Source organism: Tachypleus tridentatus, chromosome 9 (genome assembly GCF_004210375.1).
Source record: "Tachypleus tridentatus isolate NWPU-2018 chromosome 9, ASM421037v1, whole genome shotgun sequence".
Lineage (NCBI taxonomy): Eukaryota > Metazoa > Arthropoda > Merostomata > Xiphosura > Limulidae > Tachypleus > Tachypleus tridentatus.
This window is the reverse complement of record NC_134833.1, coordinates 25,867,023-25,936,295: the sequence shown is the minus strand read 5'-3', so window position 1 is coordinate 25,936,295 and position 69,273 is coordinate 25,867,023. Positions and strand designations below refer to the sequence as shown.

Here is a 69,273-nt window from a genome sequence, read left to right as displayed (position 1 = left end):
CACGCCTTGTGCATTTTAATTCTATCAGTAAGTTTTATACGCCTCTCTATTTGCTTGTGGTTTGCTTATTCCTACTGTGGGCCAATACTTTAAAGGAGTCCATGACTTCTGATAGGAAAGGTTCCACAGATCTACTCTACAATGATTTCCTACAAAATAGGCATTCAAAACGGCATTGGTGCATTGTTAGCCTTTTGTTACATACTCTTTTTTTTCTGCACATTCAAAGTTAACAATTCAAAAGTTGTAACTGAATGAACGTGTTGCAATAAATGGTTAAACCTGGATTTCCAATAAATACAAAAAACAAAATTGGAGAATTATACTTCATTAATTGTTGTCTCTTATATTTAAAAGGGAGTCAGTGCAATTACGGAATTGTACAATATTTTATACACCCCTCAGGAGCCAAGGGGTGTCTTTACACCACAATTTGTTGAACATTAAAAGTTCATTCCAGAAAGGACGGGACGTATCTCTTGGACACAAGTCTTCGTTTTCAATTAATAGATGTTAAAGTGAAACATAGCGTTCTCAAGTCTCCATGCTAGCTAGTACTAAAATCTAACCGCTGGTAGAAAATTTAGTGTATATCAATAAAGCCACATTTTCAAAACAATTAATCAAGCAAGATCCAACCTTTTATGCTTTTGCTATTACCTTTTTTATGTTTAGCTTTCAACTGACACAAAAACAATTTGAACTGTGATTTGGTAGGGAGAAGCAAACCATCACGATATTCAAGAGTGGGATGAGCAGACAGGAACGCCTTGAAAGCAGCTACAAGCATAATATTGTACTCGGCTTGCTGTAAATTACCTACTAAGATGGATCTAAACGGTTCCTGAATATTTCTGTGTGTCATTTGAAGATTTCCATATTTCTTGTTATTCGCCTTTAAGCTCGTGATGCGCTGATGGATTTCAGTCACATTACCACTTCAAATCGTTTACGCAGCCACAACGCCAAAAGAGTGTGAGAAATGCCTTCTTTTCAGCCAGTAAAAATGTCCAAAAATTTCAGTCCAAATTTACAAAAAACGAATTGGATATTTTTTAACAAAAATGCCTCCACTGGGTTGTAAGAGGTCTGTTAGAAACAAGGATAAAAGAGTAAACTGATTAAATATGTATATATATATCCTCTCAAGAAAATGTAAGCTGTTTATATCATAGCAGTGTCGCTCCTATCTTGGAAGTGTAGAGGTACATATTTTATATTTGGTGGTTACGTAATCGGTCTTTGTTGACTTATGGTAATCGTTAAAAGCAGCAAAAATCCTTGTTAAATTACTCTCAGTGTTATTCTTTCCTACTCTTGGCGTCTGCCTTATACTGTTTCTGTGTACCGATGTTAGAGAAAACAAAGGATTATAGTAATACAGTTAACTAAATACATTTAGATATTTGCCTCAAATAACAACTGAACGCCTCTAGATACTGAGAAATTTCATAAACAAAACCTAGTAAAATACTGAACACAAAAATCACAAATATTTCTGACTTATGCACAATATAGATATATACTAGATAGTATGATATTTCTAATTGGGATTTATCTATATACATATGTTTTGTTTTCAAATAAACAGTTCGTAGCTCAAAACAGCTGGTATGGGTATTAACACTTTTATTGATAAGGAGAGAACAACGTCGAAACGTTCTTGATGACGAGAAACGTTGTTCTTTCCTTATCAATAAAAGTGTTAATACCCATACCAGCCGTTCTGAGATACATTTTTATTTCAAGTGTGGTTCTCGTCATCAAGAAGTAAAGAGTTTATTTTCTGTATTGTGAAGAAACTTCATTAGTGTGTTAATATGGTTGATACATGTAACTAACGAAACTAAGAGCGGCTGTAAATGATAAATAAAATTATTATAGAAAGATATTTATGCATTTAAAAGATATTAGCTAAAATTAGAAATGATGAACCAGTGTGTTATTTTTAAAAGTAGCAAAATACACTTTGTTTAATAAATGTTTGATATCTTTAACACGTTCTTCTTGATGTGTTTTTTGTTGTTGTTGTTTTTTGGAATGATCGTATTAGACAACTCGCTTTTACAATAGTTTTTTTTTTCTTTCATAAACATTCTCTGTATCCATTTATATCAACACATTTCTTCGGAAAATCCATTAGTAACTTATAGGGAATGTACACTTATGTATAAAATTGCAGAATATTTGTTATATCGTTGGGTAAGATTATTTCACTGAAGAAACTTATCAGATTTCTGTGACGTTAAAAATGATGATGTTGAGTCTGTACAATGCACACGAGAAAACAAATACAATACGTAATATGCTAGCAATATACAACTCTTTAATGTCGTATGAACATCAGTGGTGGATACAGTAACTTTTCCTTGTTACTGCAATGTAAATTTCGTGGAATTAGTTTAGAAACAAAGAAAAAGAAACATTTACGACTATGAACTGTCATTTATTGATTTTATACTAAAATATCAAATTACAAGTAATCGTACAGCACTATACTGAATCACACAACATAGTACATGTTACAAGTAATCATACAGCACTATACTGAATCACACAACATAGTACATGTTACAAGTAACCATACAGCACTATACTGAATCACACAACATAGTGCATGTTACAAGTAATCATACAGCACTATACTGAATCACACAACATAGTACATGTTACAAGTAATCATACAGCACTATACTGAATCACACAACATAGTACATGTTACAAGTAACCATACAGCACTATACTGAATCACACAACATAGTACATGTTACAAGTAATCATACAGCACTATACTGAATCACACAACATAGTACATGTTACAAGTAATCATACAGCACTATACTGAATCACACAACATAGTACATGTTACAAGTAATCATACAGCACTATACTGAATCACACAACATAGTACATGTTACAAGTAATCATACAGCACTATACTGAATCACACAACATAGTGCATGTTACAAGTAACCATACAGCACTATACTGAATCACACAACATTGTACAAGTTACAAGTAATCATACAGCACTATACTGAATCACACAACATAGTACATGTTACAAGTAATCATACAGCACTATACTGAATCACACAACATAGTACATGTTACAAGTAATCATACAGCACTATACTGAATCACACAACATAGTACATGTTACAAGTAATCATACAGCACTATACTGAATCACACAACATAGTACATGTTACAAATAATCATACAGCACTATACTGAATCACACAACATAGTACATGTTACAAGTAATCGTACAGCACTATACTGAATCACACAACATAGTACATGTTACAAATAATCATACAGCACTATACTGAATCACACAACATAGTACATGTTACAAGTAACCATACAGCACTATACTGAATCACACAACATAGTACATGTTACAAGTAATCATACAGCACTATACTGAATCACACAACATAGTACATGTTACAAGTAATCATACAGCACTATACTGAATCACACAACATTGTACATGTTACAAGTAATCATACAGCACTATACTGAATCACACAACATAGTACATGTTACAAGTAATCGTACAGCACTATACTGAATCACACAACATTGTGCATGTGACAATGAACTTTCATATATTCTTGTTTGTTTTTGAATTTTGCACAAAGCTACTGAATCACACAACATAGTGCGATACTGAATCACACAACATTGTGCATGGAACTATCTGTGCTAGCCGTTTCTAATTTAGCAGTGTAAGACTAAAGGAAAGGCAACTAGTCATCACCACCCACCGCCAACTCTTGGGCTACTCTTTTACCAACGAATAATGGGATTGACCGTAACATTATAACGCTCCCATGGCTGAAAGGGCGAGCATGTTTGGCGCGACAGGGATGCGAACCCGCGACCCTCAGATTACGAGTCGCACGCCTTAACACGCTTGGCCATGCCGGGCCAATTCATATATTCCTAAATAATATGTTACAAGTAAACATACAGCAAAAATATTTTAATTGAAATGGTCTGTACTTTATATCTCTGATTTCCCATTAACTTACACAATTTTGGTATGGCCAGTGAAGGGATGCATCCCTCATCCCCCCTCTGTATCCATCCTTGATGAACATGTGGTGTTCTCAGGTGCACTGATTTGTATTGGCTAATTAAGTTGGTTTTGCAAAATAACAGGAGATTCGGCGGAAAATATTTTACGAAAGGAAATCTGAGTTCCCTGACTTGTGACGGAATTGTGAACAGAGAAAGAGACTGAAAATTGAATGTTATATGAGGAAATCTGTAGTTATCTTTCTAACATGTTGAAAAGACAAAACGGGTGTCTTCATGGCGTTTTGAGTGGAGGTTTAAGAGCTCTTAATGAAGAAATGGTTTGGTTTGGTTTGCATTTCGCGCAAAGCTACACGAGGGCTACCTGCGCTAGCCGTCCCTAATTTAGCAGTGTAAGTCTAGAGGGAAGGCAGCTGGTCATCACCACCTACCGCTAAGTCTTGGGCTATTCTTTTACCAACGAATAGTGGGATTGACCGTACCGTTATAACACCCCTCAGCTGAAAGGGTGAGCATATTTGATGTGATGGGGATTCGAACTCGCGACTCTTGGATTACGAGTAGAGTGCCTTAACCACCTGGCCATGCCGGGTCCGTGAAGAAGTGAATCGTCTCAAATCTCTGAGGCTTTGCTCCAGACTGAAAATACATCGGATTGATTACGTGAAACAATAATGCAATTTTAATGGGGGAAGCATATGCTACCCAGGTTGGTATTCGTCATTTTTATATAAAAACAAGAGAAGTTATGTTCTCGGTATATCACCCGGACCGCCAGTGAAACATATCGCTATATACTTTCCTGTTATTTAAGTTTATAGATTTGTTTTAATGAATAGAAGCATGTGATGCTCTATGTGAATAACTCAGTACAATAAGTAACTAGAGTAAAAGCAATGTAAGTATTTCCTTCACTAAAATTCCATGTGTAAAATACGATATGTTAAAACTGTATGACAGCTTAACACTGAATAAAAGTTGTTCATTTCGACTACCAGGGCATAGTCACGTCTATTTTCTGCTTTAGAGATATCGTGGTTGCTGTCAAATTGTAAATATATCAATAAGCAAGATTACTATCAATTTATAGTCGTGGATATGAAATTAACTATTAAGTAGTAACGATGATCTATTACTAGTCAGTTTGACTGACTCTCAGTCAATTTAAGCAATTAGTCAGTTTTAACTACTTTCCAGTCAGAATGACCATGTCCCAGGCTGTTTGACCACTTCCTAGTCACCCTAACTACTTCACAGCAGCACTGCTATGCTAGTCTTAAGAACTACTTTGTGGTGAGGAAGACCAACACCATAGTCAGAATAACTCATGAACTGACACTCTTGACGTTACTTATAGCATTAAGGTGCAGTTCAATCAAATGACTGTATACATGCATTTTGTTCAATAAATGCAACAACTGAAACGTGACCAGGGTTAAACTTTGCAAGAATTTATTAATTAATTTATTTACTTTGGGGGGGAATAAATTACTTTGACAAAAAATAAATCCTACCCAAATAAATCTTATTTATCGACCACTACTATTTCTTCACTGTTTTATTTGACAATAGTGTTTTATATTGTTGTGTGCGTGTGTTGGAATATTCGAATATGACATCCAATAATCAATACATTTATTATCACAATCCACAACGATCTAAGTTATGACTGAAATAAGCTTTCCCCCACGTGGTTGACACTCGCGCTGACACTACACGTCCGAGAAATGCATCCGATTCGTTTAGTGGTCCGTAACCAAGGATGGTGATCCGTTACATTGTATAGGTCTGTACGACTGTTGTCTTGTAGTAGTAGAGTAGGAATATTTATATTTAGGTAATGCTTTGAAGCAAGTATGAAATCGGAAACATTCCCCAGTCTTGACATCACAAATGCACATATTTGTTATCTTGAATACATATCCTGTGGTAGAATCAAAAGCCCGCAATTATCCATGTTGCTGCTCTGTTAAATTTAGCGCTAACTACACTGCTGCTAAAAAGATTTGTTACGGTCACCGCTACACAGATGAAAGTTGTATACTCATTAAAAGGGCTCTCGTCTGTCATTATTTTATAGACCTTTGATAATGAAAGATGACATTCGATAATACGTGAATAATAAATTCTTATTTTTAATACATCAACAGAGCTACAAATGCTGAAGCGAACATACGTTTTGTGACGTGTGTATTATGGCGGATCCATTGACACAGCAAACAATGGAGTTACAAATAGGGGTGGTAAGACAAATCATTTGAAAACAACGAAAAAGTGAAACATATATTGTGTTTAATGTGTGTTTATTTAATTTGATATTACAAACTATCTAAAAATCTCTTTAGGTAAAAAATGTATTTAAATTTTTAAACTCTATACTTTGAAATCGAATGGTGCGAGATAGGAGCCAGCGCCAGGCCGTACACTATGAATAGAAGGCCTGTGATCCTGCACAATATTCCCCCAACCTTTCTCCCTACTTTGCTCTCAGGGAACTTTGTCAGACTTTGGGTCCCTCCCATAATCCATACCACATCCATACCGGTGAGAGAAATGTAGGATCCGGGAGATATTGCATCGAGTCATGAGCAACCGAGTTGTGTAGTTAAAATAATAAAAACTCTTGTGTTCACTCTACAGTCCACCATTCCTTTCGGATTTCTGTCCAATTTGGTGAATATGTTAGTTAGGTTGAGGTCTGGCCAGTGTTTTTGGCCACCCCCGGGGGGGGGGGGTTGTGACAAGAATTTGCATTTTGAAGTACGTTTTTATTTGCTAGATTGAGGGCAAGTTCGAGGATACACCATTGGTTTGAGGGCGACCGACATTTACTAGTTGTTATTGTTGAAATTTATCATTAAATTTACTTAAGTAAATGATACATTTTACGTTCCAGAATGAAAACCAGTGACATTTGGATGCATGTCTTGTACGATATTTATTAATAGACACTGTGAAATTTGGTAAACTTTGGAGTTAAACATTGCAGAACAGTCAGAAGTTTTCAATATTTTCCCTTGCATTAAATGTAATGATAAGGTTAGGCATTTTAGCAAGCTCCTTTCACATTTTTCTTTGGTTCATGAGCATGAGCCTGGATTTGTTGTTCCATGTGGGGTTAATGGATGTGAAAGCCCATTGAAAAACATCAGATGTTTGAAAAGACATAAATAAAAAGCATGGATGGTTTGCTACTACCAGTATGCATGATAATGAAGCTGGTGGTGAATGTGCCGAGTACATCATGGAACAGAGGTATAAAAACTCTGACAGTGAAGAGGCAGTTGATGGTAATAAGGAGATGGTTGTCACAGACAAGCGAAGAACCTTAGCTGAAACAATTCTGCAGCTGCGTGAAAATGAAAAAAATACTTACAAAACTACAAATAATTTTTTTAAATTTGTCCTGTTCTATTATGGCTGCCAAAGATGAACCTTTATTCCAAACCATAAAAAGAACATTGATCAGTGAGGGGGTTCCTAGAAATAGTATAGTTACAGTGATGGAAGCTTGCAAGAAAGAAAGTCTTGACTTTCATTCCATGATTGAAAATTTCACTGACCACAATAATTTCCAGCCTTACATTGAAGATAATTTGTCATTTGTAAAACCTGTTGAGTATGACCTGGGAATTGCTGGTGATGGGGAAACATGACACAATGCAGTAACTTTCTTTATTAGATACTCTGAAGTGTTTGCTTAAACATGATGATATTTTTTGCCAGGTTGCTTATCCTCGCCAGTCAGCTGATGATTGTCTTAGAGATGTCGTTGATGGTGAACATTTCAAAAACCATACATTTTGGCAAAAACTCCCCTTGCCCTTCAAATCATTCTCTATTTTGATGAGTTTACAGTTGTGAACCAGGCTGGAATACGAGCTCTTGCTTATAAATATGTTGCTTTCTACTATCAGTTAGGCAATATTGAACCTGCTTTGAGATCTCCGCTTCATTGTATATTCTTAGCAATCTTGGTGAAGACCCAAAGTGTAAAAAAACATGGGCTAAATACAGTGATGAAATCTTTGATTGAAGAACTATCTGTTCTTGAAAACATTGGTATTGACATTGTCAAACCAGAGGGAACATTTAAATTTAGAGGTGCACCTCTTGCTATTGGAGGGTTTCTTGAATCATTTTCTGCTCTCAGAGCATGTAGATTATGGATGGTAACTCGAGATGATTTAAGAAAGTTGAATGATATTTCAAAATGTCCAGAGAGATATATTGCATCCTATAATTACCAAGTTACGATGGTCGAAACTGAACCGACTTTGTCAAGTACATGTGGGGTTAAAAAAAGATTGCCCCTGAACGTTCTGCAGCAATTTCATGTGGCAAATGCTCTACCATCTGATATATTACATGACCTTTTTGAATCTGACTTGGTGTCAGAAATTTTAGTTTTACTCATAGATCAGTATGTCTTGTCTGGATACTTCAGTCTTCAGTACCTTGCAGGCAGAGTGAAGGAGTTCCACTACAAAGGAACTGATAAAATCAATAGGCCTGAGCTTGTTATTTTGAGAGGGTCTGTACACATTAAGCAAAAAGCTGTGCAAGTTTGGTGTATCTTAAGGTTATTTCCATTACTGGTGGGTGATGCAGTGCCAGAAGGCCACAACAAATTGGAAGTTCTGTTGGCTTTGCTGAATATGGTAGAATTGATAATGTGTCCATCAATGTCATATACAAGCATTTAATTCTTAAATGATGTGATACAATAGTTCCATTTTCTTTATGAAAAAGAATTTCCAAATAGAACTCTCAAGCCAAAGGGACATTTTACTTTGCATTACCCAGAGATGACCCGCAGATTTGGTCCACTGAGGAATGTGTGGACCATGAGATTTGAGGCCAAACATAGTTTTTTTGTTGATGTTGCAAGACGTACCAAAAACAGGAGGAATCTAGCCAAAACAATGGCAATAAGACACCAGTATAAACTCTGTTCACATTTGGAAAGTAATGGATTTCTTGGAATAGATGCCTTTGATCTGACTAATCCTGTCAGATTGCCTGTGAATTAACTCTGAGAAGAGCGAAACCTTGTTAGTGCATTTGTTGGGTAAGGCGATTTTGTCACTAAAGCATCAGACTTGTACAGTCAGCTGCCTCAAATACAACACAGGGACAATGGTTGTTAGTAGCTATGAATTCGACAGTCTTCAATTTTCTTCAGTGATCTGTTGCTTTGTTCTTTGGGGAAAACCTTTTTTGTATTGTCAAAGATACCAAACTGTTGATCATCACAGGCATCTTCATGTTTACGTTGCAGAGCCAATGAGAAGCTATGAACTCCTGAGCATTCCAGATCTTTATGATCATTACCCATTGCCTTGTTATGTGAACAAAGGTGAAAATATGATCATTCTACATCACTACATTCGTGGTGACTGAATAATGACAAATTTTAAACAGAACTCTGTAATCAGTGGTAAATTTTAACCTATTTTATGTAACTTGGTGTGTACCTTCCAGTGACAAATTTCATCAAAAGATTTGACATATTTTATGTATAATTGTTTCTGCCTTTTTGTGACAAATATCATCAACATTTTCAAACAGAGAGAACTTGTCATATTAATATGTATCATGCATATTTGCACCAAAATCACCATTATCATCACCATCTATTGAGGTCAGACTACTTATATTTGCTTTCACCTTTTAAAGGCTACTATTTGTTAGGGAAAACCAAATTACTTATTTAGCTGATTTATACCAGTCCTGCTGATGTGAAATTTATGGAAATTTCATATATCTTTTTGGTGTTTTGTTGTTGTTCTTAAATGACAACGTTTCTGCATGTGTATACATATAAATCATTTTTGATCAGTACTATACTTTTAGATTTCAGAGAGATGGCTTTATCCTACCACATTACCTACAATAAAAAAAAAATTGTGGTGTTAGTGGATTATCTAAAATTGTTGCCCAGTAAGACTTCTGACAGCCTAAATCTGGATATAGATGCTACCAACTTGTCAGCTCAAGTGTTCATGGAAGACTGGCAGGACTGGACTGGGTGGATGTTCAATGGTCTGACATTCCAAAACCACGAGCAAAGTTGTGCGTGTCTCTGGTTTCTAATGCTGGTACCTCTGACGGAGAGATAGCTGTTGTGGTAAGTCGTTTGCAAGAATGCGCAACCCATTTAAATTTGAGTGATTTATAATAATTTATGTAGTCATTGGAAATCACTCTGTGGAAACTTTGTTCCGAAGAAAAGAAGTAAAATTGTTCAATATACATTATTCAACATAGCACAATTACTGTTGTTATTTTTTATTACAAATTTAGACCCGTTAAAAATTTATTTTTGACCAGAATCCACCGAACCCTGAAGTGCCTTCAAGCAAGCAGAGTGCATCTTCACCCGGCCCAAGTACTGAACAAATTCAGTCCATGTCATCATGATAGGATATTCCTAATGAATGTCAAAGAGATTTTTCAATCTGTTGGAGAAATAGTTTCATCTTTCACTTGAGACAATTAGGTCTTAGTTAGTATTTCAGTGCAATCAGTCAACCCCAGTTTGTGTTTTGAACTATTTGATATTTTCTTTGGTCAGCATCTTAGCATTCAAGCCTTGCCCAGTACCCTTTAAGCTGGAAAATTTGTCAAGTCTGCCTAGATCTACTACCTGTTGAGAAAGAAGGTCGCTTCCATTTACTGGATACAGTCTACACTGAGGTTTCCAACTATACCTTGTAAGTGCTGTGCAGTGAATACCATGTGTACCATTTCTGATTACAAGCGTGTAATTATATCTTTTTAGATGTCTTCATCTGTACTTGATAGCCTGCCCAACCTCTATTTTTCAGATATCCCACTTTAAGGCAGTATGACCAAGTATTGGATGAAATATGTAAGTGCTACCCTCAGCTGTCAGATGCCCCAAATCTAACACCCCAAGGTGTTCGTGTAAGTACTATCCACATGTGCATCATGTTATGTTTGTTGTGAAATATATTTTCATCAAAATATATTCTTTTATCTATACATTTGACTTTATGAGCCCAAAAGCCAATGAGCCCAATAAAATTCGTCCTAAAGTGCATAACAGGAATGACCATATCACCACTTGTAAGGGTGTAAATGTATTCAGAAAGAAATATGTTCATTAGTTAGAAAATAAATTAAATGACATATTTTTGTGTTGCATAATATTAGTGAAGAAACAAGTGAAAATTTTGTTATATTTTTTAAAATACACACAAGTATTTTATCTACCAAAGAGGGGATGTGGAAAATACTATTTTGATACTTTCAAATATTTGTTTTGTTTGTATACGATGTAACATGATTCAACTAATGAAACTCGACTAATATGACGCTAAAGAGTTAACCAGTATGTCTATAATTTTCAGTTTCTTAAATTAAACCTGAAAAATGCCAAAAGTGGTTTAAAAGAAATACTGTTTAAAATGATTATAGTTATATCAGGGCAGTTTTGTTATTCATTCTCAATAGAACTAATTCTGTTAATTCTAAATGCAGGAGCTGTGGAGGATGAGGCTTCGTCAGAAATTCCAGCGGAAGGATTCATCATTGCCTATAGTCCAAGAAAGAAGGAAAAAGACGAGAACTGCAACAGATGAAACCCCATCTCCAAACCACATCTCAGAACAGAGGCTATATGGATTAAAGCAATACTTGTGTGAAAAGCCAGTTGGGGAGGATGAAACTTCCACCGAAAAACACAAGGAATGGATGAAAACTCGTCTGCATTGCAGAAAAAAGGATGATCTTTGTAAAGTGGACTTGCGTATGGACAAAACTCTGTATGATCGTAGGAAACTGGTCATTGACAACACTCCTGTCAATGAATTTATAGAGCATTATACTTTCCTTGTGGCATTACCAGCATAGCTGTTGAATGAATTTAAGCGGTTAGGAAATGATGCAGAAAAAGAAGTGTCCAACTTTCTCTCTCAATATAAGGACTCCGTAAATTCTCACCTGCAGGTCAGAAACATATTACCAGAAAATAATCCATTGCTAGCATTAATTATGAAACAGTCCTCACACATGCCTGATGTTACATCTAGTATTGCCATTCTTGGTATCCCTTTTCTTCTAAAAGAAAGGGGAAGTATCTTGGTGGGTACTGAAGTTAGGGAACCTGCTGAGAGTGGTATATATATTCAATGTGGTTCAATTTCTCAATTTTGTGATCAGAAATTGTTGATGGCTTTGATATTTGTGCCACTGAAGATTTTGTGGAAGTATTCACTATGTATGTAGGGAGTTTTTATATCTTAAACTTTGCATTTCCAACAAAACTTAAGAAAACTTTCAACTTTGAAAGAGTTGTTCTGAAGCTTTATGATGAGTCCAGGAAAATTACCAAATCTGAAAAGATGTAGACAGATGTGTTCTTCAGTTGTTTGATCTCTTGAATGTCAAAAAACATAGCAGCGGGAAATCTATCAAAACGTCCAAAGGTAAAGGAAGAGGAAAGTGTTCAAAGCCATAAGGTTATATTAGATCTGGTAATAGTAACTTGTCATGTGTATTTGATCCAGGGCGAATTTTCAAAAACGAATCGTTGCTGCATTTTGAATTTTATTTTGGTACATGTATATTGATGTACAGTTGTGTTCAGTTTGAAATAAAAATGGTGCTGCTAAAATGGATTTTATATTTTTCAGGATGGTGGAAGGTTACTGGGACTTAGGTCGAATCATCAGATGGCTGCGGGGTTGACTGCTCAGTGATGGTTCTGCTGACCACAACTGACTGAAAATGGTCTCTTTGCCTAACAGTGACATTGCAGAGGTGGTGCTGACCGGGTCAACATGACTTATCTTCCATGGTTGTTCGATAGTCATAATGACAACATTCCATTGTTAATGGATGGTCATAATGACAACCGCTCCTTAAACGAATAGGGTCACACTGATTATGTCATGACTACTCTGTAGTGGTTTGCAGGTAGGCAATGAGACTATTGTCAGGTAGGCAGCATTGGCCAGAATGACTACCTAACGAAAGTCATAACGACTATCATAGAGCAGCCAAATTTATTACCTGCCAGTTATCCCTGCCACCATCACCTGACTATTTTCCGACTACACAGTAGTAAAAGTGACTAATATTTAATAGTCATATTAGGTAGTCATCGATTTTAGCGACTACTTGGAGAGTCTTTTTTTTGGCACCGCTTGATTACCTGATTTACTATTCAAAAGTTGTCGCCTTGACTAGTTCTTATTTTGAGTGTAATGCCACTTAAACCATTAAAACCAAGGAAATTTATTTTAAATTAACGAATTGAAAATTGAAAATAAAAACCAACTCACACTGGTTACGCAATACAATATGTGGTATTCCTCAATACGTGGATTTCCCCCAGAGAGTAGTCATCCTACTAGTCGGAGGTTCAAAGGACACCAAATTACAAAGTGTTCATCTAATTATTTCTACAAAGTCTTTCTGAGTTCGTTAGAAATAAAGAGTGAAAACGGAAGGTGCGCCACAGTTTTTAATAAATCAAAATACAATTACTAACACCATACACAAAAATAAAAGAGAGGAAATGGGTTTGTGGTGATTAAGATGGACTGTCAAAAATAAAAGGGAAGCAAAATCTTTGGAAGCTCAGAATCATACCAGGGATAGTGCGAGAAATGCGGGGCCTGGCATGGCCTAGCGCGTTAAGGCGTGCGCTTCGTAATCTGAGGGTCGCGGGTTCGCGCCCGAGTCGCGTCAAACATGCTCGCCCTCCCAGCCGTGGGGGCGTTATAATGTGACGGTCAATCCCACTATTCGTTGGTAAAAGAGTAGCCCAAGAGTTGGCGGTGGGTGGTGATGACTAGCTGCCTTCCCTCTAGTCTTACACTGCTAAATTAGGGACGGCTAGCACAGATAGCCCTCGAGTAGCTTTGTGCGAAATTCCAAAACAAACAAACAAAGCGAGAAATGCGTCTGCGCAGAGTGCCAACCAATAGGGAACACGAATTTACATTTCCGTGAGGATAGATTTGATATTTTTGAGGGGAAGTGCAGGTTTTAAATGTAAGCTATCTTTCACAAGTTCACTGTGTGTATGTGTGTGTGTGTGTGTGTGTCCGTCCACTACAAGTTGAGCTAAAACAACGTTACAAAATAAAAACAAAGTTACTAAAAGTTGATCTATAGCTCAGTAAAATTTAAACCCCATTAAATCTGGATAAAGAAAGAATCTCAGTACCATGAAAAACTCTTGTGACTGTTAAAAGTTGAATTTCAGAGAAACCTGATAAACAAAGGATAATCTGGCTTTTAATACAAACTAGAGTAACATCACCTAAAGTCAGGTTATATATTTTAAGTCTTCTTGATTTGATCTTTATAAACTCGTGCTAATTCCGAACCAATATGCTAGAAAAAAAGCAGCAGTGTATACCACCATCCTTTATCTGGTCGTTTTAGTTTGCTTTGTATTTTGCGAAAAGCTACACGAGAGCTACCTACGCTAGCCGTCCCTAATTTAGCAGTGTAAGACTGGAGGGAAAGCAAGTGGTCATCGCCACCTACCGCAAACTCTTTGGCTACTCTTTTTACCAACGAATAGTGTGATTTACCGTCACATTATAACACCACATCGACTGAAAGGGCGAGCATGTTTGATGTGACGGGGATTCGAACCCGCGACCTTCGGATTAAGAGTCGAATGTCTTAATCATCCGGCTATGCCGGATCGCTATCTGATCAGGTAGTGGGATTTGTCTGTCACCGTATTTCAGCAACCCCGACACATGGACCACATTTTTGCGGCAACATGATTCAACTCATGAATGACTGAATTAACAGTTTGGACAATAATCGTTAGTATCTTACAATATTAAAAAAAAAATGTTAATCCGCTTTTGTTTGTTCGTAGCTAAGCTGCATCCTACAAAACGGTATTCTGTACTTTTCCCACCATTATTTAAATCTGGTTTCTAGCAACAAATTCCGCAGATCCGCTGCTGTTTCACTAGGGGGCTGTTGTTCCGCAAACTTATAAAATGTGCAAAATTGTATAATTTTCAAGCTACAAAAGTTAAATATAAAGATATTAACAAACTACAAACTAATAACTCGATAAAGTAATTATTTCCAAAATCTGGTTTGAGTTAACAAACACTTAACATCAAAGACTGAACTCTTATAAAGTGCGAATGATCAAACCTACTTTTATAAAAACTGGTATTGTGTTAGGAGCAAACAGAATATAATTTTTTCACCAGAGAGAAGCACTTTTGAGTTCACTGACATCATTAAAAATTTGGCGTCATGTTATTTGTTTCATAACTGCTTTCAAAATCTAAATAACAACACAGGTAATTTTGTAAAGTGTTGCTAAGAGGCAACAACTCCAGATAATTTATGTTGAGTTAAACCAGAAGTTCGAGTATGTGGGTCGCATATTTCGTTTGTTACATACATGACTTGCTAAGAAATGTGGTAACAATGTATAAATATTCAGGATTATATATTCCATTCAGCATTAGTGACGATGGTTATATAATAAGGTTACACACATTATAATTAATATAAATCAAGCTCTTACTGTTTAATTTTCTCATGTCACACAATGTTACGTGGTATTAAAGATGAAAATAGAATATGTCTTGTAATTCAACAGTGCTTCCACAGGCCTGGTACGCAGGATTTAGACTGTACAGCAGACCGTAATACATAACATCAATCCGTATTAGGCTAAAACTATGTTTTTAGCGTCTTCCGGTTGAACTAAAATTCCACATAACGTTTTATGAAAAAAATCGCAGATTTAGTGACACTATCGCAAATTTCTTACTCCCATGGTACACAATAGTAAACTTAGGAGATGTACGTGTGGTAAAAATGTATCTCAGGACGGCTGGTATGGGTATTAACACTTTTACCTAAATAAAGTAAAGAACAACGTTTCGACCTGAAGATGACCTAAGAAGGTCGAAACGTTGTTTTCTTCTTTATTTTGGTAAATGCGTTAATACCCATACCAGCCGTCCTGAGATACATTTTTACTTCAAGTTGTTTTCTTGTCATCAATATGTGTGGTGTTGTGTTTTAGACTTACCCTCTTAGTCTCTTGGCTAACATTAAGCACAGTTTGTTGTGTTCTTGGTTATTTGTTTCCGTTCTTGTTCTTTGATTTTGAAATAGATACGAAGACCTTGACATTGGCGTTAGTTGGATAATTCTCATCAATGGTTCTTTACCGCTTTCAATGTAACTCGCTTACAGTGAAGCTGGTCAGATCGTACTGTAAGTTCTAGCTGAAACCCAGACTTCAATCGATGAAAGTGCCATCTAGCTGTTTCAAAAACGTGTTCTCCAATCTTCAAGGCCCGGAATGGCCAGGTGGGTAAAGGCGTTCGACTCGTAATCTGAAGGTCGCGGGTTCGAATCCCCTTCGCACCAAACTTGCTCGCCCTTTCAGCCGTGATGGCGTTATAATGTGACTGTCAAACCCACTATTCGTTGGTAAAAGAGTAGCCTAAGAGTTGGCGGTGGGTGATGATGACTAGCTGCCTTCCCTCTAGTCTCACACTGCTAAATTAGGGACGGCTAGCGCAGATAGCTCTCGTGTAGCTTTACGCGAAATTCAAAAACAAATCCAATCTTTAATCTCTATTACACTAACATATCAGTACAAGAATAACATTTCTCTGACAGAGCTTGATACACGTTGTTAGCCCATGAGGATAGTCTTATCACCATATATCTTACAAACATCGTTTCCAATCACGTTCATAAGACCATCCGGATCTCCTGGGAGAAACATGGTGAACGCAAGCAATCGACTGTTCTTGTCAAGATCACTGAAATTTGATTTCTTCTATCATGCTTCATCATTTGGAAAGTTTGATGATGCTGTCAACTTGAAAAGACATCGTTCCCGGGTCTTGAACAACAAAGTCTTGCTTTCACACTTGAGTTCTTGGATGATCTTCATATTTTCTTTGGGTCGCAAAATCCAAGGGATCCTCAGAAGTGTCACAAGATGTTGTATCTTCATCAATCCCTAATGGAATAGTGTAATAAGTCCTTCCTTTTTCTTTTATTCGTGCTTTTAATTTCTCTGCGTCTGTTTCCCATCTGCTTTTCGTGCCATTTTGACCCCTGAATCTGAACCGTTACATCTACACTGATATTGAGACCACTTCCCACAAGTACCGCTCATACGCCATTTTCTTCTTTTCCTCTGTTAACATTGCTTTATCAATATCGTTTATGTGGCCAGCCACGGATCGGTTTTCACAAAGGGTGCGGCAATCGTTTGTTGTTTGCACAATCAGGTTTTGGTAAAAGTGTTAGCAAATAGAAAAACGGTCCGGAATGACTTGAAATATTTGGTCCTGCAAAATCCTGGGTTCCTGGCCCGTTGAAGCACTGTTAAAATGCAACGAGCACGATATAGATTATGCAGCACATTAGAGTGGATTGGGTTTCTTTTAAAATCTTACACAAAGTTAAATTGAAGCTATCTGCACATGGCTGTATTTAGTTTTGGATTAGATGAAAGGCACCCATTCAACAGCACAACCTAAAACCCTTGCACTACGTTTTCCTGATCGAATAGTTGTGAGTTACCATCACTTTCGTAACGCATCCAGGCCTCAAAGTGAATATTGAATTTTTTGTAGCAACTGGCCAAAAATCATAAATCCTCGAATTTCCTGTCTGGGAACGCTGTTATGCACGCTCAAACCCCAATTAATGCATTTTTCACTAAAGTTGAATAGTGTTTGTTTTCTTATTAAAATCATGTGTTAAAATTAATTTAACAAGCTATAAAGTTTTTGGTGTGGTTTGTTTTGATTTTCGTGCAAAGCTACAAGAGGGCTATTTACGTTAGCCGTCCCTAATTTAGAAGTGTAAGACTAGAGACTTACATCTAGGTAGTCATCATCACCCACCGCCAACTCTTTTACCAACGAATAGTGGGATTAACCGTCACATTATAACGCCCCACGGCTGAAAGGGGGAGCATGTTTGGTGCGACAGGGATTCGACCCCGCGACCCTCGGATTACGAGTCCAACGCCTTAACCCACCTGGCTATTATAAAGTTTCACCTTTTTGTAGCCTTACATTGTACTCACGCCAGTGCTTTTGGCAGTTAAAGAAACTGATAATTTAGAGGGTTTTAAAGAGTATCATATGTAGAAACTTGTAAATGTACTAGTTAAAAAACAACATAACTTGGTGAGACGAATTACTTCCAACTGCAAGATCAGGTTCGACTTGTATTACCTTCACACAAGTCATATAATAAACATCTCAGTCCGTCAAACCTGATTGTGTTTTTGTCTGCTACCTTCTCACCTTTTTAAATCATGAAAGAGCGAAATTAGGCGTAACATGAAATACTAACTGCCAATAATATTTTTGATAAATACCATATAGAACAACATTCCCATAAGAGTGCGGTGGGCGCGAGTGATTACGGTAGTTAATAGTTCAATAATGTTAAAATAAGTGTTTTGATTTGTTTATTAACGAAAATACGTACTTACTTCAACAAATGTAACGCTTTACTGTATCTGTGCATAATACAAAAGTTTAGGAAGTACTCATGCAGTTTATGTCTACTTAAATATTTTAGGAATACAAGGACACCCGTTCACATTCGGAAAGGTTTTTCTTCCTTAGAAAAACATAAATCTGTTACATGTCCGTGAGATGTATTGAAACATCACTTAATACTCATGCTTATATGACCCACTCTCTGTTATAGCTCTGTCCCACTGCCCTAAGCAGTTTATGTAACCCTCTATCTGTTACAACTGTGTCCCATTGTCCTAAGCAGTTTATGTAATCCTCTATTTGTTACAACTGCATCACCTTGTCCTAAGCAATTTATGTAACTCTCTATCTGTTACAACAGTGTCCCATTGTCCTAAGCAGTTTATACGACCCTCTGTCTGTTATAACTGTCACATTGTTCTAAGCAGTTTATGTAATCCTCTATCTGTTACAACTGTCACATTGTCCGAAGCAGTTTATGTAATCCTCTATCTGTTACAACTGTGTCACATTGTTTGAAGCAGTTTATGTAATCCTCTACCTGTTACAACTGTGTCACATTGTCCGAAGCAGTTTATGTAATTCTCTACCTGTTACAACTGTGCCACATTGTCTGAAGCAGTTTATGTAATCCTCTACCTGTTACAACTGTGTCACATTGTCCGAAGCAGTTTATGTAATCCTCTACCTGTTACAATTGTCACATTGTCCAAAGCAGTTTATGTAATCCTCTACCTGTTACAACTGTCACATTGTCCTAAGCAGTTTATGCAATCCTCCATCTGTTACAACTGTGTCATATTGTCCTAAGCAGTTTATTTAAAACCTCTATCTGTTACAATTGTGTCCCATTGTCCTAAGCATTTTTTTTATGATCCCTCTATCTGTCAGAACTGTGTCCCAATTGTCTTAAGCAGTTTACGTGACACACTATCTGTTTAATTTTTTCACAATGTGTTTCTATTGCTATTACAAACAGGGAAATAACTTAAATTAAAATTAGATTTTAATGCAACTAAGAAACAGTTTTTATTTGAATTTAAACATATCACGTTTTTCATCTAGTAAACAGTTTTAGTCCTTCGCGTACAAGTTTAAAAAAAAAAAAGCACATTTTGCAGTAGTCCTGCAAGAGAAATAACAGAACCAGAAATGATAAGTGAACCATACTTTATTTACAAAACTAACAAATGTCATTGTACATGTAAAGTAAACAGCAAAGATCTCTTTTTTTCTTCTTCTCTCTTTACTGAGGGTAAAATAATGTATATCAAAAAAATGTACAAAACATACAGCTGCCATCAAACTGATACACTGATTAAAAAATACTCCTTCACATAGAGTTGAGAAATACGACATGAAATAAGTTACCTACAATAGTTTTAGTTTTCGAGTGCTGACAGTTTCCACACCCTTACAGTATAAGTGGACAAAGGAAGACTAAAATTTGTAAAAACTTAATTGTTTATCCTGATAGATAGCCATTAAATATACTTATGTGTTCACATTCCACGGTGCAATAAGTGAAATAAGACAATGGTTAAAAATAATTACATTTTTTTGCAGATATATAACGATTTTTGTTTACTTCTTCCTATATATATATACAGCCTGATAAACAGCTGAAACCAGAAGAAACTAAGTTCTTTACAAGACAATACATAAACAGTACAGTTCTTCTCTTTAATATTTCAATGTTCTTTTATACGACAGACAGCAAAAAAAATAGAACACCTGTAGACCAAATATCCATCAGGAATTAGGTATTAAAACACTATTATATCATTTTTGTATATGTACTGCAAGTTTTACTATTTCTTGGGTGAACAGTATAGAAAACAAATTTAGAATTTACTTTTATTCACAATTTGCGTCAGAAAATTAAGAACAGAATTATAGAGCAGTTCCACTTTATAAAAACAGATATAAACCATAACTATACATTCACACAGTTCAGCAAAGTAGAAAACGTTATGTTCTCATATAAACCTCAATGGTATAATAAAAAATAACTTGTACCAAAGTGATGATCACCCTTCCTCTATATTATACAAAACATTTTAAAATTTCAAGTGTATCAAATATATGTATCATGGCAAAAAAGTTCCTAGAAAAAATAATTACATTTTGAGATTAAACAGGAGAGATAAAAATATTTTCTTTCATTATAAAGTCAATTAAAGTAGCAGGTTTGGTCATCCATACTTCACCTAATGACATTACCCATTGAGCACAAAGCAAAGACACTACAGTTGAGTCTCACTACTACTATACATTAAACACTGGTATTTCCACATATCTTAAAATATTTGTATAAAAACAGTTTGATTAACAAAAGATACAAAACATGCAAACTATATTTAATTATTTCCGTTACTGAGAATTCTCAAATGTCGTTTCTTCATTTGTTACAACAAACTTTCTTCAGAACTTCTGCGAGATTCTACAGCGATGTCTCACTTCCAGAAGGTGGCAGTGTATTCTGTCCACTATCTGTACCTTCTAGCATAGCAATTCGTTGTTTTAACAGTTTTGTCTGGAATAAAAATGTTACTTTTTAAAAACCTTGTACTGTGTAGCTTGCATACTTAAAATAGTTTCCCTTACACTGCTGACAACATTAGTTAGGAAGTATTCACCTAGGTATGAAGTATTCATAGAAGACGGACCTTATGGAGTAAGAATTATCATTTATTTAAAACTTTGTTGTAAACAATTTATCAAATGCAGATGTCATATAAATAAATACAACAGATCCACATATATTCTGTATGTACTTTACTTTTTTGAAGGATGAGAGACATTTAAAGTACTAAAAAGTAATGTCTTATTTTTCTATTCTCATGAAACAAAACTTAAAAAAAAAAGCTTATGGATGTTGCAGGAGCTAACCCTGACATACATGGTTACAGGGACTAATATATTGTATTGACAGGACCACATACAAACTGAAATCAAATTTGCCTCTAACAGAAGAAAATGCCAAATGAGCTATTCAAAAAGTGTACGTATATATATAACCATATTAATGTTTTCAAGTTTTGAACCAGTGAGTGATAAAAACATTAACTTTAAGTGTAAATTACCTGAGCATTATGCCTCTCTGACATTATTACCATCTGTTGCTCTAACTTCTTTATTCGTGACTGGTTCTTCTTTTTAGCCTTCTCAAAAGCTGTTACCAATGCACTGAAGTAAATTTTCACTAAGTTAGACAAACTCTTTATATATATGAACAAATAAAATTCAAGTTTACATAATTATTACAATTATTTTCTTTTTAAAAAGAGAAAGGCTTAATAATAAAACTGATCACTGAGCAAACACTCAACTGGGAACTGATTTATGTAGTAAAACACCTGTTCATTTATACTATTACTAATATCCATCTCAATGTTTTATAGAATATTAAAATATTAATTAATTTTAGTGCCAAAATCTCTAGATGTTATTAAAATAAAATCAAAACATGACTAGGAAGAGAGACCTTGACAACTATCTATAATTAAAACAATAATTTTAAGACAAAAATATTTATCTATCTCTTACCTAATAAATAAATACTAAATATTTATGGCAGTACATAACAACCTTTACAAAACTGGAATGAACAAACAGCAAATGAAAAATAACAACAATAATTTTGGTCATTTAGATTCTAGATGTTGAGATAACTTAATTGTAACATCAATTTAAAATGTTAAACAAAAGCAGTTGTTACCAACTGAAGAGTGATCAGACTTAAAACTTATCTTAAATATATTCCAAACATCTTAATTGTGTAAGAAAAGTAATAATATGATGTATATTTTATAACCATAATAATCAGTACTTTTCTCTGACCTATAAAAATTTCTCTCACAAATAAGTCAACTTGTAGACAACTTAAAAATGATCATTAACATCATTATTTGATACAAAAAACATTAGCTACACATACAGCTTATTACACTAGTCCTTACTAATTACATTTTTGGTGGAGATATATATAGAGAATAAACTAAAAGATTGGTTAACCTGTTTGCTCTTTTCAGATCATTTACAAAGTCAGCTGACTGCTGAGCACAAAGTTCAGACTTCTTAGTCAACTTCTCTAACGTATTCACAAGTTCATGGATTCTTGTTTTGTATTTACTTTCTCTATGAAGTGCCTCTACCAATTCATTTGAATCAGATATTCCAACTTCAGGCTTCTGAAAAGTTAAAAAACGTTTTTAACTACTTTAATATGACAACGGCTCAATCACTAACTTATGACTAACCATTAACTTAACAAAAGGTATTCTCCTAATCCATATAAAAGTGACAATTCTTACACTGAAAACAGAATTTTTAATAATTAAGTAACATTATACAAAACATCCTTCTTACTACAAAAGTCACTTGGTACTTCAAGTTCGAGCACTTTGTTGTAACTCTTACTAAAAACAGCACAGTATATTCTTCAACAATGCAAAAAAATTTACATATTATTATCCCTTGCATAATAACATACTGAATATATTAGTATCTTTTTTTGTTCACTAACCTGGATTGTTCTCAACTTCTCTACAAGCTGTTCCTGTTCCTTCAATTCAGTCTTCAGGTGTTCCATGTGCACAAGGTAAGCTTGCTCGTGAGCCTCTCGGCTGGACAGCTGTAGCTCAAGTGCTCCCTTTTCCTTCTCAAGCAGATAAACCTGGGCTTTCAGTTCTGCTTTTTCTTCCTATAAGATTCAGGTCATAATTTTTTACAGCATAATATTCATGACAATATTACCATTACACTTGGTCAATAAACATAATTAATACAGCAAGTAACAGTATCAATCTATTATGAAACATGCATGCAGGAATGTGGTAGGTGAATGACAAAATCCAAGGGTCTTACTTATAAGAGTACATAGTTAACAGCTACAACATTTAAGATGATGACAAAATACTAACAACTAAAAAATTACCAATTAACTATTTCACAACGATCTTCTGCAATTTGCAGAAACCCATTTGGGAAAGGATACTTGTGCAATAATTCTGAGAGTTCTTAATGTAGACTTACAGAAACTGGTGAGATTTTGTTAAAGACTATATATCTTGTACACAAATAATGATGTTATTTCAAGCCTTTTTACTAAAAATATGTTACCTATTTATTGTGATTAATTGTGAACTTGGACTCTAATTACTTCAAGTGCACATTAATTTTCATTTTAAGTTCAAAAATACTAGAACCTCCTAGTATCAAAAAATTTTTAAAGTCGATGTTTTTATTTTATTTTTCTCTATCATATTACAGTGTAACAAAATGTTCAAAATTAAAAAATGTAAAAATGTACATACATTTAAATTTTTCATAAAATATCTTAAAAAACCATCTCTTGGTGATATTTGTAGTTTCATGTTATTTCCTTTTCAGGGTATACTTATCATACAGTCATGTTGAGAATTGAGGAAATGGGTGGGAAAATTTAAATGTTTAAACCTTTCAATTATGCATTATAAAACATAAATAATACATAATTAACCAAGATATAAAAGTAAAACCTTAACACAATTTAGCTATCTCTCTAACTATAATATATTTAGGTAAGACACAACCATAAGATCTATCGTAAAGAAATCAGCCAACAATACTACCAGCAGTTATGCCTACCTAATGGCAAATGAGTACCGATTCTGAAATAACTATTGTTGGATTATAGTGTAAAATGAGCTCTTTCTAGTAATTATAAAAAAAACGTGTGAAATAAGTGCATGTGATTAGTAAATATCAAGAATATATATATATATAAAAGGTAGGCATGGCAACTGTCAGGGTTTGGAAACATTTATCTCTAGTTTCAACCAAAATTAGTCAATAAACTTTGGAACATATATTTTAATAAGGCAAGTAAATACACTTATTGTCTAGACATACACTTACAGGACTGGAGTTTTTTGATGAAGGAGACCAAGAGTGCAAACGTCGAGATATTTCATAGTTCGTGTATCATGACAACAGAAGTGAAGCTTTAGTACTTTTTTTAAACAAACGAATTAAACCTAAAATAACATAAAACTTAAAATTTGTGATAATATTAATTTAACTGGCATACATTGATAGTCAAGTTGTTTAACACAAATGGATACCTGCTGCAAATAGTTGATACCAAAGAACTTGAAACAAGATCATAATATCCAGTTTATTTATTCATCAGTATCTATGCTAGTTGCATTGTTGCCTCTTGTGTCATACTGATTACTCTAAATAAAATATAAAAATTTGTCAATGTTCCATACTGAGTACATGAACTCCGATGCTCCCAGAAACCTACCTGAGTGCTACTTTTTAATATATTACTAACTGTAGGCACTACACTAACAACTTGCTATTGAGAACTTCCTTACCTAGCCCTGTTCATCCTTAAAATGCTGGCTAGAAATAGTAGACCAACATCCTAATAAGTGGGGCTGCCACTCTTGAGGTGACCACACAATAGCTAAAAGGATACAAAGATACCCTTTCACCATTAAGAAGTACCTCACAAGCCTCAGCAGCACTGCAAAGCACCAACAGTGCCTAAAAACAAAATTCTTCACTTGGGTCTTTCCATGTGAAGAGCATGCATTTAATCACTGAGCTAACTCCATTTTAATTTGAGACATTTCACCTCCGTAACAACTACACAAATAAAAATCATGCAAGAAAGTTTTCTCAAGAGAGTTATGTGTTGACAAGTGATAGACAGCCATCACAAGCATAATTGGTCACCACAAGATCTCAGATCTTTCTATGAAAAATAAACATTTAGTATCACTGGAACCTAATGACTCTGGGAAATGTAAAGATTGTGCAGCGAACAAAGCAGAAAATGACAGGAGATAAAAATAACCGTGGAATGTCTTTGTTGAAGAGGGAATTGTCCTACTAAAACACAAAATACTGTATAGTGTAAGCAAAAAAGAAATACATAAGGAATAAACAGTGCAGCATAAAGCCAGACATTTTATTTTACTTCCAACACAGACCATAATGTTTACTTTGTGAGCAGACCAACTAAAAAAACAGTACCTTGATTGCCATGAGCTCCTGCATTAAAACAGCATTCTCAAGATCAAATTTTTGAGAATCCAGTAAGTTTGAGGGTTCATGGCAAATGGAATCAATATGAATACTTTCTAGTTCTAAAACAGTGGTCTTGAGTGCAGAACGCTCAGTCTTAAGCTGTTGGATGTAGTCTCGCAGCCGTTGTTCATCGACTTTTGTGAACTCTCCATCATAACCACTAGAAGTAGAACTGGTAGTGCTTAAAACAAGAGGGGAAAAAACAAACTATTTAATCAAATGTTTCAGATACATATTTGTACATGAAATAGTGGATCAACTTATACTATACTGCATGAGATATTAAGACAGGTTAAGATATGAGAACAATCTAAAATGCACAAGAAATCCTTACCAAATATATAAATAAAATTTCAGTAAATAGTTCAATGTGGTGAGTTTTTTTACATAGTTATTTTCAAAATAAAGCAAAAAAATTAAAATAAAAAGTATTCTATCTTGTGGGTGGATACCTCAATTTTTCGTAGGTTATAAATAAGTTTTGCATTATCTCAAAGTTCTAATTATGTACTCTATTTTCAATCCATACCTCATAGTATGACTGTGAGATGATACATCTTCCCAAGGATTACTGTTAAAACCAGATGTACCAAAGGCAACTCCATAACTTCTGTCCACCTTCTGGAAGAAGCTTCGAGCAACATTTTCTGCTGATCTGCGATTGTCATTAGCCCTTTTAAGGAGAGCCGTCACTTCGACTTCATTGTCATCACTTATCCCTTTTACTAGCAAGCAAAAGTGCAATTTAATTTTAGTATTTTTTTATGGAAAATATGATAAACCTACTGAACAAAACTAGTGATCAACACACAATAAAATACAATATTAAATCTGTGCTCAACATAAACTTATCTTTACACATTAAAATACATTAGAATAATTTATATATTATTTTTCACTTCAAAACTGCATTTTTCTCCGATATTTTTTGTATGATTCACTAAAATGTTGCAAAAATTTAGTTTGATATTCCATCTTTCTGATATTAATGTGAAGAGAAACACTTGTAACTAGTAACCATTTATACCAAATACTGTGAATAGATCCGTGATGACGAAAAAATCTAACGACGACCAAAGAAGGTCAAACGTTGTTCGCTCCTCTAGTGCTTTCTCTACCCATACCAGCCGTTTTTTAAACATATAACTGTGGATAGATGTATGTAAAAACTTGTCTATTTACACTTGTATTTAACATGGTTTTTCATTAAACTGATCAAAAACTACGAAACATGTAAGGGCTGAGACAGTATCTTAATATATCCACACTTTTTTGGAACCAATGCATAGGTTTAGACTTACTATAAAATATGCCAATACTTGAAGAAATTAGTATTTATTGCCTGTTGTTAACACTTGTATTACTATGTTTTTTTTACTCAACGATTCCTAAACTGACTCTTATCATCTCATCAATCCACATACCATATCTCTGTTGTAAAACAAAGAATCAAAACATTACATTAAAAGCAATTTTGGCACCTCACCATATTGTTACAGTCTATGTTGTCAGTTGTGGTCATACTCTATCTGACAATCATGCATCATGACAATAACCCTGCAGTGTAGTTTCCATTACAGAAGGCTTCATCATAAGGAAATTATGCCCAATATGTATCATTCCTCCCTTCTTGCTTTCAATAATTCTTCTAGTGTGTGAGAATAATGATCTCCCAGGACTAATGTCATTAATCTGATCACACAAATCCATTGGAGTCATGTCTTCTCACATGACCAAAATAGCATGACTACCTACTTCTTTCTCCTACTGCTTAAGGTATGTGATAATTAAAGGAGGATACAACTGATAGATTTATCTTAGTGAACTCAAACCCTATTCACTTTCTATAATCCATTTCATATACAGTTTTCCAGGACTCATTTCAACATTCTGATCAACAAGAATCCATAGGAGACACAATCAGAAGACTTATCATGGCAAATTCATTCCCAGTTGGCCTTATTTTTATACAAAATCAGTATTTATGTGCAGAACCAAAGGTCAAGAATACTGGTCTGAAAATAAATGGAGTTCATCCCAACCTTTCTATCCACTCTAAATTGTCTCCTGACATGCTATCCAGTAGTGATCATGAACACCTTATAAAAATGTTTTTAACATGCCATGTGATACTTTTAGAAATTCTTTCACCTACTAACAGGTTGAAAATAGCATGAGACTCATTAGTTATCAAGATACACATACTGCCATTCATCTCCAACTAGGTACAATCCCATAGTTTTCAACAGTTGGTCTCCTCTTCTTGGGACAAGTGGATCATTTCCCATGTTGATCTCTGTTTAAAGAATTTTCACTTGTTACAAGACACACCACCCATAACTGTTGCAGTTATATTTTTGGAAGGTCTTGGTGCCACCCAAATCGATCCATGTTCCTGTGTATTTCTCTGCCATTGAGTACACAGGATATTTGTGTCAGAAAGGCTGTAACATACCCACCCCTGTAACATACCCACCCCTGTAACATACCCCTCCCAAAAGCAATCAATTCTTTTTGCATCACTTCATCTAAGAAATATCAAATAAAGTCAGAATGGAGTTTTGATAAACAACATTCTTCTACTGAAACTTTATATTGGCTGCGGTTGTCACATGTCTTGCTCATTTGCATATTCAATATTGTTTTAGCATAACATATTTAACCTGTTATAATTGAAACTAACCATGGATGCAGATACCACCAGTTAGGAATCACTGTACCAAAACACAAACAGTCATAATTGTATTAACATAAAATATTTTGCCAAGATAAACAAGTCATGAATTTATATAATGCTTGGGACATTCATTAACACCAAAAAACTGCAAGATACGTAACTGTACCTTTATTTTAATACAACGTATGCCTAATAATTTCCTTTTCATGTTCTAAACTTTATTTTACTTCACAATCATGAAACCAAATTTTTATTGTAACAAATGAAAACTCATTATAAAATTTAAACTAATCTATGTTTATGGAGGTAGTACACATCTCTAGTGAACAGAAAAATCTGTAATATCAATAACCAAGCCAGTAAGTAATATGCAATTCTTGAAGTTGAGTACTTACACTTTGAGGAATTAACCCCTTAACTGCAGAGTTTTATGAAATAAATTATCAACTATTCAAATTTAGAAATCAGTTGGGTGTGTTCTGCTGGCTGTTGCTCAAAAACATTAAAATGCACCTTAAGTGCAACTGTAGAACACACCATATGGTGTGCTTTAAAGAAGGAAGAATGTTTGAAATAAAATCAAAGTTAACAGAAAAGAGTTTGCAAAAGTACAACTGACTAAAGAAAAAAACTTTCTTCAATGTCCTTGGATAATAAGATGGAAACATTTTTTATCATGAAAAACTTCTGAAAACTAGAGTTTTCAACAATTAAGATTCAATAACCCAAACCTCTGAAAACTTTATACACCTACAAACATGAGATAAATACTAATTTTAATGTTAGGTCCATGAATAGTCCAGGAAAATATGAAAAAGACCAGGTAAGAATAAGAGAATAAAAAAAAAAGTCCATGTTTTAGAGTGGGTACCTTTTTTACATTCACAATATAAACTTTATAAATGTTATTTCTGTAATTAGAACTCTTACAGACTGTTCTATTTTTGGAATAATGTAACTGTTTATTCACATCAAGTCAGTTCTACATGTACAATGTATGATACACTCTTCAAGCTTTGTTCTCTTGAGGTAACGTGAAGGTGAAGACTGATGGTACAACTTGTATTTCAACACACCTATTTTAGGTTTAACAGTAAAAAATAGTGTATGAAAATAAGTGCTACCTACTTAGAGGAATTCATATTAAACAATAGTACACTAAGAATATACAACTTACCTAAGGCACCAAGACCTGCAGCTCGACAGTTGGCAAAAAGGAGACCTTGTTCTGTTTCTATCAGAGCAAGCAATACTTCAAAAGCTTCTATGGTCTGTTCAGTGCATGAGATTGCCAGTTGAAGGGCTGTGTTATTGGACTCGTACTTTCCCAAAAGTACACTCATTCGGTCACACTGACCACGGCTCTCTTCTAGAGTGATGGCCAGTAGATCATTCTGGGACTTCAGGTGTTCAATTTTGCTGTTTAGCCTTTCCAGCTCAACTTCAAACTCGCGAACTTTAGATTCAGCAACAGCTGAGCCCGTAGAGAACACAGACTGAAAAATTTCTTGAGTATGAGAATCTTCTTGAAGGTGATGGACTAGATGTTCTGCTATTTTTGTTGTAGAGACCTGGAAAGTAATAATGTTACAAAATGTACCACCAATAGACTTCTACTTTACGTCAGTGTTAAGGTATGGAACACTACATTTCTATCAGTTTCGTCAAGTAAAACTTTACAAAATGCATGCTTATCTACTGTATAAAACATTTTCTTAATTAAAGCTAAAACAGTATTTCACATACAAACAGGGCCAAATTATTAGTTAGGCACATTAGGCACAGTGCCTAGGGCCTACAAAAACATGAAATTTTTCCTTAAAAGTTAATCTTAGAGGACCAAAAAATAATAAACATAAAAACATGAAATACACGTTTTACTGTAAAAACTTTATTACATCTTTAAATTATATAATATATTTTTGTATATACATATTAGTTTGTATATTCACATAACTATACAGCCAATATTCAACTACAGTGCTTTACACACACACAAACAGCAAGTACACATTATACATGTATAAATACTTAAATTTCAAACTAGAATTTACAATTTATATATATCTACCATTTATCTAGGTTTTGGTTTAACTTATACAGCTTGTAGGGCCTACAAACAGAAGGTGACTACGATTGTCTTTATTTGGCACTGAACACAAACTTTTCAAAATATTTTGTCTCCAAATGTAGAAAAGGTTTTATTGAAGAAAAAAAACAGCATCAAAGTTGTAATTTTCAACATGAAGAATATAAAACATTCAAGATATTCAATTACAATACTAAATAAAAAAATATTCAACATCTTATATTGAGATATTGAAAATGTTACAAGACTGTTAAAACAGTACAATTTAACATTACAATTAAATGTTACAAGACTATTAAAACAGTACAAGTTAACATTACAATTAAATGTTACAAGACCATTAAAACAGTACAAGTTAACATTACAATTAAATGTTACAAGACCATTAAAACAGTACAAGTTAACATTACAATTAAATGTTACAAGACTATTAAAACAGTACAAGTTAGCATTACAATTAAATGTCACAAGACTATTAAAACAGTACAAGTTAACATTACAATTAAATGTTACAAGACTATTAAAACAGTATAAGTTAACATTATAATTAAATGTTACAAGACTATTAAAACAGTACAAGTTAACATTACAATTAAATGTTACAAGACTATTAAAACAGTACAAGTTAACATTACAATTAAATGTTACAAGACTATTAAAACAGTACAAGTTAACATTATAATTAAATGTTACAAGACTATTAAAACAGTACAAGTTAACATTACAATTAAATGTTACAAGACTATTAAAACAATACAAGTTAACATTACAATTAAATGTTACAAGACTATTAAAACAATACAAGTTAACATTACAATTGAATGTTACAAGACTATTAAAACAGTATAAGTTAACATTATAATTAAATGTTACAAGACTATTAAAACAGTACAAGTTAACATTACAATTAAATGTTACAAGACTATTAAAACAGTACAAGTTAACATTACAATTAAATGTTACAAGACTATTAAAACAGTACAAGTTAACATTACAATTAAATGTTACAAGACTATTAAAACAGTACAAGTTAACATTACAATTAAATGTTACAAGACCATTAAAACAGTACAAGTTAACATTATAATTAAATGTTAAGACTATTAACACAGTATAAGTTAACATTATAATTAAATGTTACAAGACTATTAAAACAGTATAAGTTAACATTATAATTAAATGTTACAAGACTATTAAAACAGTACAAGTTAACATTACAATTAAATGTTACAAGACTATTAAAACAGTACAAGTTAACATTACAATTAAATGTTACAAGACTATTAAAACAGTACAAGTTAGCATTACAATTAAATGTTACAAGACTATTAAAACAGTACAAGTTAACATTACAATTAAATGTTACAAGACTATTAAAACAGTACAAGTTAACATTACAATTAAATGTTACAAGACTATTAAAACAGTACAAGTTAACATTACAATTAAATGTTACAAGACTATTAAAACAGTACAAGTTAACATTACAATTAAATGTTACAAGACTATTAAAACAGTACAAGTTAACATTACAATTAAATGTTACAAGACTATTAAAACAGTACAAGTTAACATTACAATTAAATGTTACAAGACTATTAAAACAGTACAAGTTAACATTACAATTAAATGTTACAAGACTATTAAAACAGTACAAGTTAACATTATAATTAAATGTTACAAGACTATTAAAACAGTACAAGTTAACATTACAATTAAATGTTACAAGACTATTAAAACAGTACAAGTTAACATTATAATTAAATGTTAAGACTATTAACACAGTACAAGTTAACATTACAATTTAATGTTACAAGATTATTAAAACAGTATAAGTTAACATTATAATTAAATGTTACAAGACTATTAAAACAGTACAAGTTAACATTACAATTAAATGTTACAAGACTATTAAAACAGTATAAGTTAACATTATAATTAAATGTTACAAGACTATTAAAACAGTACAAGTTAACATTATAATTAAATGTTACAAGACTATTAAAACAGTACAAGTTAACATTACAATTAAATGTTACAAGACTATTAAAACAGTACAAGTTAACATTACAATTAAATGTTACAAGACTATTAAAACAGTACAAGTTAACATTACAATTAAATGTTACAAGACTATTAAAACAGTACAAGTTAGCATTACAATTAAATGTTACAAGACTATTAAAACAGTACAAGTTAACATTACAATTAAATGTTACAAGACTATTAAAACAGTACAAGTTAACATTACAATTAAATGTTACAAGACTATTAAAACAGTACAAGTTAACATTACAATTAAATGTTACAAGACTATTAAAACAGTACAAGTTAACATTACAATTAAATGTTACAAGACTATTAAAACAGTACAAGTTAACATTACAATTAAATGTTACAAGACTATTAAAACAGTACAAGTTAACATTACAATTAAATGTTACAAGACTATTAAAACAGTACAAGTTAACATTACAATTAAATGTTACAAGACTATTAAAACAGTACAAGTTAACATTATAATTAAATGTTACAAGACTATTAAAACAGTACAAGTTAACATTACAATTAAATGTTACAAGACTATTAAAACAGTACAAGTTAACATTATAATTAAATGTTAAGACTATTAACACAGTACAAGTTAACATTACAATTTAATGTTACAAGATTATTAAAACAGTATAAGTTAACATTATAATTAAATGTTACAAGACTATTAAAACAGTACAAGTTAACATTACAATTAAATGTTACAAGACTATTAAAACAGTATAAGTTAACATTATAATTAAATGTTACAAGACTATTAAAACAGTACAAGTTAACATTATAATTAAATGTTACAAGACTATTAAAACAGTACAAGTTAACATTACAATTAAATGTTACAAGACTATTAAAACAGTACAAGTTAACATTACAATTAAATGTTACAAGACTATTAAAACAGTACAAGTTAACATTACAATTAAATGTTACAAGACTATTAAAACAGTACAAGTTAACATTACAATTAAATATTACAAGACTATTAAAACAGTACAAGTTAACATTATAATTAAATGCACAATGATCAACAAAAAATATCCTATGAACATCTAACTTACTCCCAATGTGGAGATTTGTGATCCAAGTATCTGACCATCACCGCGCTCCATCTTCCTAAGTCGTATCCTTTCTGCCCTTTTAGCAACAGGGACCTCTTCTTTGGAAGTGGGAGTTCTTTCTCCAGTTGAAGGGTTAATCTTTGAAGACTTATTTAGTACTGGAGAGCCACCTGTCTGAGAACTCTGAGACTGTAAGTACACTAACTTTACCTGCATGTCTCGAAGCTGTAAAATAGAAATATTTTTTAATATTAAAGTAGTTCTGAACAACAATTATTTAAAGTTAAGATATCCTTTCATGATCATACACACGATTTAGGTTGTAATATAAGTGTGAAAAAGTTTTACTCATAATACGTGTGACATAAACTATGATTGTGTTATTGGTGTATAACTGTATTTTGTTTCTACACTAGATTCACTTTTTTTTTGAGAACTAGAAAATTAACCTTCCAATTACATTTCACACCAACATTTACACTGTTAACATCATCTTATGTGGCTTCATTATTTACTCTAACGTTTTTATTTATTTTTCACAAATACATCCATTTCATATACCTTTAACTATTTTAATTAAGATGTTATACTGGTTAAAAAATTAAAATACTAATTTTATTTCATTCATATGTAGGTGGAATAGGATGGGGGAAAGCATGACCTATTTGTTAGTGCTTTGATCTCAAAAGGTTGAGGGTTTTAGGCTGACCCTTGAGTAATATACTTTGACTTAATTACTTTAGATTACCCAGCTGCAAGTTAGCTTGTGTCTCACCAACAAAAGTGTATCATGCCAGAGAAAACAGAAGTCAAATACTGGCCTCATGTATCTTTGGTCGGTTGGGTGTTTTATGGTGCTACGTAACTAGGCTATCTGCACCAAACATCCAGTAAAAAGATAAAATTAAAGTAAAATTATTAAAATTCATAAAAGTAAATTAAGATAAAACAAGAAAAAGTTTAACTTTTGAATTAAAAACATAAATAACATTAAATCCAATTTTTACATCTAGTCTACAGCAGTGAGAGAAAAATCACAGTAATACAAGTTGCAAAAGACTTTCTGTAGCATAACTGTAATTATCATAACTTACTAGGAAGACTAACAGGTAAGTTCAAACACCACTGTCAGTCACCTGAAGTTGGCCTTTCAAGCCCTGGTTTTGAGATATTTGACATTAAGGCCACTTTCAGAAAGTAAAGTAATACAAGTTTTAAAAGACTTGTAGCAAAGTTTCAATTATTATAACTCACCAAAATGACTAACAGGTAGTTCAAACATCAGTGTTAGTCACCTGAAGACAGAGATGGGTGTTGAGGTTGATTCATCAACTTTTTTAACCATGGAGGTCAAAAGACTTTTCATTTGATTTCTAAATGATTCTTTTGGAGAAACAGAGATATCCATCTGCACTCCCACTGTAGTACTGGAATGAAGTGCAGCAGTATATGTCCAAGATGAAGTTGTGGACAGCAATTTTTGAGCTTCAGGGTAAGTAATGTTTTGAATCATTTTCAAATATTGCACCTTTTTTCTTCTACCAATTCATGGAAAGAATGAAAGTAGGACAGGTGAAAGCCATTGCAATTGTCACAATGAAGATTCATTCAACACTCACAGGCATTGTGGTCCTTGCCACCACAACGAGTGCACGTCAAGAAACCACGACATGACATCTTTGAGCAACCGAACCACTGATACTTGAAACATCTGAGAGGGTTTGTAATGTATGGCTGTACTTTGCAATTAAGATAACCTGCCTTGATGGTGGCAGGCAGACAAGGTAATGTAAATGTCAGAATAAGGACATAGGGGGCCACCCCAAGGCTACCGTCTACAGGAATTCAAGGCTAAAGTGGTGTGTTAGGGTTGGACCCCTCAACCATCAAGATCCTCTCCTCCCCTTCATGGGTTACCACACATGGCAAACATGTGGATGGATGTTTAGATCCCAGAGAAGGTAAACTGAAAAAACAAAATCTTTCCTGAAAGGTCCCCTCACCACATACAGGAATCGACACCGAGGGTCATGTATCTTTTGAGGCACAACAAGGATTAACTTACTTGAACATATTTTATTACTGAAAACATCTGACATTTTTACATAGAAAATTAATCCCTTTACAGTGAAACTATGTGAATATAGTAAGGTTTAGACTCCTAAAGAAAACTGTGTGGATTATACAAGCTTACCAAAAATAGAGACAAAATAAAAAAATTCAAAGATAAGCACCAGTACAGCTAGAAGCATTAAAAATGGTGTTTCTCCAAAAGTACTGAACAGACAGTAACTCTCTTCCCCTTGAATATAACACTGAATAGGATTTTATTATTTTACCTTTTATGATTAGGTGTCGACGTAGTCAGTATTTTGTTTAGTTATTGAAATGCTTAACCTTCAAAACAAAAGACAGCAATGTATTTTTTCAACTGGCACCATACAATTAATTGCTTTAAGTTCTACATCCAGAGCTAAGAAGCAATTTCCTTATTTTATTGTTTTCATGCATGCCATTTAAGATGTACTTTATTACGGTATTACGTATTAGATCAATAAATTCTGGTCTATTTGAAAAATTCTATGTAGTCAGACAAACAAATCAAATTCATGTGGAAGTAACTTATTTAATAAAAGTACAGGTACGTAACTTTAATAAAACTATATGTAAAGCAAACAATAAATTATGGTAATGATGTTTATAACAAAGTACAGGGTATAAAATAGTTTCATAAACTAAAGAAAAGACAGTCATATGAACAGTTTAAAATGTTAGCAACATTATACTTTTCAAGGAAAAATTACACTAAGTACAACAGAAACTCTAAACAACAATTTAATTCAAAACAGTTTATTCAAATAAGATGTTAAAATGCATGTTTTACATAATGTTTATACCTTTTGCCACAGACAATCCTCGTCTTCACGACAGTTTTTGTAAGCTTCTTGCATACGATTCAAATCAGTTTCCTGCCTTCTTAACTGTTCCTGTAGAGCAGTGTTTTCTGCTCTAAGTTCCACCATCTCTTCTTGTAACTGTGAAATCTGAAGGCTGTGACATGATGTGGCTCTGTTCTCTGTTAGTCTGGCAACCTGTCCATAAACCATCAACCAACAGAAATAAAGAAGATAAATTCTTTGAAAGGTTGTTTGGTTGTTACAGTTTATTCATAAACCATCCCTAATTTGAAGTGACAGACAAGAAGAACAGCAGCTAGTCAACAGTGCCCACCATCAACTCTCAAGTTATTCTTGTCATACTACATAACAGGATTTGACTGATGCTTTTATAATGACCCACGATCCCAAAGCCTACTTCACAATATTTTAAAAACGTGGGAACAAGATGCAACTCCAGCTTCATAGTATGGAAAGTTAACCACTGGACTATCCCAACCTTTCTTTAAAAGTACATTCAGTTCAATTAAGTAATTTAAGTTTGCAAGTCTTAAAGATTGTTTGAATTTAAATTATTCTAATAAGAACCATACAAAAGAATGTGTGTAAACACATAGCTCTTATAATATTTTATCTTGAATGCTTTTGGCAGTGGTAAGCAAACGTTTTATTTTTGCTTATAAGGTTAAAATCCACTTACCTACATTAACGTGTCACTCACCAGTCTTCTAACACACTAATTGCAAGAGTACCTGTCCCTATAAATCATCAGCTAGAAACTCATTTTCTGTATGGATACCAGAAACTCGCAACACACTTACTTGGAATGTTCTACCTTCAAAGCTATCATTGTCAACCAACCCACTGTTGACCTCTTCTTTTTTGTGGCAAAGAACTTTAGTGGCTTTAACAGGAAATTCTACTTCATGAAACCTTGGATGTTCAGCATTCAGTTCATTTCCTTAATGGTAAAAAAAAAAAAAATCACATTGTCAGGAAGTTCAAAAGTTTAGCCATTAGTTACTTTGCAGTATTAAACTTTGCTGATAATTCAAAAACAAACAGTAATCATCTGAATAAATCATGCAATAGGACAAGATTACATTTTCATGTAACAGACAACCTAACAGACATTCTGTTTGTATCCAATAAATACATCACTAATGGCACAGATTTCAGTTTTGTTCATAAACATGGTTCACCTTTTTCACTATATAATTCATTATTACCTGTATCTTGGCTTTGTGTTTCACTGTACTTGGATTCATCTTCAGATTGTTGACTAAATTCATCTTCCTCTCTAAAAGAAAAGTAAAATGAAATTTCACCCGAGGAAAATTAGAAGAAAAAACAAAACACTCCAGTTTCCCACGTAATGAAGCAAGGTTAAAATACGTTTCTTTGTTTTTAATTATATAAAAAACAAAGAGGGAAAGATTTTCTCTAAAGTATAGACAGGTCTTCAATTTTCTTCTCAACATAATGAAAATAAAACATTAGCCATCAATGAAAACAAACCAGTAGCTCACTATAGAAACAAGAAACACTGGTTTTCTTAATTAATATCAGTAAAAACTAGTTTAAATTAACTTTAGTCTAACTGATAACCAAAATAATTAACTTAAAAACCTAAATCAGTATTTTCTCTCAATTGAAAAACATATTTAAATAAGGTGTGTGTGTGTGTGTGTGTGTGTGTGTGTGTAAAAGAAATGGCTCAAAAACTATTATTTACATTACTTGTCAATAAGTGATAAAAACACTGCACAACAAAGTTCTTGCTTCTTGAACACTGTTGTGTGTTCCTTATAGATTTTTGACTACACACCCACAATGACTACATACCTACTGTTCACTGTCTGCAGCCATTTGTGAGAAAGCAGTTATTTTTAAAGAGGTGTATTAAAGTGAAAAGTAAGAATACAATAAAATAAATAATGCTAAAATTACTTCTTCTAAACATTAACTACCATCCTCTGACCTTAGACCCTCTGAAAATTCCTACAGTGGAATAATAACCAGCCTTTTCTGAAAGTGACATATTTTATATTAGATCTATGAGAAGGGTAATTTTCCAAACCAAATATACCTTGTTAGTCAAGATTATACCTTGCTCTAAACACATCAAAAGTAATCTATTTTATTACTATCTTTTCAGAGGGTTTGTTGAAAAATTTACTAAGTTCAAACCTATCTACTGATATTCATCACCAATAGCGTTAAAGATGTCTTATGAAAACAAAACCAAGTGTTAATGATGGCCACAATACACAGTTTAATGTTTACTAATTAAGAAATTGATTACTACACATTATTTTGTACTTTTTCATACTATGTTACTATTTATATAATAAATGTTTTACACAGTAAACACTACTATTCTCACTTAAGACGTTTTTTGTAAGTTGAATAATGTATAAGGGAATAATTTTGTCTACCTTACTGTACTATTCATTGAGATTGTTTTTGTCTCTTTTGGATAATTTGTAAAAACTACATGGTCATCACAAATATCAACTGATAGACTACAGTAGGATAAGTTGAATAGTTAATGAGAATAGTTTTGTCTACCTTACTGTACTATTCATTGAGATTGTTTTTGTCTCTTTTGGATAATTTGTAAAAACTACATGGCCATCGCAAATATCAACTGATAGACTACAGTAGGATAAGTTGAATAGTTAATGAGAATAGTTTTTTCTACCTTACTGTACTATTCATTGAGATTGTTTTTGTCTCTTTTGGATAATTTGTAAAAACTACATGGCCATCACAAATATCAACTGATAGACTACAGTAGGATAAGTTGAATAGTTAATGAGAATAGTTTTGTCTACCTTACTGTACTATTCATTGAGATTGTTTTTGTCTGTTTTGGATTATTTGTAAAAACTACATGGCCATCACAAATATCAACTGATAGACTACAGTAGGATAAGTTGAATAGTTAATGAGAATAGTTTTGTCTACCTTACTGTACTATTCATTGAGATTGTTTTTGTCTCTTTTGGATAATTTGTAAAAACTACATGGCCATCACAAATATTAACTGATAGACTACAGTAGGATAAGTTGAATAGTTAATGAGAATAGTTTTGTCTACCTTACTGTACTATTCATTGAGATTGTTTTTGTCTGTTTTGGATTATTTGTAAAAAACTACATGGCCATCACAAATATTAACTAACAGACTAGGGTAGGGTTATTCAACTGATGGACATACTTGGCCTGCAAGGGACAACCAAGTAGCACACTAACAGTTAGAAAAAGAATTATAAAAAAAGAAAAATACCTAAAATAAATATGAGTTAAAAAAGTGTTAACATCATATGTCACCTTGTGATAAATATGTGCTCTATTTTTGATATCTCATGAATCAACCATATATGAACATTATCATCCATTCACTTCCAGTCAGCCACTCAGTGCGAATGATTTACTCAAGACAGTTTCATCAAGTGCTGCTCATAACATAAAATTAATTAAATATACTAATGAATCTAAGTTTATTTTTAAGAGTGATGTGAAATTACTCCAAATTGTAAAACAATTAAGAAATTAAAAAAATTAGTTTTGTTCCAGAATTACATCTTCATGTGTAACAAAGTCAATTTTCTTCTGTGAAGAAAACAAGTTCTATAATACAACTGTCACGACACTCTGATGTAGAGATATTTATTTCATGTTCACTCTCTTCAGATTTCAGTTTACACTTGTATAAAGGAATGGAACTTTGGTAGTTGTTCATGAGAAACTAAAGTACTTATCAGGTGAAAGAATCTCAGGTTATATCTTTCAAAACGCAAACTGTAAAGGACCACAATAGAAGAAAACATAACAACAGAGTTTTCTGCAACTTACTTGATGACTGCTGCTTCCTGGCTGTCTAACTTTCTTGACAGTTCAGCAATGATACTGTGAAGCTCTGTTAACCTTTCTTCATACCTCTGAGCTTGTTGTTCAAGTCGGTTTTCACTATCTCTAGCCAGTCGCAGTCTATCAAGCTGTAGTAGTTATACACCATTTTACAGTTTTTCAAAAATGCTTGTCTGATTAAGATTCACACACATTTATAGCATCAATATCTTTAGAAAAGTTTAAATGAAATGTTTAATGGTTATGATATTGCACATTTCTTACTGATTCCAGTATCACAAAAACAAACTTTAACCATATTAATGAAGTACCTTCTTCGACACTGGACAGGCTAGGTCACAAAACCATATTAATGAAGTACCTTCTTCAACACTGGATAGGCTAGGTCACAAAACCATATTAATGAAGTACCTTCTTCAACACTGGATAGGCTAGGTCACAAAACCATATTAATGAAGTACCTTCTTCAACACTGGACAGGCTAGGTCACAAATTATTCTTTAAATTATTAATTTACTACTACAACAAAAACATTATTTTAACCATGTTATTCTTTACTAACATGATAAACATTTGTATCAAATCAGTAAAGAAATAATACGATCAGAAATGTCAGTCTTGTCAAGATGTAATTACAACACTGTTACCGATTAGGATATATTTTTCCAGCTTGGATAATACACACATAATAAGTTAAAAACTCCCTTTACTTATTAAGTTACATCACCATTCCAAGTTTGCCCCTGAAGAGAAACGTTCCACCTTTTGGAGGTTCTCAGATAATAGAGTTTTTCATTTAACTTCTATGAAGAATTTAAAAGAAACCCTGCTATACATACTCTGTATGTAATTGTATGTGAGCAATACATAAATATGGCACACAAACTAACTTAGGTTCACCCTGGTTATTTATGTACTTATTGACAGAATGTAAAGTACATCATCCAACTTATTTTTTTTTATTAACTTGTATTTCAAGATGTATCCCTCTTTTCAGAACATCATGTGCGATAAATTGGTAACGGCTCGTTGGAGTTACATTTGTCATTCTTTTTTCATATTTCAACACTGAATACATTTGACAAGTATTAATTTACAATGCTATATTGACACACTTTCTTATCAATATCAAAATCAGTGACATTTACCTGAGCTCTGCTAACTTGTCTCTCCAACATATCTCTCTCTTGACTAACATGCTGAACTCTCTGGGTTAAATCTGATACTTCCTCTTTAAGTGATGCTAAAGCTGCCAGGTGGAGCTATGGAGCCAAAAACAAGCTTATTTTGCAACTTTCAGTTTAGAATATTTTTATATTATTAAAATTCATTAAACTCAAATTTTATTCACTCAGAAATATACACATTATTTCTGAAATCATACTTCAACTATTAATACTGATTAGTTAAACATCTATTATCATAACATTTAATCTCAGTATAAATTATTGTGTATGTTTAGATTTGTTTTTACTGGCAAATGCATTTACTGCACAGAAATCAATGGAACTGAGAAAAGAGGTGAAGGAGAGATCAGGTTTCATATTTAATTTTATTATTTTAAAGAGCTTGTCTCTTGAATAACTCCAGAATAAATTACTAGTATCAGTGCTACATGTTCTCAAACTCCCTATAATTTCAGACTGCTGTTTAAAGATAATTAAAAATACTATACATATAAACAATCATTCTGTATAATAAATCAAGCTCTTTCTTATTGCTTATTAACAGATAAGTATCATACAAACAAGGTTCATATAAGTCTTTTACTTGTGTTTCATAAGATTTATGTAATCTAAAAACATTAATACTTCTGTGCATACATATGCTACATTTATCCATTTTATTTACTGTGATGTAACTAACTCTTAAGAGAACAACTTATTATAGAAAATAATATTTTATATATATTTAAAACTATCTTGCTTGACATGTAATAACCTTCAATAGTAAAATAACAGTAGTAATGTTAGAGGGTACAATAATTCAAAGCTGATTCTACACACTCTGGTAAGTTGGTACATAAGTTTGTTCTTTATTTTATTTGTATGAATAATGTTGTTTTAGAACACACAGGACTTCAAAACAAAAACTGAAGCTTACCCCAAATTGCAAAATAAAGAAAAACATTGAACATAGATTCAGTGCTGCACACATTCATGTAACGGTCGTGTGAATTTTCTTACCTGAACTCTACAGTAGTTGATGAAATTACTTTTAAAAAAGCTAAAAACAATCATGTTTTATGGCCCTTTTCTAAACAAAAATAATAATAATTGTCATTGTCTTACAGATGCCTGTTTTATGTTCCTTGCATCTTTAAGAACTAAGTCATAATTATCTGTAGTTCTTTTTGATAGACTGTTTAGGCAGAGTATTCATGATGAAACTTTGTAGAATGGACAGCAACTGCCTGTTGTGGAGACACAAGTGTAGAGGACAATGTTTTGACTGACCTGAAGACAAATTGCGGAAGACTTTCCAAACGTCGTCCTCTACACGTGTCTCCACAACAGGGAGTTGCCGTCCATTCTACAAAGTTTCATCATCTGTATTTCTTACTCTGACAAAGCACTGCAAGTACTAAACTAGATAAATGGAAGAAGACTTATGACACCCATGAATATATTAAATATAGCAACTATTTCATAAAAAGGAAGAAGACTTATGACACCCATGAATATATTAAATATAGCAACTATTTCATAAAAAGGAAGAAGACTTATGACACCCATGAATATATTAAATATAGCAACTATTTCATAAAAAGGAAGAAGACTTATGACACCCATGAATATATTAAATATAGCAACTATTTCATAAAAGGAAGAAGACTTATGACACCCATGAATATATTAAATATAGCAACTATTTCATAAAAGGAAGAAGACTTATGACACCCATGAATATATTAAATATAGCAACTATTTCATAAAAGGAAGAAGACTTATGACACCCATGAATATATTAAATATAGCAACTATTTCATAAAAGGAAGAAGACTTATGACACCCATGAATATATTAAATATAGCAACTATTTCATAAAAAGGAAGAAGACTTATGACACCCATGAATATATTAAATATAGCAACTATTTCATAAAAATTAAAACACAAAAAATATATATATATTTTGAGATCACGTGTACAGACAATAATAAAAAATTAGTATTATTAGTGAAAGTTTAACATTGCTAATAAAAAGTGACTCAAACCAGTCACGTATAACTATTCAATTATAAATTAATACCGACTTACTGATATAACAAGATGTTTTAGTAAGAAACTCTTTTTATTAGGATTATAACTGTACTCTAAAGATGACTCACTATCATGGCTTGAAATGAAAGTTAAAAAATGACCACCAGCGGCTCTGCAGACTTATTACACTAAAGTGTTGGGTTTTAATACTCCAGTTGGACACAGCACAGAAAACCCACTACTTGTATCGCTGAAATACTAAGTGAAGATTAATTTCCATATTAGTGTGCAATGCCACACGTACATTTAACATACTACTTGCGTACAATGTATTTATTAATGACTTCTGAATGAAAGTAAATATCAGTGTATAATACCACATGTACATTTTCAACATTCTACTTGAGTACAATATATTTATAGATTTCCATATTACAGGACTTATACATTCAAGAGTATAACTTACAGCCCAAGTAACCTTAGTAGCAAAGCAAATATTTAACTGATACATTGTGACGAAATTCTCCTGAGAAAAATACATGTATTCAACTTTACAAGAACATGGCTATAAAGTATATGGTATAACAAAGTTATAAATTCAAATTCATGAACTTTCGAAATTAAGCTGTCAAGATATATGCATGCATATATATCAAAGAACTCTGGATTAATCCGCTTTCAAAAGAATATCCGATACCGACCACAATCCCTCCCCGCTATTAATAAAGATACATAATTCATATATGTGCACTTTCTCCTTTCCATTAATAATTATTTTAAAAACTACTTTAAGAAATGAGTTAAGCTTAATACGTTTCATTACATGATCGAGGAATCTAGGCTTACACCAAACACTGACCCTTGGGTCTGTGTTGTCAGCAAACCCCTTCAAACACCACTGAAATGACGTTCCCCAGACACTCAACCTGGTTTTCTTACAACCTACAAATATCGGTGGTTGAATGTATTTTGAGGAAAGTAGGACTTCGCTAATCATCAGTGAACATGTGCATACTCGCTATTAGCGAAAGTAGTCAAAGTACGAAACACTTACTACTGATATTCAGAGTAAGGCAGTATCATATATTAGAAAATGTTATGTGTCAAGATTAATTTCATCTACGGCCACAAAGGAGGGCCACCTTACCTGCATTTATACTCACTAGCCGGTAAAGTATTTGGTAAATAATAATTATGAATGGTAATTAGGTTTACACTTTAATATTATTTACAGAAAAAAAAAATCGTGAAGAAGCCTATAGAAAAAATGTATGTGTGTGTGTGTGTGTGTATATATACACACACAAATAACCAAAACACTTTTCATAATTATAGAATTCACGTGCTATAGACGTTCTACTCTTTTTACTTTTCATTTTTTCGTATAGCACAAAATTACAAAAAAAACCGTTATATATACGAGTGTGTGGGTATGTAAACAAAACTTGGTATTTTGAAACTGAACAAGTCACATCACGTGCTACAAGCTGAACGGCCGAACACATACACTGATAACTGTCTTGTATTTTGATTTACTCAACAGAGAATGCAGCTAGTCAGCAAAACCCAGAGACTATTTCGCGAGACTTGAACCTCGAACTCCCAAATACGCAACCCGGAATGCTTTTCTCCAGGCGACATGATTGTACGTATCGAAAAAGCGTCAACGTCGAATTAAAACTAAAATATATTTTTTAAGTTCGATGTTTGTTTTACACTTATGTTGTGTCTATCTTAATCTTTCGACGCCACGCGGATTCGATTATATTGCAAAAGTATATAATCACGTGGCCAAGTTTTTTGGTTTGTTTATCTGAAGTCACATGCTACATCCAACACGTACAAGTGTAGAAAATTTTAATGAGAATTTTTTTCTCCGTAACATCTTTTTTTTTTCGTTTTTAATAAGAGAAATAACCTATCACAGCAGTAACTCAAAGGCGTAATATTAAAGTTAAATATGCTCTTATATTATTTTTCTCAAGTTTACATAAATCAAAATGTAAGTGGGTTGTTGTTTTTATGAAAAACCTCTTTCAAATATACGTATTTCTTTCGTCGTTCTAATCTATGTGTAGTCTGCGTAAGAAACGAGTTTAAATGAAATGAGTTTCTTACTACGCAAATCACGTTCATTGGTCTACAAAAAAAAAAGCCTGCAAAACGCCACTGAAGTTGTTTGCGTCATGGAACGGTGACTCACCAATTAGACGTTGGAGTCGCTTAATTAATAATCGAGAATATATTAAATGTACTTCCGCAGGGTCTGCGAGTGTATTATTTCAATAGTAAAAACAAAATTTAACGGTAACATTTTTTTTTTAAGTTTAGAATTTTATACGTTGTGCTGTGTTGTTGCCCACAGAGTGCATGCTATCACGACAGTACACATCGCAACGTTGAATACCATTCATGTGATGTCATTGTTTGGAGTGCCAAATGGCCGACTGACAAACACCACTGTATAGTGGTGAGAAAAGTTAAAACATGATTTTTTTTATTTTTGGATTTCGCGCAAAGTTACAAGAAGGCTATCTGCGATAGCCGTCCCTAATTTAGCAGTGTAAAACTAGAGGGAAAGCAGCTAGTCATCACTACCCACCGCCAACTCTTGGGATACTCTTTTACCAACAAATAGTGGGATTGATCGAAACATTACAACGCTCACGCGGCTGAAAAGACGAGCATGTTTGGTGTGACGAATATTCGAATCCGCTACCCTCAGATTACGAGTCGAGCGCCCTAACCACCTAGCTATGCCAGGCCTAAAACAGAGGATTTCCTCCTGATGGCCTTCAGACTCCCTTTCGAGGGAAAATCACATATAGAGGCTGTAAAACCAGGAACAGCGTAGAGAAAATATTTTATCATATATTGCTTCTTCACACAAAGTTCACCAGTTACGTTGAGACTCAACAATACGTTTTGGCACACCTCCATAAAGAAATTTAGAACCGAACTGAATCGCTTCTAAAACCCTTAACACGTGGTCAAGCTATCTATAAATAGCATGATTAGATTACTTTAAATACTTTGTAAACAGAGACAAAGGCTCTTTATTGTTGTTGTTTTTGGGTGTACAAGAGACATCCTGAAACAAAACTGTGTTGTGCTGTTTCACTTAGAACCATCTCAGCCTCAACATTGGGTTTCATGATTAAATCGTAATAAAAAAAAATTGAGATGCAAAGAAAGATAGCAAATGTATAAGTGTGTGTGTGTGTATTACAACCATAAACAGTATGGTTCAAATATTATTTGTGGTTATAATATAATTAATCAGAGGTTGGGATTTGCTGTTTTTAACGCAGTCCTTCCTCATGATTTTGTTTACTTATTTAACTTCATTTGGATATAATTATTTAATTTTACTAAAATAAACAAATAAATATACACAGATCAATTTATTATCAAATGGTTTTTCTGAGGCAAAAATCTCAAGACCAGTTTTTAAGCAAGGTACCCAATACTGATATGTTGATAAATCCAAACTATGGAGCATTTACCGGGCCGTGCTTGAATAAAACCATCAAGTCAGTCTGTTTCATATCAAGTTTTTTCTTTAGTTTTTTAATTATAAATTCTCACGTCTCGACATACACAAACCTTAACCGATGATTAACACAGTTGAAATTGGAATTTTAAGCCTCGACACTAAAGGTTAGGTCAGATATGGTGGTAATACTGGACAGATGGAAAGGAAGCAGCCAATCAGAAGTACTCGCTTCAGTAAAGATCTTGTATGGTTCTTTAAACGAGGATCGACTGTCGAATTCATTGTTGTTTGTAATTAAGCACAAAGCTACACAATGGACTACCTGTGCTTTGCACGCCACGGGTATCAAAATCCCATTCTTAGCGTTTTAAGTCCATAGACATACCACTGTTCCACTGGTGAGAGTATCACTTTCGTTTGTTGTTTTGAATGTCGCACAAAGCTACTCGAGGGTTATCTGTGCTAGCTGTCCCTAATTTTGCAGTGTAAAACTAGAGGGAAGGCAGCTAGTCATCACCACCCACCTTTGGTCCTTCGCACCAAACATGCTCGCCCTTTCAGCCGTGGGGGCGTTATACTTTGCGGTCAATCCCACTATTCGTTGGTAAAAGAGTAACCCAAAAATTGACGGTGAGTGGTGATGACTAGCTGCCTTCCTTCTAGTTTTACACTGCTGAATTAGGGACGACTAGCGCAGATAGTCCTCGTGTAGTTTTGCGCGAAATAAAAAAAAACAAACCGATCCTTCTCTGCTTGATAATGGAACCACCTCAACGTGTAACAAACTTGCAATTGATAAACTTTGACATATTTAATACTCAGGTTTTCTCGGGTGGTATGTAATGTTTCTTCTTGTGTTTACTGGTGACAGTTTCAAATACTCTAAATAAAAACTTCCTTTTTTTAATGTTTAAGTACCATGATATCAAATGGATTAAGTTTCATAACCTTAAAATATTTACCATTAAACACTGAAGCTCAATTCAACTAATAAACACTTAAAAGCAGAGGTAAAATATTATACTTCATCACCCGTCGCTATGAGTTCATATGAAGAAGAAAAAATACAGCCTTCCTAATTAAAAACAATAAATACCCGAACAGTCACCAGGCGGCGTTTCAAATTCATTGCTTTTGTGAATAAAGGATGCGTTTGAGTTTGTTTTAGCGCAAAATTACACAATATGTTATCTGCACTCTGTCTACCACAGGGAATCGAACCATGAATCTTAATAGTTCAAATCCATTAGCTTATCGCCAACCCACTGTGTAAGTGTATACGTGGAGTGGAATGACTTAATGATAACTGATCATTGCTATTTGCGCATAACCATCACTAATATTAACTGACAGAAAAGAGAGAAAGCAGTTAATCAAAACTACACCCCACTACCTCTTGTCTAACCAAATGGTAGGATCTGGCTGTTATTCGTAAAGAATGCCGAAGATCCTAAAGTGCGAAACATATTTATTTGATGAGACAACGGCATGGTAAGCCATAAACCTTCAGATTCACAGTATGGGAACGTTAACCACTGGGCCTTAGTTGTAAATCCTCTGAAGAAGCTTTAAAGCGAAACGCATCTAAATAATAAATAAGACAATAACTAGAAAATCTAATGTCATGAGGTCGTTTTCTTATACAGTTAAAATGTCTTATATACTCCAGTATAATCTACATATATCAAACGATTATGTATTAATCTCTTGAAAACTCTGTTAGACAATGTAAACCTATTTATAACAGATTAGGCCGAGGTGGAGAGCGTAACCCCTCTTTAACCTGTTGACTGCCAAGTATTTCAGCTGCTACGGCAGCTCCTATGCCCGGTTTTTTCAGCAAAATTGAGTAATTTTTAAAACAAAGGAAATAAGCAACAAATACTATTTTTTCTCTAAGCCAAACTTATAGTAGGGCACAAAATGAAGAAATATGTACAAAACATGAAACAATAATGCACAAAATGTATAATTTTTGGGTATTGAAATGCATGGCACATTTAATAATTTACTTTCGTGTGAAATGTTTTGAAGCAGGGGTCAACACAAAGAGCCACTTTGCAATCAGTACATTCATATCTACTTTCTCTTCTCATGGATTTGTCAGAGCACACTTTACACTTTCTAGTGGGGTACTTTTTCTTTTCTGTTTCGGGAATAAGTGTTTGGAAGTGACATTCTGGGAGGCGAAGGGTATTTTCCAAGGAAGGCCGGCCTCCGGTGGATTTTGGGCGCTGGGTGTGGTAATCTTCAATCAGGGTACGGATAACACAAGTCTAAACTCCAGGAGAGACAGGTTATTTCCCAGTGATTTGTAAACTACCAAAGCATTGTACACTGCTATATCCATCATGTGAAAAATACTATTTTGTACCACTTGACAGCCTTGCGCACACTCGGATAAGCATGCAACACACACAAGTCAACCATATAACGATTCTAATCAAGGACACATTTTGGTTTTACAATAGCTGTACCAGTTGATCTTTCCAGTTGGTATTGTCATGTATTGTACTCAACATGAAAATGTCCCTCTTATCCTTCCAGTGAAAAACACCAATGCTGTCTTTTTGTGCCACTTCCATTTCTCCCCTTTGGATATTTGTGAATCATTTCAGCATCCCAATTCGATTTTTCATTACTGTCCCACACAAATAGGTGTCACGATCAAGCAATGACTTTGCTAAAGTAGGACTTGTAAAAAAAAAGATCCAAATATAGCTTATAATTTTGTCCAAACAATGGTTCTATCAATGTGCGTACAACACGTTCGCCCTGTCCACCTTCTTTAGTGCTGTACTGTGTAGTAGCACCAGTGTAGATGAAAAAGTCCCATACATAGCCTGTTACACTTTCATACAGCTCATAACTTTAACTCCAAACCTAACCCTTTTAGATGGAATGTACTGTCGAAATCCCAGTCAACCCTTCCATAGTATCAAAGATTCGTCAATACAAACACGTTCGTTTGGTACATATGAAGTTCTAAATTCTTCCCGTAAATGGTCAATAATGGGCTGTATCTTGTGCTGTCGTTGGTCAACAATATTTTCCTGGGTATTTTCAGCAAAGTGTAGCATCGATAGCAGCAAAAAAAAAAAACCGGTTTTTTTCACATGCACTGACCAAAAATGGGTGTGGCAAGCAAAGGGTCAGTACATGGAAATAGTTGGTTTTCTTTCTATGTCCATTAGCATTATCAGACCCATAAATTCATACATTTCTTTCTCATTAGTTGGCTTCCATGATTTTACTCTAGAATGTTCCTTCAAATCAGCGCGGGCATCATAGTTTGTACATATTTATTGGTTACAATATGGTTGACAATTGTGAGAGGGAAGAACTTTTGAAAACAATGAAAGGGCTTTGAGTCTTGGTTCAAATCGTCGTACTGAACACCATGATTTCCTGAGGTGTTTATAAATGAAGCAGCAAAGGATTCAGCATTCCAATCATTGTCATTAGGGCACTTTTTCTTGGAACTGTTCTTACCATAACTTGTAATTTTACGTTTACTCCCTGGTGTTATCACCCGTTTATCAGTGCTGGTTGATGGCCAGTTACAATCATCTTCACTCACATCTGAGCCTTGTATTTCCGTATTTCTCAAATAATCTTCAAAATCCGAATCTTCTGAATTGCCACTGCTATCTTCAAACTCCGAACCAAGTTCAAAATACAACTCTAATGCTTCTTCATTTTGTAACTTTTTCGTGACGCCATTTTGGATCGATAGTGAAACAATTTGTAAGTAGGTCAAATGTATGTATGGTGCTGACATCTAGCGTTGAAGTTAGGTATTATTGAGGGCGAATTAACTCGTCCGTGGCACTGTGTTACCCATCGCCTTGGTCGAGTTATCTCGTCTACGGTCCTGAACAGGCTAAAAGATTTCAACCAATCTGTAAACAACGTTTTGATGGACTGGAAACCTACGCCATCTAAAGTTGTTTTCAAATTGGTGGATGAAGTTTATTGAAACCTTTTCAGTGTGGATAAAGTTTAAAGTTATACAAAACAAGAGCATAATTCGACAACATTAACTGCTTGTTTGTTTGTTTGTTTTGGAATTTCGCACAAAGCTACTCAAGGGCTATCTGTGCTAGCCGTCCGAGACCAGAGGGAAGGCAGCTAGTCATAACCACCCACCGCCAACTCTTGGGCTACTCTTTTACCAACGAAAAGTGGGATTGACCGTCACATTATAACGCCCCCACGGCTGGGAGGGCGAGCATGTTTTGGCGCGACTCGGGCGCGAACCCGCGACCCTCAGATTACGAAGTGCACGCCTTAACGCGCTAGGCCATGCCAGGACCATCATTCACTGCACACGCACACTATCATGTCGTGTTCGACTGCCGCAAGATGGCCTTAATCCATTAAAATGAAAAATGGGTGGGCGGGTTTGTCTTATTAAGATCAAAACTACAAAATGAACTATTAGTGTAGTGTTCATCGCGGGCATAAAATCTCTACTTTTGGTGTTATAAGCCCTCAGTCATACTAACCGCTGAGCCGCCTGATGGCAGGAGGTTCAAGCCATGTCAACTGGCTTAGAGGGTTCAAAGTAAATGTAATAGCATCAGAAATATTTATAATGAAACTTATAATATTCAATATTTATATTCTAAATTGTAAATGGGTAATGCGAAAATAAAATAATATTATTAAATCAAAGTGTACTCAAATTTTCACAACACCAATATACAGATTTTTAATTATTCGCTTTAGAAAAAAAAAACACAACTAAATATAATGTCAATGGGACAGTTATATAGCACGTATCTAACACGTGCTTGAGTTTAAGTGGAACAAGTAATCACATTAACTCCGAATACCACTGCATGTTTAGAATCGAGTCATTTAACACCGTACTTTGAGAATATTGCACGATAAAAATAAAACATTAAAAATACTTGTGTTAAATTCAATACTAAATTGACGAAAATGTAACAGCTATTATCACTGCTAATCTTATTCTAACAATAGCTTTGTTTAATACCCAAACATCTGAATGTGCTGAGAAAGTTATGCATACACTATTACTTATATCGCTTATGGTAAAAGAAAGACACTTTTTGTTTACGAAATTGGTTCAAAGTTACATGTAAATTATGTTCACTACTCCTCACGAGCACGGAATTGCCAGTTGGTTAAGGCGTTCGACTCGTAATCAGAGGGTCGCTGGTTCGAATCCCTCACATCAAACATGCTCGTCCTTTCAGCCGTGGGGGTGTTATAAAGTAACGGTCAATCCCACTATTCATTGCTAAAAGAGTAGCCCAAGAGTTGGCGATGACTAGCTGCCTACCCTCTTGTCTTACACTGCAAAATGATGGACTGCTAGCGCAGATAGCCATCGTGTAGCTTTGCGCAAAAACAAAATAAACCAAACATGACTCCTCCAATTCAACAGTGAGATTTGTCTGTCACTCTTATAACGCACCACCGCCCCAAGTACAGAATGTATTTTTGCGGCAAAGAGACGCTAATCACGATGACACTAATTTGAAATGGCCACATCAGCCGCTGTGTCACGTCCTCCCATAAATACGAATCCAGTATTTTAACCTTTATACAAACTAACCCTAAAATATCACTAATACAACACACCACAATAAAGTTAGCACTAAATTAAAAGATGGACGTAATGATTTATAAAGACTGTAATATTAAAAGTTTCATTTCGATCACAAACTCATTATACAAGTTTTCTTTCTTTAAATCTGAGGGTCTTCACGATTAAATAAAAATTATTCGATCTTTCTTGAAGTGGTACCTGTTACAGGACCTAACTATTTTAAAACAAAAAAGCTTCTGTTTTGAGAATTACAATCCGTGTTAGTTACCCGCAGTGTGCCGTGGAATTTACATACGCAGATCCACTATTAGTAGCGGTGCTTAGAAGTCGACTTAAGCTAATATTTCATACTTCATTGACAAGGCCCACAACACAGTAAGTGTGCTGTGACTCTTAACCCTAAACAGTATTTATTTCGTCTTGTTCAGCCTTAAAAGGAATGGCCGAGTCAGCTTGCACGTGATGGCAAACTGTTCGTCTGCATATAAACCAAAGCAATTACAACATAACGACACCTTCGATTGCATGGTAAACATATGTTCATTTTGCTTCTACAACTAAAAAGATCTACAAAAATTACAATACTTGCTTCGAGTACGTCATGCACGTGTTTTCTGACGAGATTTACGTGTAGGGCCATTTGACCCGGGTCTCAAACTCAAAATGAACTATAATTTAAACAATTATTTTTATTTTACATTTGTTAAAGTTTCACAGCATTATTTTATGTGTTATCCAGTCAACCAACTTGTTGCACATGCACTCTATTTCAGAGCTGTAAATTACATATACAAATTGAATATTCGAATTATGTTTCATTTTTCTTTTGGACTATTGATTATCCTATTTTGTTTTCGTGAGTCACCATTTTTATTTTTATTATAGAGGGACAGAAATGACCTGGACCTCTCTGAACCTCCGATAGGACCTGTTTATAAGAATAAACATATAAATTCCAGGGGGGTTAAAGTTTTAACTTCATCAACACTTCCACTTCATCTCATATTTTCAACAGAATAATTACAGACGATGTCAAGCAACAACTAGAAAAAAAAAAAAAAAAACAGAAATATATAGTTAATTACACTAACGTTAACAGGTTGTATAAATAAACACTTCAAAACGTCTTCCCTAACTCAGTCGCCAATTGAAAAACAAGTGTCCACGCACTGTACTTGCCTTACAAAGGTATTAAATACACACTTTTTTAAAAATTATTATTATTTAAGTTTCACTTACTATGTTCCTATTCCTCTAATCTACAAAGATGTTTATGTGACAGGTCGAAGGTTTAGTATAAATCTTGGTTATTTTTATTTACAGTTTAATTAACAAATTACCTTATTTCTTATGGCAGTTTGCTGTCTTACTGTTTGTATAGATAGTTCGCCTACAGACAATAATATATCATGTCTTCTACCTCTCTCTAATGGCTGTGCAGAACGTTTAATATTCAGATATTTAAGAACGTTCTTCTTTTCTGTGCGTTAATTGGGCAATAATTTGACACTGGAGTTATTTGACATGCCACAAGGACCAGAAGACTAGCTATCAGTTCTCGTGAGGGCTGGTAAAATTAATTAAATAATAATTATAAAATAAATAACCAATGTTATATAATAATTATATAATGTTGTATTATTTATTCTTACCCTAAAAATCTAACTTATAAATAAAATGATAACAATAATAATTAACTACTCTAATCTAGTTCACATCACAACAGTCGTTGTTCAGGTACAGGTATATATTAATTAAAGCAACATCGCCTCTGACGTATCCCACCCCGGTTGATTAGTTCTGTTAGTAGTCGAAAAGTTATTGTATTTTTTCAATATTAATTAGGCCCGGCATGGCCAGGTGGGTTAAGGCGTTCGAATCCCCGTCGCACCAAACATGCTCGCCCTTTCAGCCGTGGGGGCGTTATAAAGTTACGGTCAATCCCACTATTCGTTGGTAAAAGGGAAGCCCGAGAGTTGGCGGTGGGTGGTGATGACTAGCTGTCTTCCCTCTAGTCTTACACTGTTAAATTAGGGACGACTAGCACAAAAGCCCTCGTGTTGCTTCGCGCGAAATAAAAAAAAACAAACCATATTAGTTGTATAGAATATCCTAACAGCGTAGAACACAATAATTATAAAGTTCTTCTCACACAAGTACTATATTCTAGAGATCGAGTTCTACTAAACTGGACAGAAGACCAAACGTCAACAGCGAAAGAAAGCGACTGTCTATGGACCTGTTTTAATTTGCAACGTATGTGGTAAGCGTTGTAGGGTCTATAACACAAAAACAATAACATCAGTCCAAAGAAACTCTGCCGTAAATAATACGGTAGGAAATATAACTTGGATATGGATTACAAGTAGGTGATATACAATGAACTGCAATTATAACAACATATTATAAACTATAACTCGAAGCCACATGTTTTTGTTCAAAATGAAGTCTCGTCTCCAGTTGTTACCATATTTTTACGTATGATATGGTAGCTTAGACTTCATTGTGTTATTTTCTGATTTGCTTTGTTTTGAATTTTGCGAGTTTCATGCGAGCTATTTGCGTTCGCCGTCCCTAATTTAGTAATGGAAGACTTGAGAGAAGGCAACTAGTCATCACAACCCACAGTCAACTCTTGGGTTACTCTTTCACCAACGAATAATGGAATAGATCTTAACGTTATAACGCCCCACGATTTAAAGAGAGATAATGTTTGGTGGTACGGTGACACGAACACGACCCTCAGACTGCGAATCAGTCAAGCACCCTGACCAAGTTACTTCTGATCGTAGAACTTAATATCCTAAATAAAAAATCTGTAACAAGACTACTTAACGACTTCTGATACAACTGTCTCTCACTCTTCTGTAACAATACTTAACGACTTCTGATACAACTGTGTCTCACTCTTCTGTAACAAGACTACTTAACGACTCCTGATACAACTGACTCACTCTTCTGTAACAAGACTACTTAACGACTCCTGATACAACTGTCTCACTCTTCTGTAACAAGACTACTTAACGACTTCTGATACAACTGTGTCTCACTCTTCTGTAACAAGACTACTTAACGACTTCTGATACAACTGTGTCTCACTCTTCTGTAACAAGACTACTTAACGACTTCTGATACAACTGTGTCTCACTCTTCTGTAACAAGACTACTTAACGACTCCTGATACAACTGTGTCTCACTCTTCTGTAACAAGACTACTTAACGACTTCTGATACAACTGTGTCTCACTCTTCTGTAACAAGACTACTTAACGACTTCTGATACAACTGTGTCTCACTCTTCTGTAACAAGACTACTTAACGACTCCTGACACAACTGTGTCTCACTCTTCTGTAACAAGACTACTCAACGACTCCTGACACAACTGTGTCTCACTCTTCTGTAACAAGACTACTTAACGACTTCTGATACAACTGTATCTCACTCTTCTGTAACAAGACTACTTAACGACTTCTGATACAACTGTGTCTCACTCTTCTGTAACAAGACTACTTAACGACTCCTGATACAACTGTGTCTCACTCTTCTGTAACAAGACTACTTAACGACTCCTGATACAACTGTGTCTCACTCTTCTGTAACAAGACTACTTAACGACTTCTGATACAACTGTGTCTCACTCTTCTGTAACAAGACTACTTAACGACTCCTGATACAACTGTGTCTCACTCTTCTGTAACAAGACTACTTAACGACTTCTGATACAACTGTGTCTCACTCTTCTGTGACAAGACTACTTAAAGACTTCTGATACAACTGTGTCTCACTCTTCTGTGACAAGACTACTTAACGACTTCTGATACAACTGTGTCTCACTCTTCTGTAACAAGACTACTTAACGACTCCTGATACAACTGTGTCTCACTCTTCTGTAACAAGACTACTTAACGACTTCTGATACAACTGTGTCTCACTCTTCTGTAACAAGACTACTTAACGACTCCTGATACAACTGTGTCTCACTCTTCTGTAACAAGACTACTTAACGACTCCTGATACAACTGTGTCTCACTCTTCTGTAACAAGACTACTCAACGACTCCTGATACAACTGTGTCTCACTCTTCTGTAACAAGACTACTTAACGACTTCTGATACAACTGTGTCTCACTCTTCTGTAACAAGACTACTTAACGACTTCTGATACAACTGTGTCTCACTCTTCTGTGACAAGACTACTTAACGACTCCTGATACAACTGTGTCTCACTCTTCTGTAACAAGACTACTTAACGACTTCTGATACAACTGTGTCTCACTCTTCTGTAACAAGACTACTTAACGACTCCTGATACAACTGTCTCACTCTTCTGTAACAAGACTACTTAACGACTCCTGATACAACTGTCTCACTCTTCTATAACAAGACTACTTAACGACTTCTGATACAACTGTGTCTCACTCTTCTATAACAAGACTACTTAACGACTTCTGATACAACTGTGTCTCACTCTTCTGTAACAAGACTACTTAACGACTTCTGATACAACTGTGTCTCACTCTTCTGTAACAAGACTACTTAACGACTCCTGATACAACTGTGTCTCACTCTTCTGTAACAAGACTACTTAACGACTCCTGATACAACTGTGTCTCACTCTTCTGTAACAAGACTACTTAACGACTCCTGATACAACTGTGTCTCACTCTTCTGTAACAAGACTACTTAACGACTTCTGATACAACTGTCTCACTCTTCTGTAACAAGACTACTTAACGACTTCTGATACAACTGTGTCTCACTCTTCTGTAACAAGACTACTTAACGACTTCTGATACAACTGTCTCACTCTTCTGTAACAAGATTACTTAACGACTTCTGATACAACTGTGTCTCACTCTTCTGTGACAAGACTACTTAACGACTTCTGATACAACTGTGTCTCACTCTTCTGTGACAAGACTACTTAACGACTTCTGATACAACTGTGTCTCACTCTTCTGTGACAAGACTACTTAACGACTCCTGATACAACTGTGTCTCACTCTTCTGTAACAAGACTACTTAACGACTCCTGATACAACTGTGTCTCACTCTTCTGTAACAAGACTACTTAACGACTTCTGATACAACTGTGTCTCACTCTTCTGTAACAAGACTACTTAACGACTCCTGATACAACTGTGTCTCACTCTTCTGTAACAAGACTACTTAACGACTCCTGATACAACTGTGTCTCACTCTTCTGTAACAAGACTACTTAACGACTCCTGATACAACTGTGTCTCACTCTTCTGTAACAAGACTACTTAACGACTTCTGATACAACTGTGTCTCACTCTTCTGTAACAAGACTACTTAACGACTCCTGATACAACTGTGTCTCACTCTTCTGTAACAAGACTACTTAACGACTCCTGATACAACTGTGTCTCACTCTTCTGTAACAAGACTACTCAACGACTCCTGATACAACTGTGTCTCACTCTTCTGTAACAAGACTACTTAACGACTCCTGATACAACTGTGTCTCACTCTTCTGTAACAAGACTACTTAACGACTTCTGATACAACTGTGTCTCACTCTTCTGTGACAAGACTACTTAACGACTCCTGATACAACTGTGTCTCACTCTTCTGTAACAAGACTACTTAACGACTTCTGATACAACTGTGTTCTCACTCTTCTGTAACAAGACTACTTAACGAATTCTGATACAACTGTCTCACTCTTCTGTAACAAGACTACTTAACGACTCCTGATACAACTGTCTCACTCTTCTGTAACAAGACTACTTAACGACTTCTGATACAACTGTGTCTCACTCTTCTGTAACAAGACTACTTAACGACTTCTGATACAACTGTGTCTCACTCTTCTGTAACAAGACTACTTAACGACTCCTGATACAACTGTGTCTCACTCTTCTGTAACAAGACTACTTAACGACTCCTGATACAACTGTGTCTCACTCTTCTGTAACAAGACTACTTAACGACTCCTGATACAACTGTGTCTCACTCTTCTGTAACAAGACTACTTAACGACTTCTGATACAACTGTCTCACTCTTCTGTAACAAGACTACTTAACGACTTCTGATACAACTGTGTCTCACTCTTCTGTAACAAGACTACTTAACGACTTCTGATACAACTGTCTCACTCTTCTGTAACAAGATTACTTAACGACTTCTGATACAACTGTGTCTCACTCTTCTGTAACAAGACTACTTAACGACTTCTGATACAACTGTGTCTCACTCTTCTGTAACAAGACTACTTAACGACTTCTGATACAACTGTGTCTCACTCTTCTGTGACAATACTACTTAACGACTTCTGATACAACTGTGTCTCACTCTTCTGTGACAATACTACTTAACGACTTCTGATACAACTGTGTCTCACTCTTCTGTAACAAGACTACTTAACGACTCCTGATACAACTGTGTCTCACTCTTCTGTAACAAGACTACTTAACGACTTCTGATACAACTGTGTCTCACTCTTCTGTAACAAGACTACTTAACGACTCCTGATACAACTGTGTCTCACTCTTCTGTAACAAGACTACTTAACGACTTCTGATACAACTGTGTCTCACTCTTCTGTAACAAGACTACTTAACGACTCCTGATACAACTGTGTCTCACTCTTCCGTAACAAGACTACTTAACGACTCCTGATACAACTGTGTCTCACTCTTCTGTAACAAGACTACTTAACGACTTCTGATACAACTGTGTCTCACTCTACTGTAACAAGACTACTTAACGACTCCTGATACAACTGTGTCTCACTCTTCTGTAACAAGACTACTTAACGACTCCTAATACAACTGTGTCTCACTCTTCTGTAACAAGACTACTTAACGACTTCTGATACAACTGTGTCTCACTCTTCTGTAACAAGACTACTTAACGACTCCTGATACAACTGTGTCTCACTCTACTGTAACAAGACTACTTAACGACTTCTGATACAACTGTCTCACTCTGTATTAGCAAACCTTTTTTTTTTTTCTGTGAGTGAATACAACGTAGAAAGTAAAAGTTTCAACTTAAAAAACACTTTATGAAATCGTGGGTTAATGGGTTCAAGTATTACTGACCAGGGAAGAGGCAGCCAGCCTCTAGAGGTCTGTGAACGAATAACGGGACCAACCGTCACTTCTGTAATTTTCTTTAGATGTGAAAGAATGTCGGATCCACAGCCCATGATGTTAACCACTAGACCAGTAGTTCTCAACTGGGGCCACTGAGCTATTTTCTTTAATCAAATAACGCAGGGGTTACCACAGAATTATCCCACGTAAAAAAAAAAAAATGAGACGAGTTAATTATTATTTTAAAAACAACAACAGTTTGTTGGGCATAAGCAGTCTTTCAAAAAATGTGGGGTCAGGGAAAAAAATAACAAACTGAGTCCTCCGTAGTGAGAAGGTTCGCGGCCTCTGCACTAGATTACGCCCGGTTCTAAATAATAAACATTGCTTGAAGTATCTTAAACAGGTAAAAAAAGTAAATATTTATTCCGGTAATAAACAGAATACTGTACAAGTGTATGCGGATATTCTACCTACTGAGTTTACAATATAAAAATAAAAATGGTGAATTTATGTGTGGGTTTTTGAGAAGCAATAATTATTTACAGTAAAGATGGAGCTCGAATTTCATTCTATGACGCACGTAACTTCCGTGGACAAGTTTACATCAGTGTCGTCACTGTCACGGATTTTAAAGAAAAGCTCGAAATAAAACAGTGAAGATTCGTTTTAATCTTAGAATTTGAAATGGGAAAATTTCATTTTTCTCATGCAAGTTACATTACAATTTCTTCGAGCTATAAATATCTAAAATATTAACTTAAACTTGGCAACTGTTCCCGAATATTGTGTGTGTGTGTACGTGAAAACAAACATGCTAATAATATGAAAGTTATTCTTAAACGTCGACATATTTGTGTAGACCGATAATTAAAAGGAATACGATGAGGGAGGGGCAATATTGATAATAATATCACCTCTGATTTACTCTTATGGTGGTCATTTCGTCTCCTGGATTTAGCCGAAGTCATTCCCCCAGTCACGTTGTCTCTACGACTTTCCTCCATCGCTTAATCGTACAGTCGAGTTGAGACGGTCGAGAACTGGATCAGACTCATAACAACGTTGTTAACGGGCATGTAAAGCTTCGTACACACAGGATCACGGCCAAATTTATTAAAATAACACTTCCACATTAGTCTTTCTGACACCATTCAAATACACCGAACAAACGAAACGTTCAACAACACAAAAAAAATTCCGCATCTGGCGTCCCAGTCACGAGTCTCCAGGTTGCTTCAAGATGTTCCCCTAAGACGGCACCAAGACCGTTTGGTCGCAAACTGGCTACATCCGGCCGAATCAGTGACTTAGTCTCTCCTATGACACAGCCTCTTTACTCACACCACTTTTCACATGTAATATACAGCGCCATCTATGAGGTGGCTGAATCATAATTCTACTGTAGGGCTGGAAATTTCTGCAACGTATTTTAAAGCGAACATAAAATTGTGTGCATTAATTATTTTATACGATTTTTGCTACACTTGTTAGATATAAAAGTTAAAAAATTAATTGATAAGCTTGAGCTGAATTTAGTGGACAGCATATGATCCATGGACTACTCGATCAGGTATTTGTGACCAGAAATCACAGACGCGCGAGCGAGCGCACGCACACACACATAATTACCTCCCGGAGAAGAGCAAATTATGTTCTGTGTGCACATTATGTTCTTAACAGTATAAGAATCAGTAATACGAGAATTACTGTTTGCAAAATGGTTTCGCGAAAAACACAGGAATAACAAAGGTCTCACTTTGTTATTGACGAGTAATAAAGGGAAGGCATTTTTCAATATTTCTTTCAAACCCAGCTTCTGTACTGTTATCTTTATGAAGACAGAAAAAACACAAAACACACACATTTGTTTGTTTTGAATTTTGTGCAAGGTTACATGAGGGCTATCTGTACGAGTTCTCTCTAACTTAGCAGAGCAAGATTAGAGGGAAGGCAGCCTGTCATCACCACCCACTGCCAACTCTTAGGCTACTCTTTTACCATTGAATAGTGGGATTGACAGCCACATTATAATGCCTCCATGGTTTAAAGGGCAAACGTGTTTGGAGTGGCAGGATTTGAAATAAGCTAACCACTTGGTCCATAAAATAAGTACCAACTTGTAAACAAGATAAAAACTGCCCCATCATTCACTTACACTATTATTTCTTAAAAACACTATAACACCAACACAGAAGCAATCTGGTAGTTTGAAAATATATTTATGTCAAATAATTAATTATTTACAATATCTATAATGGACAGTAAAGTTATCCAGATATTAACAATTACAGACCTTAACCTTAACTTTGGAAAGAAAATAGTAAATGATTGCATTTCTTTTCATTAGCAGATTTGGAACTGCTACTAAAAGCTACATTATTATTTTATATATCAAATGTCAATAAACATGTATATAAACACTATTTAATACATACAAGACTTCAGTATCATGCTTTCCTTTTGGATTGCTTCAAAATATCAGAACTCATTCTAAGTACACATAACTGTGTGCTTTTTTTTTAAGTGTTTTATGTTTGCATTGGGTAGAAACTAGTGTATCTTGGTCAAGAGCACCTGGATCAAAAAAGACTGCAGTAACCCACAACTGCTTGTAATCACCCTATGCTAAAAAAAATGGTACTTAATTATTAAAAGTCAGAGTTTAAATGTGAAAATTTCATGCAGAATTAGAAACAAACAGGTCTAGCATTTGTGTTAATCATGGACAAGTCAAAAGGAATGTCTACAAACAATGTCTACAGTTTGTGCAGTTTCTATTTTATTACCATCTCCAATGTGTAAGCATTTGAACACAATGTTTCTGACCTCAATGCTCGCCAAAATGCACAGCAAAGGCCATTTCTTTAGCAGTAGGAGATGTTACACTTACAGAGAAGCCACTTGGTGGCTATATGTTGTCTTGGGAATTAATCAAATGATTTGAAATTACAAATCATGCAACTCACATTTCCTGACACTTATCCTAGCATTCACATGGATTCCTGACTTGCTGTTTTGTAAAAAGGTGCAAGAGATGTTGCAAGATGGATTAATTTATTTAGATCACAAATGCAACTCATAAACATGTTAATATACTTTAATATTGTGTTAAACATATACTGAATACTACTAACACAAACAACATGTTAACATGCTGTATTATCACATGGAAAATACACTAAATATTACTAGCATAAACAACACATGTCAATTGTAATGTAATGTGAAAAATATACTGAATACTATTAAACACAAACAACACATGTTAACATACTTTATTATTTTTTGAAAAATATTCTCAGTGCTACAAACAAAAACAGCAAAAAATATTCTACAAAGCTTTAATACTGTAGTGAGTGATTCTCAGGAAAAAAGAGCAAACAAGTCTCTGAAACATAAGTAGGATTACAGGGGAGGGCAAGAGGAGTAGGTGCACATGACGTTCATAGTAATTAACTCAGGCTTTCTTTTTTTTCACTTCCTACATTTGAGTCCTGACATCACATCCATGCTCTGACAATAAATATATACAAAACTTACTAAAGTTAAAGACAAACTAAAAACATTTAAATATTCCTTACCTTGTTGGCAAGTTCCAAAAGGTCGCTGCTATTGCTGGTAATTGTGCCACCAGACTCTTCTATGAGCTTCTGGAGAGTATTTAGTTCAGGACTTAGATCCCGTGCTCCAGAATCAAACTCCCAACTGTCGTGCTTTCCCGAGAATGCTCCTTATTAAAACATGAAAAAAATATTTTGTTAGCATACCACATCTCAGAGCATCATATGGTAACTAACATCCACAAAACGTGGAATAGTGCTATCATATGGTAACTAACATCCACAAAACGTGAAATAGTGCTATCATATGGTAACTAACATCCACAAAACGTGGAATAGTGCTGCACAAAGGCTGTCGTCTTACAGTTAAAATCAGTGTTACACTGCCTAATGAAAATGTTAATGACTATAAAGATAACAACATCCACTGATTCAACCACAACGTGTGTGTCCTTTAATTATTTAAGACACACAGTTACACATACTGTTCTTCTGCAATTGTACTAGTACTACCACTAGGTATCACAGCCATCAGCTCATTTGTAACATGTCATTACACATTCATAATGTCAATGAGTAAAACATCTAACAACTTGGCTGCTGTGTGTGTGTGTGTATGTGTTCCTACTTCCATGTTTATGCAGGCAATGAAGGGTGATATAAATATGGAACATTATGAGCTTGAGCACCAACATCTCACTTTCCTAATTTCTATTTCTTTTGATTATTTTATTATTATTAAGAATTTCTTTGTGTGAGACTGGTGAACAGTTGAGACTGATGGAAAATGTATCCCCAGTACAATGTGGCTCCTACTTCCAAAATCACCTCCAAAACTTCCCACACTATAGCCTGTACCCTGGGGATCCTTTTGATTTGTGCAGAATTTTTTTATTTTTGTTTGTTACAAATTATATATATATAAAATGAATGTGGATTAGTGACTTTAATACAAAAGCCACAGAAATCATGGTAAGTAACACAGAGCACAACAAATACTTCTTACTTGTGTGGTAAATATTGTTGCTAAAAATAGTTTCTTACCATATATTCTTGAGAATGTTGATATTTTTCATAAGAATAAGTAATCTACTTTGCATGTAACAGCTATTATACTCACCTTGACTAATATCACTGCTTGTTGGCCAGTTCCCCATGCTGCCATTTCCATGAGCTGGAGAGACATCTTGGGAACTGGGTTGGTTTGGATTCACTTCAACATGTTTAAGGTTTACTTGATTGTCTTGTTCATATAAAGTCAAAACATTTATCTCATTCATTAGCTGTATTCTCCTGCGAAGAAACTCGGCATAGCAGATCCTGCCGTGTTCATCAGCTCCTAACTGTTCCATAATTTCATCCACACAGTGCTCAAGGTTCAACTGCTGACATACTGCCAAGAGGTCTTGGCTTGAAAGAATAGAGTGCAATAATATGTTGTCAGCTATCAATATATGGGATGAAAACAAAACTAAATAAACACTGAATCAATCTTCATTTAAAGGTCTTCATTGAAGTTAAATGGAAATTTAAAAGAGCTGAAAGTAGCAAGTAGTTAAGATGAAAAGATCAAATCAAACGTGTTAATACAAGGATCAAGAGAAACTGTAAGTTACTGACCAGCTGCTCGCTAAATCTGCGTCAAATTCAGTCGTTTACATATCACAGCTCTACTTTAAAGTGACTAAGCAACTTATTTCTATCATCTCAAACACTTTTAAGTTATTATTAATAAAGTTTGAATTTCATATGTTTTCCTCACAAGTCCTACTAGTTACCATAACTTATTTCAGTCAATTATTAACCTGTTCAGTGCCGTAGACGAGATAACTCATCCAAGCTGATTAGTAACACAGTGCCACTGACAAGTTATTGTTTCATGTTTTGTACATATTTCTTCATTTTGTGTCCTACTATAAGTTTGGCTTAGAGAAAAAATAGTATTTGTTGCTTATTTCCTTTGTTTTAAAAATTACTCAATTTTGCTGAAAAAAACCTGGCATAGGAGTTGCCATAGCAGCTGAAACACTTGGCAGTCAACAGATTAATTGTCCTTTGTTTATTCCTGTCCTGTATAGGAATTAATTTTTCTTTAAAAAAAAAAGTATATTTAACATTATGTGTACAATAAATAAACACACAAATATTAGGTATTAAAGGATGTTGTACATGAAATATTCATTTATATATAATTGAACCAAAAAGTCATTCAAGCACGTATACTAATTTCAGTTTACAAGTAGAACAGGGGGCACTGCAGTAAAGCTTGAGTTTTAGTTGTATGACAGGTCAGAGTTTTATTGGCACATTTAGAAGACAATGTCACCAAGACTTTCATTAAATATTACTTTCAGGTTTATTTGCAGTGACACAGTTTAAAAGGCAACCAGTACACTAATGAGTTTTAATTTTGCAAAGAATGTTCAACATTTTAGTGAAATATCTTTTTTTAATAGATATGGCAAGATTCATGTAATTAACTATGGAAAACATAAAGACCAAAATCATGACTGCTTATTTGTCATAGAAGTTTATATATGTGTGTGGAAACACACGAGTTAAAATGTGTCTAACTTAAAAGTGTATCCTGAGTTACGTTTATGCCTAAGGAGAATAAATATAATTGGTAACACAAAATCAGGAATCCACATATACCCCACTAATGAAAAAGAGTAACAATTCTCTGATCCTACAGTACATAACAAATTGCATATCAACACACAACAATGTTGCATGCAAATCCCAAACCACATCTCATCCTGGCTTTACTTCAGTAAATGACACACACTATCAAACAAACCAATGAGTTAAATACGTAGATGATTATTTCAGTCATTTAAACTCTGGTGAGTTTCAACAGTAGGAAGTCACTAGCTGAGCACTTATGCCATAACAGAGGCTACAAAGTAGCATCTTTGGTTCAGGTTAATATTATATAACATGTTGTTTAACTAACAGTCAGTAGTGTCCAAGTTCCAAAGTATTGATCCTAACCATCGTAAGAGTTGAAATTCAAAAACAACACTCAGTTTTAGGTTTGATTAGAATATTGGCTAAATCTCCATTATATTAGAACAATGTTAAATGCTATTTATGAATGCCAATTTTGAAAACTTTTATTTTCTCTCTCTCTCTTTTTAATTATTTCTTACAAACATTTCTCCCAATTCCTTGTTTATAACTGAAGTCATGTTACAGTAATTAGCTCAAGTTGCTTAATCTTCTTTTAATTAATATCTTCAAAAATAGAAATTTCTTTGGCAATCTCCCAATTATCTGGATCTTCTACAGTATCAAACAGTTCTTGACAAACAATAATTAAAAGCTTCATTATACTTGTTCAAAGTTTTAGAATGACATCATCAGTACCAGGAGATTAATTCTTAAAGGATTTCCAGGTTTTCCAAAACAGTTGTTTCCTCAACAATAAAGTCTTAATAAAACTTATCACCACCATCTGATATATAAATTATATTTATTAAATGTTATTCTTAATCATTAATAGATATATAAGTAAATAACAGTATTTTTATTCCATTTTAACTGCATTTATTTCCTCTGTGATGCAGTTCCCATTAAAATACTTCAAAACTATAATATTTTATTTAGTTTTTACCATTCAGTAAGCACAAAATGCCTTCAAGTCACAATGGATATTTTGAGCTAATACTAAGTAACATACTTTAATATTCCCTATTAACTTTGACAACTGTGTAAACTTTTTGTGTACTTTAAAATCCATTAAAATAACACCATCAAATTTAATATACATTTCATTGTGATATCATATATCAATATCATTTACAAAGTTAATATATTTCAATTGATATAACTCTCTTCAAAATATAATTCCACAAAAGAGAAGAAATGTGGAATAAATCCTAATTAAACAAAAAATAACCATTTTGAAAATGCATTAACACCATCAAAACATTATCTCCAGTATTTTGGTAATGTTTTCATCATTCTTATCAAACATAGTTTTCTTAATTTTGAATTATTTACTTTAAATTCAGATTTTTACAAAGATCTAATGTATTATTATTATTATTATTATAAGAGTAAAAAAACATGCTATATCAGAATAAAACAGCATAATACTTTAAAATGTCACAGATAAATATCAAATATAAATTTGTATCATGAGATAAATGCTGCCCATAGCCATGTCAAATATGTGCACTTAATGTAAATGTATATACAATAAAAGAAACACACCTGCATATAAATACACCACCTTTTAACAGTACACACACATTCTACCATACACATTAAAATACAGAAGTTTTTCTCACACTAGCAACAAAGTTCTGTCACATACAGTGTTATGCAATAGTGTTACATGATCTGTTACCAGAAATAATACCAGGAAAAGAAATCTACCTGTCTATAAAGCCATCACCATTTATATCACAAGTCTGAAATAGTCGTCGTATTCGTTCTTCCTCAGGAGTTGAGCCAGCATCACTACCACTTGACTCACTTCGAACATCACTTGCCATTTCTGTATGCTTTAGGTTTATGACTTTATTTTTAAAGTCTTCTGTTCAACCAGATTTTGCATCAATTTTAAACTCCATGCCAATTTGTGCATGTTAATAACTTGCTTCAATTCACTGGTTGTTGAACATAATTATTATTGTTGAGTTTTGGGATTTCATGTTTGAGGAAAATGTGATATTCTAAAAAAGAAATCTTCATTCATTATTATATTATTACTAGTATCAGCTCTTCTTAAGAACAGCATATAAAAAATGTTTTATCCTTATTTTTAATCACTTATTATATGAGTCGAGTAAAACAATCTTTTTTTTAAGTTATGAACTACTTTTTGTTGCTCAAGGCTGTATGGATTAAGTTCACACTCATGAATAAATAAAAAGAAAGCAATTTCAGAATCAAAGTAAAAAATATCAGAATTGTCTGCTTCTCGCCATTCGTAAATATGCACTACAGTTTAAGTCTTGGTGACTGTTTTAAGACTTACTGGGATACTTAAACTTGCTCTTATCATTCTATTCAGTTCTGAGCATTTTTAAACATACACAGACTTCAAAAATATATAAACCAATTATTATTCAAACGGAATCAAATGTTGAAGAGCTATTAGTGTTACAGATCCAGCATCAGTCGCTCCAGTTTTATAATAATGTAGCTTTAAAAATGATAAAATCCACACACATTTTAAAATATTGAATATTTCTTAAAACCACAACTTACAATAATAACGTAATACTAACTTATAAAGACTACAAATCCTACTTATCGTATTCAAAGTAAAGTATTATAATTTGGATGATTCGTAATCATAAAATACAATGACCTAGCCACCACGTCTGACAGTTTGATTCACATAGTATTACACTTTGCACCTATTAAAGTTTCACGCATATCAGTACCACCTTAGAGATGGCCAGCTATCGTAACAACGGGTGTAACGACTTTCCTTGAAAAAAAATAATCTGTATTCATAAAAAATAATTTTAATATTTTGATTTATAATACAGAAAAAAATAATTTTAATCTGTCTTCCTTACAAAAGAAAAGATAGCCAAATAATACATATATATATATTAATAAAAACATTAAACTCACATATATCTTCACATTTAATAACCAATATAATCCAACAACATTTTCTATCAAGTTGGATTTTCATGTTAATTGTCTCTTTATTTTTCTTTACCCTAATCAGCTCCAATGAGTTATTAAGTAATTTTATATTTTAAGGAAATGTACTTATTTACAATAAAAACAGATCAGAATAATGTGCATCGGTAACTGCAGTCCTCTGATTTCCAAAACGCTGTCTTCGATTTCTAATAATTGTTCTCAATTGTTAATAACCAATGTTTTCAGTTCGCTTATAAATTTTATATAATCAGAAGACTGTTTCTTTCGACAAGTAACATTTTCACGTACTTTCGAATGATAAACCTTATTTAATGGTACTATTGATTTTTTATTTCATTAAAACAGGTTTACGAGTTAAAAAATACAAGAACATCAGGGAAATCATCTGTTTGAGTTACTATCTTATTAAAGGCAACTGAAATATGTTCTTGTTTCTGACAT

General features: G+C 34.0%; 2 protein-coding genes across 5 annotated transcripts; one reads left to right on the top strand and one right to left on the bottom strand.

The window, feature by feature from the left end:
• Positions 1-9,916: 9,916 nt before the first annotated feature.
• On the top strand, positions 9,917-12,581 carry LOC143227046 (uncharacterized). The gene is made up of 4 exons (XM_076458592.1): positions 9,917-10,180; positions 10,384-10,766; positions 10,881-10,980; positions 11,557-12,581. The coding sequence occupies exon 4, from the start codon at positions 11,569-11,571 to the stop codon at positions 11,926-11,928; it is 360 nt and encodes a 119-aa protein (XP_076314707.1). The 5' UTR covers positions 9,917-10,180; positions 10,384-10,766; positions 10,881-10,980; positions 11,557-11,568; the 3' UTR covers positions 11,929-12,581.
• A 7,132-nt stretch (positions 12,582-19,713) lies between these two features.
• LOC143224889 (colorectal mutant cancer protein-like) lies at positions 19,714-68,609 on the bottom strand. 4 transcript variants are annotated; one of them, XM_076453321.1, is made up of 17 exons: positions 68,439-68,609; positions 67,582-67,880; positions 64,319-64,608; positions 63,220-63,368; positions 41,441-41,554; positions 40,278-40,420; positions 37,646-37,716; positions 37,238-37,377; positions 36,417-36,611; positions 33,520-33,744; positions 29,498-29,891; positions 26,173-26,368; positions 25,590-25,824; positions 23,089-23,265; positions 22,578-22,753; positions 21,647-21,749; positions 19,714-21,096 (listed from the first exon to the last, which is right to left on the bottom strand). In XM_076453321.1, the coding sequence occupies exons 2-17, from the start codon at positions 67,698-67,700 to the stop codon at positions 21,004-21,006; spliced, it is 2,820 nt and encodes a 939-aa protein (XP_076309436.1). In that variant the 5' UTR covers positions 67,701-67,880; positions 68,439-68,609; the 3' UTR covers positions 19,714-21,003. The 4 variants fall into 4 exon arrangements, with proteins under 4 accessions (XP_076309436.1, XP_076309438.1, XP_076309437.1 ...); XM_076453323.1 differs by having other exon boundaries at positions 68,461-68,603; XM_076453322.1 differs by having other exon boundaries at positions 68,419-68,557.
• Between the last annotated feature and the right edge of the window lie 664 nt (positions 68,610-69,273).

Coding starts and splice junctions, on each gene's coding strand:
- LOC143224889 (XM_076453321.1), bottom strand. CDS start 67,700: ATGGCAAGTGATGTTCGAAGTGAGTCAAGTGGTAGTGATGCTGGCTCA. Junction 63,369..64,318: donor AAGCAGTGATATTAGTCAAG/GTGAGTATAATA, acceptor TGTTTTAATAAG/GAGCATTCTCGGGAAAGCAC. Junction 41,555..63,219: donor TTTTGGAACTTGCCAACAAG/GTAAGGAATATT, acceptor TTGGCTCCATAG/CTCCACCTGGCAGCTTTAGC.
- LOC143227046 (XM_076458592.1), top strand. CDS start 11,569: ATGAGGCTTCGTCAGAAATTCCAGCGGAAGGATTCATCATTGCCTATA.